Here is a 72,089-nt window from a genome sequence, read left to right as displayed (position 1 = left end):
AAGTGGGGACCTGAGCCAGAAATATTCTTCTGTTTTTGCCCAAGTGTACCAATCAGGTAAGTCAATCAGATGAAGTAAAATAATGAAAGGTGAAGAAAAAGCGAAAAGGTTGCCTTAGAGTGTTCATTTAATCTAGCTCACTCTTCCTAGAAAAAAAAAACAACCAAAGAAGTGGAAGAATGCTGTGCTTCATATGTAATTCAATAGCAAGGGTTATTTTTTTTTTTTAAATGTATTTATTTAAATTCAAGTCAGTTAACATACAGTGTAGTATTGGTTTCAGGAGTAGAACCCAGTGATTCATCACTTACACATAACACCCAGTGCTCATCCCAACAGGTGCCCTCCTTAATGCCCATCCCCCATTTAGCCCACCCCTTTACCCACCTCCCCTCCAGCAACCCTCAGTTTGTTCTCTGTATATAGAGTCTCTTATGGTATAGAATTTTAAATTATGATGTAAAACTCAAAAGCCATAAAAGGGAACACTGATAAATTTGACCATGAAAATATCTAAAACTTCTGTATTACAAAAATTACCATAACCAAAGTCTAAAGTCAAATAACAAACTGGGAGCTAATATTTGCAACCCAATCACAAAAAGGTAAACTTTAATATATACAAAGTTCCTATAAAACTTTAAAAAGAAGAAACCTAATTTTAAATAGACAGAATACCAAAAATTATGCACAAATGGTTGTTAGCCATATGAAAAGCTGCATAATTTCTCAGAATAAGAAAAATGCACTAGATTCAATAGCAAGGGTTATTAAGCAAATCTCTTTTTGCTAATTGCAACAAAGACAGGGACAAAATTATACTGACAATGTACATGATTAAGTGAAAGAAGTAAAAAAAAAAAAATCACATATCATCTGGCATGACTTTATGTTTCACCCATTATTCATTACCATGTGGTATTGAGAGACCCCTCTCTCATCAAATTCAATTTCTCAAATTGTCCTTGCAGATTGGAGAGAAGTCAGAAGTTAGTAATGAGAAACTATACAGCATGCTGAAACCAATTCATCCTTTTGGGATTGACTGATAATTCAGAGATGAAGGTTCTTTTTATTTTTCTACTTATCACATACATGTTGAGAATAATAGGGAATTGGACTATCATCATGCTTTCATTTATTGATTCTCATTTTAAAATTCCCATGTATTTTATCTCAGAAATTTCTCATTCTTAGAAGTCTCACTCACAAGTGTTTATGTTCCCAGATTCCTTTATAGCATATCCACTGGTGATAATACCACTACTTACAATGCTTGTGCTACTCAAATATATTTGTCATAATTTTTGGAGCAATGTAATTTTTTCTCCCGGTTGCCATGTCACATATCATTTTGTGGTTAATGTATACCCCTGCATTATGTGACCATCATGAACCAAAGAGTCTGTACTATCCTTATCCTTGGCTGTTGCCTGACTGATTTATTGTTGTGTTTACTCGATGTTGTGTGGACTTTCAGGTAGAATTTTGTAACTCCACTGTCATTGATCATTTTGGCTCTGATGCATCCTCTCTCCTAAAAACTTCATGTTAAGATACATAGTACATAGAGAAAATGATCATTACCTGTGCTTCACTAACATTAATCATGGCCCTCATTTCTGTGGTGCAGCTTTGTATTTACATCATCCAGACTATCTTCAGGTTTCCTTCTCCTCAACAGAAAAAACAAAAAAAAACTTTTCCATCTGCTCTTCCTACATAATTGCAATTTCTATCACCAGTGGTGGCTATATCTTCATCTAGATTGTTTTCAGCAAAAGAAGGAGTGACCATTAATAAAGGAGTATCAGTACTCATTAATTCTGTGGTCCCTTTTATTTATATCCTGAGAAACAAGCAAGTGAAGCAAGGTTTCAAGAATTCAATCAAAAGAATGAAATCCCTATCAAAGTAAGAATGAAGACACTCAGAAATACTTCCTCTTAATAGTCTAGTCAACTTGGCTGCATCCAAAATTTGTCAGTGTAGGCTTCTTTCAAAAAACTTTTAACGTTCATTATGAAATCTGCCCTCATATCATTACCTTCCCTTTTATTGTATGAAAGACAATAAATATGTGCCTTTCCTCATTAAAGTAATATAATGAGTTTTTGGCAACTGAGTTGTAAAAGTCCCCTACATATTTTGGAGATTAACCCTTTATCAGATACTAGGTTTGCAAGTATTTTTTCCCATTCCATAGGAGATTTTTTTAATGACAATTTTCTTCTTTTTTTATGTTTAGAAAAGTACCATTGAGATTTTGATAGGGATTCCAGTGACTCTGTAGATCACTACAGATCACTGTCCATTCATAGTATGGAAATTTTAACATTATTACGACTTCCAGTCCATGAACATAAGATATCTTTCCATTTATTCGTACTTTCCTTAATGTCCTTCATCAAATGTCATATCGTTTTCAGTGTATTAGTGTATACTTGTTTATCATTGTATATTTCCTCTGGTTCCCACCAACAGGTAATATGAATGTGAATGAAATACATGTACATTTGAGGCATCATTTTTTAAATTTATTTATTTTTTTGAGAGAGAGATATAGCACGAGTGGGAGGGAGACAAGAGAATCTGAAGCAGACTCCAGGCTCTGAGCTGTCAGCACAGAGCCCAGCACAGGGCTCGAACTCATGAACCACAAGACCATGACCTGAGCCACAGTCAGACACCCAACCAACTGGGACACTCAGGCACTCCTAGGCATCATTATTTTTAAGTTGATAATTATGACTAGCAAAATGTCTTCCAAGAACAAGCTAGAAATGATCTCTTTCAGTAAATTTTCCTTGATCAGTCACGCACTACTCTGATCTTCATTTCCTACTTCCTCTAGTAGTCATGTATTATATGAATTATATCTGAATGAAGTTACTTAAAATAGTTGATATTGATCTGTATTGCTGGAGATAATTTCATTCTTTTTTTATGGTATACATTTTATTTCATCCCTCTTTTTTCACATGGACTACATGCAAGTGTTAATAAAATAAAATTTTAAATAAAATTATAAACAGTATGACATAAGTCTCTTCCTCACCATTTTCCCCTGCTATTCAGCCTGCCATAGAGCCATTCACTATGTGTCCTTTTATATGTCCTTCCATAGACATTTTATACATATACAAAAATGTTAGCATCTTTCATCCAAACTCCAAACTCCATTCTTTTTCAAATGCCCAAGTTTGGGGCAGTTGGGCAGCTCAGTCAATTAACTGTCCAACTTCGGCCTAGGTCATGATCTCACGGTTCATGGGTTCAAGCCCTGCATCAGGTTCTGTGCTGACAGCTCAGAGCCTGGACCCTGCTTCTGATTCTGTCTCCATCTCTCTCTGCTTCTCTCCCTCTCCCCCTCTCTCTGTCAAAAATAAATAAACATCAAACGTCCAAATTTTAAGAGCACAATACTAAATAAACAAGTAAGTAAGTAAATAAAAAACAGGGAATGATGGCTCAAAGACCAAACTAAATCTCCAACAAGTGACCCTAAGGAAACATGCTGAATTACCCAACAATTCAAAATAACAGTGTTGAGGTGCTGAATAAGAATACAGACAACTAAATGAAATCAGGAAAAGGATTCATGAACAACAGTGAAAATATCAACAAAAAGACAGAAACTATAAAAAGAGCCAAACAGAAATTTTGGACCTGAATAATATAACAACTGAATTTTAAAAAATTATCTAGGGTGGTTAAATAGTAATCTTATTCAAGCAGAAGAATGAATCAGTGAACTTGGAGATACATACTTCAAGCTACAGAATGAATAAATCACAGGAATAAAAGGCACAGTATAGGGAATATAGTGAATGGCATTATAATAGCATTATATGGTGATAGATGGTAGCTACACTTGTGGTGAGCATAGCACAATATATAGACTTGTTGAATGACTATGTTGTACACTTGAAATTAATGTAACATTGTGTGTCAATATGCTGCAATAAAAAATGTTTGAGTCAGGGAGCAAAAACGAAAATAGAATGAAGAAAAGTGAAGAGAGCCCAAAGGATTTATCAGACACCATCAGGTGGACAAATACATACGTTATGAGAGTCCCGGAAGGAGAAGAGAGATGAAAGGGCAGAGAGCAAATTTGAAGAAATAATGGCTGAAAACTTTCCAAATCTGAAAAAAAGAAATGGGCACACAAATTTTAGAAGCTTGAAGAAGTCTACATAAGATACTCAAAGAGACCCACCCTGACAGACATTATAAACAAACTGTCAAAAGTTAAAGAGAGAATCTAGAGAGCAGCAAGAGCAAAATATTGTCAGACACAAGGGAGCTCCTATCAGATTATTGAGGCATTTCTCAGCAGAAACTTTGCAGGCCAGAAGGGAGTGGGACTGTATATTCAAAATTGTGAAAGAAAAAACTGGCAACAATGATACTATATTCAGCAAAAGTGTCCTTTGAAAAATCAAGGAGAAATTAAGACTTTCCAAATGAGCATAACATAAGAAAAATCATTACCACTTGATCTTCCCTACAAAAAAATACTACAGGGAATCCTCCAAGTTGAAATTTTAAAGGTCTCTGGTAAAGGTAATATACAGGGATACCTTGGAGATATTGTGGATTCAGTTCCAGACCGCTGTATAAAGCAAGTACCATAATAAAGTGAGTCAGATGAATTTTTGGTTTCTCAGTGTACATAAGAGTTATGTTTACATTATTCTCTGGTCTATTAAGTGTGCAATAGCATTAGGTCTAAAAAACACTGTACATGCCTTAATTTAAAAATACTTTATTGCTAAAAAAATGCTAACGATCATCACTGTTCCCAGAGAGTCATAATCTTTTTGCTGATAGAGGGTCTTACCTCAGTGTTGATGGCAGCTGACTGATCAGGGTGGTGGTTGTTAAACGTTGGGGTGACTGTTGCAATTTCTTAAAGTAGAACAACAATAAATTTTGCCACATCAATTGACTTTTTTCCTTTCATAAGTTCTCTATAGCATGTGATGTTATTTGATAGCACTTTTCACCCATAACTTCTTTCAAAATTGGGAGTCGATACTCTCAAAATCCGCCATTGCTTTATCACCTAAGTTTATGTAATATTCTAAATCCTTTGTTCTCATTTCAACTATCCTTATAGCATCATCCTTAGGAGTAGCTTCCATCTCAAAAACCACTTTTGGGGTATCTGGGTGGCTCAGTTGGTTAAGCCTCCAGCTCTTGGTTTTGGCTCAGGTCACGATCTCACAGTTCGTGAGTTCAAACCCCACGTCTGGCTCTGTGCTGTCAGTGTGGAACCTGCTTGGGATTCTCTCTCTCTCTCCCTCTCACTCTCTCTGCCCCTCCCCTGCTTGCGCTCTCTCTCTCTCTCTCTCTCTCTCTCTCTCTCTCTCTCTCAAGTAAACAAACAAACACTTTCTTTGCTCATCCATAAGAAGCAACTCTATGTCTAGGTAAGTTTTATCATCAGATTGCAGCAACTGTGTAACATCTTCAGGTTCCACTTCTAATTATAGTTCTGTTGTTATTTCCACCACATCTGCAGTTATTTCCTCTACCGAAGGCTCATACCCCTCAAGACAATCAACATCTATTAAAACTTCTGTTCATGTTGATATCTTGACCTTTTACCATGAAGCACAAATGTTCTTAATGGCATCTAGAATGGTGAATCCTTTCTAGAAGGTTTTCAATTTGGCAAGATCCATCAGAAGAATCATTCTCTATGGCAGCCCAAGCTTCATGAGATGTATTTCTTAAAGACTTGAAAGTTAAAATTACTCCCTGATCCATGGGCTGCAAAATGGATATTGTGTTAGCAGGCATGAAAACAGTATTAATCTCACTGGAAATGTCCATTAGAGTTCTTGGGTGACCAGATACACTGTCAATGAGCAGTAATATTTTAAAAGAAACCTTTTTTTTCTGAGCACTAGTTTTCAACAATATGTTCAAAATATTCAGTAAAACGTATTGCAAATCCATGTGCTCTCATCCAGGCTTTATTGTACCATTTATAGAGTACACGCAGAGTACATTTAGCATAATTCTTAAGGGCCTTAGGATTTTCAGAATGGTCAGTGATCATTGCCTTTGACTTCAAGTTACCACCTTCACTAGCCCCTAATAAAAGAGTCAACCTGTCCTTTAAAGCTTTGAACCCAGACATTGGCTTTTCCTTTCTAGTTTTGAAAATCCTAGACAGCATCTTCTTTCAATATGAGGCTGTTTCATCTACATTGAAAATCTGATGTTTAGTGTAGCCACCTTCATTAATTACCTTAGCTAGACCTTCTCGATAACTTGCTGAAGCTTCCACATCAGTGGTTGCTGCTTCACCCTGCACTTTTATGTTATAGAGATGGCTTTCTTTCCTAAACTTCATGAACTAACCTCTGCTAAGGTCAAACTTTTTCTTTGAAGCTTCCTCACCTCTTTCAGCCATCAGAGAATTGAAGACAGTTAGGACCTTACTCTGAATTAGGCCTTGGCTTAAGGGAAAGGAGAGACTAAAAGTGACAAAGACTAGAAAAGATTACAGAAAACCTCCAGAAACAATGGCAAAACAAGTAATAAAATGTCAACAAATGTATTATCAATAATTACTTTGAATGTAAATGGATTAAATGCTCCAATAAAAAGACATAGCATGTCAAAATGCAGGAAGCCCCATCTAGGTACTCCCTACAAGACTCATTTTAGACCTAAAGATACCTGCAAATTGAAAGAGAGGGAGCAGGAAAACACTTATCATGCAAACGTAGGTCAAAAGAAAGTCCAAATAGCAAAACTTATATCAGACAAACTAGACTTTAATTTTTTTTTAACATTTTTATTTATTTTTTTTTGAGAGAGAGAGAGAGACAGAGCACAAGCAGGGGAGGGGCAGAAAGAGAGGGAGACACAGAATCTGAAGCAGGCTCTAGGCTCTGAGCTGTCAGCACAGAGCCCAACGCAGTGCACAAACCCACGAACCATGAGATCATGACCTCAGCCTAAGTCGGTCACTTAACTGACTGAACCACCCAGGCACCCCCAGACAAACTAGACTTTAAAACAAAGACTGTAAAAAGAGACAAAGAAGGGCATTATATAATCATACAGGAGACAATCCAACAAGAAGACGTAGCAATAGTAAATATCTATGCATCCAACATGGAGCACTCAAATATATAAACAAACAAAAAGGAAGTAATTGATAAAACACAGTAATAGTAAAGGACTTTAATATTCCACTTACATCAGTGAACATTTCATCTAAGCAGGAAATCAACAAGGAAACAATGGCTTTGAATGACACACTGGACCAGATGGACTTATAAAATGCTAAAAATTTGGCACTCTAATGAAGGCACAGTTACAACTTGGTATAAATATATATTTGTTGGTAAGCGTGATGTTGTGGGGCAGGTCACTTCTGTTTGTTCCGGTTTCTATGACTACTCATGAATTAATTCAAAACATATGTATTGAGAACCTATGATATGATCGATATTGCTATGAGTACTAAGATCAAAAAGAGTAAACAGGTACTGACCCATTTCTACTGATGTGTGTATTACATTCAGAACATTCCATTCTAAATTCTAAAACATTCCATTCCATTCTAAAACAGCAAAATACTTTAAGTGCACATGGAACATTCTCCAGAAGAGTTCACACATTAGGTCACAAAACAGGCCTCAAAAAATACAAATATATTGAAATCATACCACATAACTTTTCTGACCATAATGCTATGAATCTAGAAGTTAACCACAAGAAAAGATTTGGAAAAGCCACAAATACACTGGAGGGTAAAGAACTGCTACTAAACAATGAATTGGTCAACCAGGAAAACAAAGAAATAACTTAAAAATACAAGGAAACAAAAAAAAAAACACAACAGTCCACGACAGTTTTGGGAACACCAAACACGGTCCTAAGAGGGAAGTATATAGCAATACATGCCTACCTCAGGAAGGAAGAAAAATCTCAATTAACAACCTAACTTTACACCTAAAGGAGCTAGAAGAACAACAACAAAGTTGAAATCCAGCAGAAGAAAGGAAATAATAAAAATTAGAGCAGAAATAAATGATCTCGAAAATAAAACACACACACACACACACACACACACACACACACACCCCAACAGAACAGATCAATGCAACCAGGAGCTGGTTCTTTGAAAAAATTAATAAAATTGATAAACCTCTAGCCAGATTCATCAAAAAAGAAAAGAGAAAGGATCCAAATAAAGCCACATGTGAGAGAGGAGAAATAACAACGAACACCACAGAAATGCAAACAATTATAACAGAATATAATGTAAAAATCACATGTCAACAAATTGGAAAACCTGGAAGAAACATACAAATTCTTCAAAACATATAAACTACCAAAACTGAAACAAGAAGAAACAGAAAACTTGAGCACACTGGTAACCAACAAAGAAATTGAATCAGTAATCAAAAACTCCCAACCAATAAAAGTCCAGGGCCGCATGTCTTCACAGGCAAATTCTACCAAACATTTAAAGAAGAATTAATGCCTATTCTTCTCAAACTCTTCCAAAAATAGAAATAGAAGGAAAACTTCCTAAAACACATTCTATGAGGCCAGCATTACCCTGATCCTAAAACCAAATAGAGTCTACATAAAAAGAGAACTACAGGCCAATATCCTTGATGAACACAGATACAAAAATAAGACAAAAACATAGAGAGAAAGGCAAACCATAAGAGCCTCTTAATTGTAGAGAACAAACTGAAAGTTGCTGGAAGGAAGGTAGGTGGGGATATGGGCTAAATGGGTAATGGGCATTAAAGAGGGCACTTGTGATGAGCACTGCGTGTTATATGTAAGTGATGAATCACTAAATTCTACTCCAGAAACCAATACTACACTATATGTTAACTAACTTGAATCTAAATTAATTAATTGACTAAAATGATTTGATGATTTCCTGTCTTACATTTAATTAATTAAAAAGGAAAAAGATAACATACCTAAATACTTGATACAGGGAAAATGTTAGAAGGTAAGTTTTCAATTATAGGTTTAGGGTGGCCTTACTAATATATTTATTTGGTACTCTGACTTGAAGTCAATTCCAAAATGTTCGACATAGGCCCAGAAAGATGTTCAAAGGAACTGGCAATGGGAAAGTATAACTGGGAAGGTGGAATGTTCTGCCTTAAAGAGAGCTGATTTCTCTCTTAAGGGGTATAAGCATATGCTTTGTTAACCAGAGGCTTAATTTTAAGTCAATTGGTTAAAAGAATATCTTAGAAATATAGTGAATATGATGAATATTAGGAAGAAATATATACTCCCTACTCTTCATAATTATCTTCATGTGGAGATGCATTAAGAATAATTCTCAAAAACTTAAAAAATACATGATTCATACAATTATTCAACAAACACTTGCAAAACATTTTATTCAACTAGTTAAACCAGTAAGATAGTAACTTTGTTTAAAAGGAGAATTTTTTTTTTTTAATTTTTTTTTTAACGTTTATTTATTTTTGAGACAGAAAGAGACAGAGCATGAACGGGGGAGGAGCAGAGAGAGAGGGAGACACAGAATCGGAAGCAGGCTCCAGGCTCTGGGCCATCAGCCCAGACCCCGACGCGGGGCTCGAACTCACAGACCGTGAGATCGTGACCTGAGCTGAAGTCGGACGCTCAACCGACTGAGCCACCCAGGCGCCCCTAAAAGGAGAATTTAAAGAGTGCCTGGGTGGCTCAGTCAGTTAAGCGTCCGACTTAAGCTCAGGTCATGATCTCACAGTTTGTGAGTTGTCACCCCACATCAGGCTCTGTGCTGACAGCTCAGAACCTGGAGCCTGCTTCAGATTCTGTGTCTCCCTCTCTGCTCCTCCCCTGCTTGTATCTCTCTCTCCCTCAAAATAAATAAACATTAAAAAATATTTTAAAGGAATAAACACTATAATCAAGACTACTGTTCAGTATCTACTAGATACTGAACAGATTAATATCCTATAGTGCCATAAAACTGCAATCTTTGGAATATCTTTTCCACTGAACAGAAATCTATAGTCAATGTGTCATTTCAAGGTATGTGGACTTTAAGCAAAGAGTAAATAACAAAGTATATTTTCCTGAATAATTAAATAATTTTTAGATGAGTCTATAAAATGACATTGCAAAGACAGGCATTTTCCTGCTTTATTTCTAAAGTTTGAAGATTTTTTTCAGTAATTCATGTGTGCAATTCTCTTGGCCTGTCTCATACCTATCCTTCCCCTGTTGTTGACAAGACTTATCTGACAAGTAGATCTTGAACAAGGATCTGGGTATGCTAGATCTATCCTATTCCCTTTCCTCTTTTAAGTTGTCTTTTCTACAACTAGATTTCAGACTGCTTGAAGTCATTCGATAAAAGTTACCCACGCTGGTTGATGGGACAGATTTGGATCTAGCAATACCTGATAGATATGACTAAACTAAACAGTGATTTCTTATTGGAATGTCCAAAGTCATATTTTTAACATCTCTATCTGTAACAAAACTGATACTTTAATAACCATTTAATTGCCTACTTTCTCTAATTGACTCAGAAATCAACCAAATAAGGATGGGATTCCCTTACAATCCCAACAGTGGCGAGGGACCCATACACTTTTGTGAATGTTATGTGGCATTACACATTGGAAGCAAAGTGTGACAATACACTTCAAAATTCTAATTTTGTTTCATGTTTATTCATTTTTGAGAGACAGCGAGTGAGTCAGGGAGGGACAGAGAGAGAGGGAGACACAGAATCTGAAGCAGGCTCCAGGCTCTGAGCTATCAGCACAGAGCTCGATGCAAGGCTCGAACCCACAAACCGTGAGATCATGACCTGAGCCAAAGCTGGACACTTAACCGAGCCACCCAGGTGCCTCTCAAAATTCTAAAATATAAGTGGCCTTTGCCTCAGAAATTCCTCTTCTGATAATAATGCTGGTAATTAAAGAAATAGATGATATTTATATACAATAAGATTTTTATTTTTTTAAATAAGATTTTTAACATATAACTTTATAATAGTTAAATATGGGAAGCTTTTTCAAATAAAGGTTGGTCCATAAAGAGTATATTGTGATGCAAATCTATATTTTTACCATGCAAAAGTATTTACAATAAATTGAGAAATTGGTTATATATATACTACTTTCAAGTATATTTATACATTTTTCCACTTAAAGTACAGACCTAAAGCAATTTTGTCTTTTGTTAACATTTTGTTATCTATGAGTTGAAGAGTAGCCAGAAATACCGTTTCATCAGAAAAGTATTGTTTTGCACTCAGAATGTATCTAATAAAATTGTTTCACCTTATTGTCTCCAAGGACATGATTCCCACTGCTGCCTCTATTAGGTATTTTGCCAAAATTCAGCATATATTATAATCATTAGTCATATTTGAACCTTGGTTACCTAGGACCCTTTATTTACCCACATAGAGAGCTCCTGCACATCCATATGAGTCTGAGATAATAAAACATCTATGTTACTTCACTGTGTAAAAGTCTATTTTTGCCCAGAGAAATCAAAAATCATCCACCAAAATCTTCTAAAAATCACCTTAGATTTCTCATCATTTAAAATAAATGACTTTTTTTTCATGTTTGCTATATAAGAAATTTTTTCCTAGGTTTAACGTGGAATAGAATATTTTCTTTTGGTCTTTTTTTTAATGTTTTTATTTATTTTTAAGAGAGAATACATGGGGGACAGGCAAAAAGAAGTGGACAGAGAATCTGAAGTGGGCTCTGTGCTGACAAGAGCAAGCCCCATGTGGGGCTTGAACTCACCAACCTTAAGATCATGACCTGAGCCAAAGTAGGATGCTCAACCAAGTGAGTCACCCAGGTGTCACTAAAGTGGAATAGAATTTTTAACAAGAGTTTCTGGGCAACTCAGAGAACACTACCTGCAGTAAAACATTGTCTGTGAATGTGTATGTCTCCATGAGAGGGGCATTTGTGCACATATTTGACTCCACTTATAATTTCAGTTTCATCTTTGGAACCATCAGGATCATAGAGTCATCTAAAGTCATGATTACCTTCCACAAGAGTAAGTATATTTTTATTTGGTAATTTCAGTTTTTCTTCAATTAACATTCTAGCTCCTTGGTCTCTGCAAAAAAATCAGACTTGTCTATTGAAATATGAGATGGAAATAAATTAATTTGGATATCTCTGAAAAAAAACCAAATAGTTATTTATAATGTTATAAGTAGTTATTTGTAATATTATTTTATTTTAGAAAAATTAAATTTTAAGGGATTGAACTCACTGGAAATATTTAATACACACATCAGTAGAGATGAGTCAGTACTTTTTCACTCATTTTGGCCTTAGTGCTTATAACAGTATCAATCATACCATAGGTTCTCAGTACATGTTTTTAATTAATTCATGAGTAGTCATAAAAACAGTAGGAACAAACAGAAGTGACCTGACCCACAACATCACACTTACCAACAAATATATATTATACCAAGTTGTAATTGTGCCTTCATCACAGTGCCAAATTATTAGCAATGTTGTCTATAGTGATCAATGAGCTAATTATAAATACAAATATTCCAGGGTGCCTGGGTGGCTCAGTCGGTTAAGCATCCAACTTTGGCTCAGATCATGATCTCACAGTTCATGGGTTTGAGCCCCGCATTGGGCTCTGTGCTGGCAGCTCAGAGCCTGGAGTCTGTTTCAGATTCTCTGTCTCCCTCTCTCTCTGCTCCTCCCCCACTCATGCTCTGTCTCTCAAAAATAAACAAACATTGAAAGAAAAAAAATTTCTAAATACAAATATTCTTTGAACTACACTAAATTGAAAATACACCTAAATTAAAGCGGTTTACCAGAACACTCACTTAATATTCCAAGATCACAGAAAATAAATTGGTGATTAGAATGAAAGGAGAGTTTGGGAATCTGGGACAATGCTCTGAGTTAGCGGCACAGTGAAGCACTGAGAGCTTTAAGAATGTTCTCAGTTTGGTTCAAAAGGGTCAGTTCCTGTATGATTCTGTCTAAAAGGGTACTTGATTATCAGTTATTTCTCCCCCTGAGCATGATTAGTGCTCCTTTTCTGCAGAGATGCATATAATTCAAGGTAATTTCCTATCTGTAGGAGTCTGATGCTGTTATTTGTTACTGTCTTAATAGAAATACCATGCTTCAATTCACCAGACCTTAGAAAAAGCACACCTCTAGGTTTCTCATTGGGTACAGATTGCTAGAATAAGTAAAAACATTCATCAACAAATTTTTACCTAGGAAATCCTTTTCGTCCTTGGAATAGAGGGAAAACAAAAGATATAGACTCTATTTACAAAATAACTGCTCATTTAATTAATTACCTAATGATAGTTGAGAAAGAAGTGTGAAATACCTGTTACCTCATGTCCAAAATTGCAGCCTCTCTGAACTCTGCTCTTAGTATTTCTTTACAGAACATTGAACAGGTTATCAGAGGCACCAAAATTCACAAGCTTTATAAAGAATTCAGAAAAGAAAACACAATACTTGTAATGCCATTGATTAGTGCCCTCACACATTCGCATAAGTATTAGAGGAAGTTATGGAACAAAAAAAAGAGGAGGAGGAAGAAAATGAAGGAGAGAAAAGAGGTAGTGGCTTTAACTTATTATCTGCCAGGCACTCTGCATGAATTATCTCAATCAGTACGCACAATAATTCCATGAAAGTAGGTATTATGGAGGAAACTAAAGCTATAAAGGAAAGGAGAAGGGGGAACAGCATACTCTTATTTCAAAGACAGTGTATAAATCACAGGAAGCAAACTTCCTCTTACTAGACATTAGCCCACAGGAAGACAATAGAATCAGTCACACCTGCATAATGTTAAAGGCAGTCTCAAAAAAATCAGTTAATTTTTACCCCAATCAGCTTATATGTTAATGATCTTATACATAAAATCATTTTAAAACCTGCTCAGTTTAAAGAAAATACCTTGTTTTTGTTGTTTAAGGCAAATATGACAGTCATTCTTTATTTCTACAAACTTTTAAAGAACACTTACTATGCCCCTGGAGATAAGTTTGCTGCTGGAGACACAATAATGTCCAAAATAAAATTTGTCTACCCTATTTGACAAATTAGTCATAAGACTTAGCATAAGAATAGTCATAGATTACAAGGAAAAGCTACTTCTACTTAAAGGGTTATAGATAGATTCCTAGTGAAATTTATACCTAAACCAAAAATTGAAAGAGGGATAGGAAGGTTAGAGACTGCGAGTATAGAGATCACTAAAGAGAAAAGGATCAGCATATGAAAATTTCCGCAGATAATTTTAAGCATGGTCTTTTATGGGAACTGTTAGTAAATAAGTGAAGCAAATTGAATCAGGAAATGTGAAACCAGCAGCCTGACTCTATAGACTGTACTCTTTATCACTATGATATACTATCCTTTTTTTTTTTTCTCATTAAAGTACAATTAGCAGTGCTATGTTGGCTTCAGTTTTACAATATAATGATTCCACAATTCTATACATTCCTCAGTGCCCATCAAGGTAACTGTACTCTTAATCCCTTTTACCTACTTCACCCAGGCCTCACCCACCTTCCCTCTGGCAATCACCAGTTTGGTCTCTGTATTTAAGAGTTTTTTTGTTTCCTTTTTCTTTGTTTATGCACTTGTTGTTTCTTAAATTCCACATATGAGTGAAATCATATGGTAATTTGTTTTCCTGTGACTGACTTATTTCACTTAACATTATACCCTGTAGGTACATCCATGTTGCTGCAAATGTCAAGATTTCATTTTTATGCCTAATATTCCATTGTATATCATAGAGGTATATACATACTATGGGGAGTAAGATAGCATCCAGTAAAAGTACACTAGAAGAATAGAAGAAATTAGGTAAATTGTATTAATACTGGAAATATTAGAAAGATCTCCATATGCTCACTGAGAAGCATAAATTTTATGATGAAGGTAAAAGGGAGTGATAGAAAGGATTAAAATTATGGCTTGAGTAATTTTAATTATTTGAGATAACAAAAATTCTACTTGCAAACTCTGAAAAAAATAAAAATTCATTTTTTTAATTCAACTTAACATCAGTGTCTTCCCTCCCTACCTAACAACTCCACCACCTCATTCTAGTGAATCATTAACATGTATCTGTGCTGTCACCCTCAACCCAGCTTCATCCTAATTCTGGTACATCTGTGCACTTTGAGTGTATTAAGAGGTAAAGAAATGTCAGTATCCATCAGAGTTGACATTATCAAAATATCCATCATCTCTTCATATCCTCAAATACCTATTCTGTGCTTTTCTGCTGTGGGATCTCTTGTCCCTCTTCCCATAGAACTCTTACAGTTCAGTGGTTCTCTGTATAAGCCTTAAGACACTTTTATATCTCTACAGCAAATTGCAATACAGGAAAATTTATGAAGGACTGAACGTTTTTTTTTTTAGTTTCCTGCCACTATTAAGCATATGAACACCCTTCTTCTAATTCTACACCATCTTGAGACTGGGAATACTATGTGACTTTCTAAAGTCCTTATAGCCTGTGTTCAAGGAGCAACTAATTATTTCCTATTATTTTCCTCCTGAGAGCTCTTCAAGGAAAAAACCCTGCAGAAGTCTATCTCATTTTCTTTCCTTCTGTTATTCTGGCTCCATATCAGTGGAAGATAGCAGAGAGCCCCAAACATAGAGATCTCATTCAGAACCATCAAATTCTCTAACCTATCCCCTAACTCTTTTATCCCCTGCTAAACAAATTTCCTAAATTCTCTAAGTATGAGAAGCCTTGTCCTTACTCATTACCCATGGAATAAAATCTTTATTGCATGAAAAGATTCCATTAATCTAAATGCTTGATGCATTTGAAACTCAAAATCCCTAAATATGTTCCTTCTTCTACTCTTCATAATTCTTACCTAAAGCCAAAATAAATTAACTTTCATATAATTGAGAGACAGATCAAGAGTTTTAAGGAAATATCTAGTATAGGGTTAATGTCAGTTAATAATCTTTCAGAAACATTTTTCTACAACACATAAGGGAGAATTAATCATATTTGAGATTTTTAAAAAATGATTCTAATTATATTGATTTTAAATTTTGAATGCAAAGATATATGTTAAGTATATATTAATATGCTTTTGCAATGTTTCAATGAGATAAAAACACCCAGAGTAAAATTAGTATTGTGAGTGAAAGAATAAAAGAAACAAATTCCGAAGATAGCCAAAATGGCAAGACCTAGTGATAAACTGAAAATGGGAGTAAAGAAAAAAGGAACAATAAAGATTGTCCTTGGATGAGACTTAGGATTGACAGGGAAGGAAATGCAATAGTGAGAGGCACATTTAAAATCTTGAAATGTGCACATCCACAGGACTCTCAATAAGACACAATAAAATAACAAAATAAGAATGCTCAATATAGTTAATAGTAATGACTATTTGCCATATTCCAAATGCAGTTATAGATATTTTATCTATAGTATCTAAATTTATCAGTATAACCCTAAGATGTAAATATTATTTTTACCTGAATTTTGCACATAAAAAAAAAAGCACAAGATAAAGACGTTAAGCAAATCACTCAAGGATACTCAAAAAGGAAAAAGAAAAAGTCTAAATTCAAACCCTCCAAATCTGATCTAGATGTCCAAGAATAAACTGAATGTTGAAGTCAGAACACCTAAGGTATATTTTCCCTGCAGATACAAAGTTGGGAATCATCAGTCTATTTGAAGTCACCTTTTTATAAGATTCAACTTATTCATAAGAGACAGAGTGAGAGAAAGGATTTTCTAGAAAAGAGATTTCAGATGGATCAATAACCAAACGGATTGGAGAAGGAAAGGAAGCCATGAGAGAGAATGAAAAAGAATAGACAAAGTAGTAGGAAGAAATTCAAGGAAATATGAGTTGGCAGGTATTAAGCTGTAATGACTTTCATAAGGTAGCAGTTTATAGTCTCATATGCAGCAAAGAGTTTGAGCTAAATGAAGGCTGAATTGTGTTTAATGAGTGAAACAAGAGGGAAGCTAGTGTTGACCTTGACTAGAGTAGTTTAAATGGTGCAAAAATCAGATGAGTTGATGTATAAATGGTTGATAAGACAGAGGAGACATCACATAGGTGAAATTTAAATGACAACGTGGAAGTATAATTAAAAGGCTAAAACTTCTTTGTACATGTGATATTGGTACATGTGATTTACCATAAGTTATTTCTAGCTGAAACAAGGTAGGCAAAAACAAAAAAGTTGGGGCTATGGCTCTTCAGCTCTATAAACATACTCCTAATGTTCCCTTACTTCTCTGTAATAATTTTGAATCAAACACATTACCGTTCAATACATGCAAGGAGTGATTTGTCACTGTCAAATGTGTTTAGAAAGAAACAGTGGAAATTCAGTTTCAAATTTTAATAACAAGAATCTGCTCTAAATGAGAAACCATTGATGGGGAAAGAGGAATAAAAGTTCTCAAGATCTAGAGAATATGAAACTGTAGCAGCTTGAGTGCTTTAGGGCCATCCATCACTGTTGAAGAAACCCAGAAGTAATGAATGAGATGATACAAATCCAGACTTCAGCTTGTAACTGGAGGAGAAATTCTTTGGAGAACAAGGATATCCTACAATATATATTAAGTAGATAATATATTCTAAAAGTAGAAAGAAAATACAGCCAAAGGTAAATATTAAAAATATTAAATATGTACATTTAAAGTAAAATTTCTATGGGGAAAACCTCAAAAAAATTGGACTGTTAACACACTTAAATGAATCTTAAGAAAATATATCCAACAAAAACACACTTCCAAGAAGATGAACTAAATAAGCTGACACAGGATAAACTATGTGATAAATATTCATTGCCAGTTTAATAACTAATACATATGTAAATTTTAGTACTGGGATTATTTGACCAATGATCATTGCTAGTTTTTAAGTCTTCTCTGCTAGAAGCATGCATGTCTGCAGATGGAAAATATGGGGAGGGCAGAATTGTTGATCCAAAAGCAACTTATAATGAGAGGAATTTTTTTAATGATGTTTTTAAGATGATATGTTCAACTGACACCAGGTCTAGCTAAGTTGTAGATTTATTAGAAGCAGCAGTAGGAAATATGTGATTTAAATATGAATAGTTAGTTGTGTGACACAAAGAGGCACTCAAACATCACCATGTGTTATGTGCTCACTTCTCCATTAACCAAGTGTATAGGAATCACTCTTAGATGTACTTCTCTTGAGGTTAGAAGTTGGCCAGGACTTTGGAGCTCTTCATATAGTCCTCTTTATTGTTTCAAGAAGATTGGGCAAGAGACAAGAAATAATCAAAGATGAGAAACCAAACCACGCTTACGACTTTCATCTTGCTGGGACTGACAGACGACACTCGACTGAAAATTTTGCTTTTTGTCTTTCTATTTCTTTCCTACATATTGAGTGCATCTGGAAACCTAACCATCATCACCCTCACTCTGATTGATTCTCACCTTAAAACACCGATGTATCTTTTCCTCCAAAATTTCTCCTTCTTAGAAATTTCATTCACAACTGCTTGTATCCCCAGGTTCTTATATAGCATATCATCTGGTGACAAGTCCATTACCTATAATGCTTGTGTCAGTCAACTGTTGTTTACAGACCTCTTTGCAGTAACAGAGTTTTTTCTCCTGGCCACCATGTCCTATGATCGCTATGTGGCCATCTGCAAACCACTGCATTACATGACCATTATGAACAGCAGAGTCTGCAAGAACTTCATCCTCTTCTGTTGGGTAGCAGCACTGATCATCATTCTCCCACCACTCAGTCTAGGTTTGGACCTGGAATTCTGTGATTCAAACATCATTGATCATTTTTGCTGTGATCCATCTCCTATCCTGAAGATCTCTTGCTCAGATACATGGTTGATAGAGCAGATGGTTATCGTATGTGCTGTGTTGACATTCATCATCACCCTCATGTGTGTAGTTCTTTCCTACATATATATCATCAGGAGCATTCTAAAGTTTTCCTCTGCCCAGCAAAGAAAAAAGGCCTTTTCCACTTGTTCTTCTCACATGATTGTTGTCTCCATTACTTATGGTAGCTGCATCTTCATTTATGTCAAACCTTCAGCCAAGGATGAGGTGGCTATTAATAAAGGGATTTCACTCCTTATTACTTCTATCTCACCAATGCTGAATCCCTTTATTTACACACTGAGAAACAAGCAAGTGAAGCAAGCTTTTCATGACTCAATTAAAAAAATTGCATTCCTCTCAAAGATGTAAAGGAGAAATGAGCCAATGAATCCAAAAGGGAAGGTGAATACACACAAAACCTGAAACTTTATATATATACTATTTGTCTCTGTATCACTTATTCTCCAGTCATACTGACACTCTCACTTTCTTTTTAAGCTTGCTAACTGTGAACCCTATTCCATTTTTCACTCTCCACTAAAACTAAACTCTGGGGGCACCTGGGTGGCTCAGTCAGTTAAGCGTGTGACTTCGGCTCAGGTCATGATCTCACGGCTTGTGAGTTCAAGCCCCATTTCGGGCTCTGTGCTGACAGCTCAGAGCCTGGAGCCTGCTTCAGATCATGTGTCTCCCTCTCTCTCTGCCCCTTCCCTGCTCACGCTCTGTCTGTCTCTCCCTCAAAAATTAATAAACGTTAAAAAATTAAAAATAAAAACTAAACTCTGAAGATATTTACTCTTACTATCTGACATAAATTGATGTTTGCCAAACATGCTGGTTGTTATCCCTAGCAACACAGTAGACCACATTTTTCTGCCATAGTTCTACACTGTTAGGTGTTTCTAGGTACCCAAGTTATAGTTAACAGAATGGCTGTGGAAGTGATGAGCACCATTTCTAGACCTGGCCTGTAAAACATACAATATGTGATTCACCATTCATGCCTTTTCCCCACCTATCAGTCAGATGCCCATGTTTAAATGACTTTTGTAAGCTTTGCATTGGTAATGAATGAGGTTGATTCCCCATCTCAGCTATAAGTCTCCATCCAAAGCACAGACAGTCACAGCAACCCTGATAAATCTTTTCCTCTGCCCCCACCTCCACTCAGTTGTCACTAGATTTGACAGGTAAAGTATCACAGAAATATCCCTGGTACTTAGCAAGGGGGCCATATTCACAGCTTAGGTCTATTCTGGTTAAATGAGTGAAATGATGACCCACCTTAAAGTACCATTAGAAGTATGTACTGTTAAATTTAATGGTATAGATACTATCTTGACTATTGGCATCTTCCTCCTCAGACACTCATAAACTCAAATCTAGCCCAAAACAACCATACGAGGGAAACAGTATTAAAAATAATATATACAAAGTTGTGAAGTTTTAATACTACCCACCCCTCTTTCACATCTTCTGGTCCTATAAACGTTTCCAGCAAAGTGCCTGTGTTACTTCCTCTCATACCTACTGTGAGGGGGCAATCATTTAAATAAAATTCCAGCCTTTTAATGTTTGTCAAGCACTTTTTTGAATGACTGGTGTTTAAATTGCCGTCTCCCATTTTCAAGGAGTCCATTGCATTGAGGGCATTATGGAATATAATATGTCTATGTAATATTTTGTTTTTCTTGACTTTTTATGTACATTGGTAGAAGTAATGTAACTGTATCAGAAGAAATATATTCAAGATACCCTACAAGGGATTGTGCAAGTAGATGTTGGTCCTTCAATCACTTGCAGAGACCATAAGCTTAACTGAGGGAGTAAATTTAGCCCCCTGTACAAAAATTTACCATTCTAAGTCACAACCCTCACTACATTTGAAACGCTTACAAGCTTGGATAAGTTGAATAAACTGAATGAGTATTTTAAGATGTGCATGTGTAGTTAAAGTAGCTTTCTCACACATTACAACTGATATTTCACTCTTAATTCTTTAGGGACATCCTATAATTGATCTCTTTTTCATCTTACTCTTCAAAAGTATGTATCTCTGAAAGTCTGTCTTTAATTAATCCCTTTTAGAGGACTTCACCAGGTCATGTCTTCCTTTCTGCTACCACATGCTCTGCCCCCTGAGTCCTAGGTCACAGTGTGAACCAACACCACCAAGGTCAGATTGTCACTGCTCTGCACCCCACACCCTGGGGCCTCAGATGCAGCTATGACTAGATTGTCACTGCTCTGTGTCCAGCCCTATGAGGCACTGCTGCACCCTCCCTGGATGTGGAAACACTGCACACACCTAGCTGGCACCCTCATGGCCATTTGGAGGAGCAAGTCTTTTCCCACCAAAGCCAGTTTAAAAGGTTCCAAGAGGCAGCTGCTCCCTCAGATTTGTAGACATCAGTGCAAAGCCAGTAGAAACATGAAAAGGCAAAGAAATAGGACACCATCAAGGGAGCGCAGTAATGTTCCAGTAACTGAGACCAAAGAAATGAAAATCTATGAGTTCTGTTAAACAGAATTCAAAACAATTATTTTACAAAGGATAAATAAGTTGTGAGGATCTAATGTATAGTATAGATAATATTTAATAATACTGTATTATACACTTAAAATTGGCTGAGAGTAGATCTTAAGCATTCTCACCACAAAGATTAACTATATAAGGTGATGGATGTGTTAATTAACTTGATTTTGGTAACCGTCTACAACATACATATGTATCAAATTATCAAGTTAAGCACTTCATATAAATTTTATTGCCAATTATTCCTAATATATCAGGAAAAAACCAGACATGTATACAAAAAAATAATTAATTATAAAAATAGAAATAGAAAGGCCCATGAGATATAAAAACAAAAGAATCATAAAAATCTGAGAGGTATTTCTTAAAACTATTAACATAGTTATCACTTTGCCTTTTCTTTCATTAGAAGATTTTTCTTTCTTATTATCTGAATATGTTACACTAAGCATTAATTACACATTTTGCAGGATTAATAAATCAGAAAAACTATCCTTATCATCTTATAAATATTTAACATGATATTGAAATAAAATAAAAGAAAGTTGACTTTTGCCTTGCAATCTGTTACTTATTAGTATAGACATGGCCTACCTCTGATGTTAACGTTATTTGTATATGTGTCTCTCAGGACATTTTCCCCAGTTCTGTTTCTTCCCCCTCTAGATTCCCGGTCTTACATAAGAGATTTATTAGTAATGTTTAGGACAGAACTACCAAGGACATATTTGTTTCTTTCACTTAACTGAAAATTAGGTCAATTTTGTCAATTTAGAAAAATTTATCTCTGCTAGAAATATCAGAATATCAATTTTTCCAAAACAGAGATCTTTACCTACCCATTTAAACTATTATAAGCTTTGTGGTTAGGAGGGTAGAGAAATATTTCCTGGGCTCATGAGGAGACAGGCTTTCTGCTGAAAAAATGTTCATCTTCTGTGGGTGGTGAAACACTGGTGAGCTCTATGTGTGAGTCTGTATTCACAGAAGGTGAATTTTATGAAAGGTTTCAACAACCATTTACGAAGTGTGCCTTTCAACATGAGTGACAAATATATGACAGTCACTGACAACCTATTTTTATGTATTAAGACAACGAACATTATCTACACATCATAGAATTTGGGGCAACCCTCCTAAGCATCCTCTACCACAATCTCACCCTCATTTTAAACAAAAACTATGCCTAAAACATGTAAATTTTATCTCCATTGAGAGACTTATTTGCTGACGTTTTATCATTGGGTGACCCTGCCCTCTAACTCACATTTTCATGTAAATTCAATTTTTAATCTCTATATCATAATATCAATGTCAATATCATGAAAGTGTTCTTAACAGTGTGAAATATTAACAGCTGGGAGAAAAAAGTGGTATTTCTTGAAGAAAAGATACCATCCTCAGGACATGCAGGCTGAATGAGGTGACTTGGAAGGAGTTATTTATTTGGAATTGTAGTGACAGGAACTGAGGAAACATATCTAGGCTGCAAACACAATCCCTTTCTATACCACCACTGGAAATGCCGTGTTGTGCCTCCATCCCCTAACCTGGTATTGAAGTGCCAAGGTTAACTTTTAGACAAACTGTGACCTGTTCTTTCCCTTATTTTGCTTTTCTATATTCTTTAAACTAAGCTGCAGGACTAGATACAAAGTGGGAACTGATACCTGCCTTTCCTAATTATGAAGAAAGAAACTTTTTAAAGTAACAAAGTGAAACTTCATGTAACCATCTAATTGGGACCTCTAAAGCAAAAACCTTTTAATTCAACGATGTTGGAAAATGACAAAGGATGCAGTGATTGAAGATAGGAAATATTTGAGCTAGCTGCTATGTAAGTAATCAGATCAGAGAGAGGACCAAATATGTAATACTTATTGACCCAAACAAAGAATTTCAAATAATTGAATCACTATGTTGTACACCTGAAACTGACATAATATTGTATGTCAACTATATATACATAAAATATTTTCATAAAAAATTTAATAAATAAAAATACATTATTGCTTTTAAGAAAAGCTAACCATCATCTAAGCTTTCAGCGAGTTATAATCTTTTTGCTGCTGGAGGGCCTCACCTTGATATTGATAACTGTTAACTGATAGGGGTGGTGGTTGCTGATGGTTGGGGTGACTATTGCAATTCCTTACAATAAGAAATGAAGTTTGCCACATCAGTTAATTCTTTTCACAAACAATTCTCTGTGGCATGTGATGCTGTTTGATAGCACTTTACCCACAGTATAACTTTCAAAACTACAGTCAATCCTCTCAAACTTTGCCACTGCTTTATCAATAAGTTTATGTAATATTCTAAATCTTTTTATTTCAATGATCTTCACAGCATCTTTCTAAGGAGTTGGAGAAACCACTCAAGAAACCACTTTCCTTGCTCATCCATAAGAAATAACTACATCCAGGAAAGTTTTATCATGAGATTGCAGAAACTTAGTTATGTCTTCAGGCTCTACTTATTCTTGTTTTCTTGTTATTTCCACTACAACTATAGTTACTTCCTCCACTGAAGTCTCTGAAGTCTCATACCTCTCAAAGACACCCATGAGGATTAGAATCAACTTTATCCAAATTCCTATTCATGTTGATATTTTGACGTCTTCCCACGAATCATGAATGTTCTTAATGGGATCTAGAATGGTGAATCCTTTCCAGAAGGTTTTCTTTTTTTTTTTTTTTTTTTAAACGTTTATTTATTTTTGAGACAGAGAGACAGAGCATGAACGGGGGAGGGGCAGAGAGAGAGGGAGACACAGAATGGGAAGCAGCCTCCAGGCTCTGAGCCATCAGCCCAGAGCCCGACGTGGGGCTCGAACTCACGGACCGTGAGATCGTGACCTGAGCTGAAGTCGGATGCTTAACCGACTGAGCCACCCAGGCGCCCCATCCAGAAGGTTTTCAATTTGCCCAGATCCATAAGAAGAATCATTCTCGTGGCAGGTGGGTGGTTCAGTCAGTTAAGCATCCAACTTTGGCTCAGGTCATGATCTCACCATTTGTGAGTTCAAGTGCTGCATCAGGCTCTGTGCTGACAGCTCAGAGCATGGAACCTGCCTCAGATTCTGTGTCACCCTCTCTCTCTGTCTGCCCCTCCCCTGCTCATGCTCATTCACTCTCACTCTCTCTCAAAAATAAACATTAAAAAATTTTAATTAAAAAAAAGAATCATCCTCTATGGCAGCTCAAGCCTTATGAAATGTATTGAATGATAAAACTTGAAAGTCAAAATTACTCCTTGTTCCATGGGTTTCAAAATGTATGTTGTGTTAGAAGGCATGAAAACAATATTAATCTTATAGTAAATCTCCATCAGAACTCTTGGATACATTGTCAATGAGCAATAATATTATGAAAGAAAACTTTTTTCTGAGACCTAGGTCTCAACAGTGGGGTTCAAAATATTCCATAAACCATGTAATAAACACATGTGCCGTCATCCAGGCTTTGTTGTTCCATTCATAGAGCACAGGCAGAGTAGATTTAGCATAACCCTTAAAAGCCCTAGGATTTTCAGAATGGTCATGGATCATTGACTTAGCCTTCAAGTCACCAGCTACATTAGCCCCTAACAAGAGAAAGTCAACCTGTCCTTTCAAGTTTTAAATCCAGACATTGGCTTCTCCTCTCTAGTTATGAAAATCCTAGACAGTATCTTCTTTCAATATAAGGCTATTTCATCTACATTGAAAATCTGATGTTTAGTGTAGCCACCTTCATTAATGACCTTAGCTAGACCTTCTGGATAACTTGCTGAAGATTCCACATCAGTAGTTGCTGCTTCACCCTGCACTTTTATGTTATGGAAATGGCTTCTTTTCCTAAACTTCATGAACTAACGTCTACATTTTCTAATGTGAACTAGCTACATTTTCTTCTGTAGCTTCCTCACCTCTTAGCCTTCAAGGAATCGAAGACAATTAGGGCCTTGCTCTGATTATGCTTTGGTTTAAGGAAATGTTGTGGCTGGTTTCACCTTCTATCCAGACCACTAAAACTTTCTCCATATCAGCTATAAACCTGTTTCTTTCTTATCATTTGTATGTTCATTTGGAATAGCACTTTAGTTTTCTTCAAGATCTTTTCTCTGCTTTCACAGCGTGACTAAATATTTGGTACAAGAGGCTTAGCTTTCAGCTTATCTTGGCTTTTGACATTCCTTCCTTACTTAGTTTAATCATTTTTAGCTTTTGATTCATAGCGAAACGTGTGACTCTTCCTTTTACTTGAACCCCTTGAGGCCACTGTAGGGTTATTACTGGTTTATTTCAATATTGTGTCTCAGGGACTGGGGGTAGGGGCAGTGGAGAGGGAGATAGATGGTGAAATGGCCAGTGGTAGAGCAGTCAGAAAACACACAGGATTTGCATTCAGCATCTTGCATATACACTCATGAAATACAACTATACAATTATGAAAACCAGAGCACAACCACTAGAGTCAGGGATCCTTAATTTCAATCCAAACTTCACCAATTACTACAAAGCTGTCATCATCAAGACAGCATGGTATTGGCACAAAAACAGACACATAGACCAATGGAATAGAATAGAAACCCCAGAACTAGACCCACAAAAGTATGGCCAACTCATCTTTGACAAAGCAGGAAAGAACATCCAATGGAAAAAAGACAGTCTCTTTAACAAATGGTGCTGGGAGAACTGGACAGCAATATGCAGAAGGTTGAAACTAGACCACTTTCTCACACCATTCACAAAAATAAACTCAAAAGGGATAAAGGACCTGAACGTGAGACAGGAAACCATCAAAACCCTAGAGGAGAAAGCAGGAAAAGACCTCTCTGACCTCAGCTGTAGCAATCTCTTACTCGACACATCCCCAAAGGCAAGGGAATTAAAAGCAAAAGTGAATTACTGGGACCTTATGAAGATAAAAAGCTTCTGCACAGCAAAGGAAACAACCAACAAAACTAAAAGGCAACCAACGGAATGGGAAAAGATATTTGCCAATGACATATCGGACAAAGGGCTAGTATCCAAAATCTATAAAGAGCTCACCAAACTCCACACCCGAAAAACAAATAACCCAGTGAAGAGATGGGCAGAAAACATGAATAGACACTTCTCTAAAGAAGACATCCAGATGGCCAACAGGCACATGAAAAGATGTTCAACGTCACTCCTTATCAGGGAAATACAAATCAAAACCACACTCAGATATCATCTCACACCAGTCAGAGTGGCCAAAATGAACAAATCAGGAGACTATAGATGCTGGAGAGGATGTGGAGAAACAGGAACCCTCTTGCACTGTTGGTGGGAATGCAAATTGGTGCAGCCGCTCTGGAAAGCAGTGTGGAGGTTCCTCAGAAAATTAAAAATAGACCTACCCTATGACCCAGCAATAGCACTGCTAGGAATTTACCCAAGGGATACAGGAGTACTGATGCATAGGGGCACTTGTACCCCAATGTTTATAGCAGCACTCTCAACAATAGCCAAATTATGGAAAGAGCCTAAATGTCCATCAACTGATGAATGGATAAAGAAATTGTGGTTTATATACACAATGGAATACTATGTGGCAATGAGAAAGAATGAAATATGGCCTTTTGTAGCAACGTGGATGGAACTGGAGAGTGTGATGCTAAGTAAAATAAGCCATACAGAGAAAGACAGATACCATATGGTTTCACTCTTATGTGGATCCTGAGAAACTTAACAGAAACCCATGGGGGAGGGGAAGGAAAAAAAAAAAAAAAGAGGTTAGAGTGGGAGAGAGCCAAAGCATAAGAGACTGTTAAAAACTGAGAACAAACTGAGGGTTGATGGGGGGTGGGAGGGAGGGGAGGGTGGGTGATGGGTATTGAGGAGGGCACCTTTTGGGATGAGCACTGGGTGTTGTATGGAAACCAATTTGACAATAAATTTCATATATTAAAAATAATAATAATAATAAAATAAAAAATAAAATTATCAAAAAAAAAAACAAACTTCACCAATTTCTAGATGCACGACATTACACAATTTGCACAACTATAATTTGATTTCTTGATCTGCAAACAGTGATAACAATTATAACTGTGGCATAGAGCTATGAGATAACGCCTATAAAAAGCTTTCTCTGGAGGTGCCTGGTGGCTCAGCCAGTTAAGCATCTGATTCTTGGTTTGGGCTCAGGTCATGATCTCACAATTTGAGTTGGAGCCGCGCACTGGTCTTCACTCTAACAACATAGAGCCTGTTTGGGATTCTCTCTCTTGCTCTCTCTCTCTCTGCCTCTCCCCTGCTTGCTCTCTCTCAAAATAAATAAACTTAAAAAAAAAAAAAAAAAGCTTTCTCTGATCAGCAGAACCCCACTGAGAGCGGATTCTCCACAGGCTATAGCAACAAAGTGGTTATGAACTATACCTCCCATTCACTTCCCTGGTGGCAGTGAGGCCCAGCAGGGAGGTAATCATAAACCCTTACTCAGGCAATGAGGCTATGAGAGTTACTGCCCTTCTTCCAATGGGAAGGTGTCAGTGGGGCTGAGATGGGACCTGAAATTCCACTCCACTTGTCAGCAATAAGGCAATACGACTCAATGCACCAATTTTACCAGGTTGGTGCTGGCAGGGCTTAATGTGAAACTACATGAACATCCACCCAGCCCTCAAGCTACACTTCAACAAGGAAACTGCCTGAAAAAAAAAAAAAAAAAGAATAAAATGGCTCCAGAGTCTTATAATACAATACCCAATATGCCCAGGATATAACAAGAAAATCACTTGTCATACCAACAACCAGGAAAATTACAACACAAATGTGATGAGGCAGCAAATATTAACATTGAAATGAGTCAGATGTGGATTTATCTGACAATAATTTTTAAAAAGCCATCATGAAATTACCTCAACAAGCAATAACAAATTCTCTACAACCAAACACACAAAAATTTTTTTTAAATCTCTTTAAATCAAATGTAAATTACAGTATGATAAATAAATAGTCAAGGTGAAAAACTTGCTGGGATGGGCTTAATTCTAGAGTAGTGATCACAGAGGTGAGAACTGGAGATCTGAGGACAGACTGATATAATTTACTCAATTTGAAAAATAGGAAGAAAACACAGAAAAATAACTGAAGAGAGTCTCAGGGACTGTTAGGGTAATAATAAAACAGTTAATATCCCTACAATCAGATTTCCAAAAGAGGAGAATGAGTGTAGAACTGAAAGAGTACTTGAAGAAATAAGGCTGGAAACTTCCCAAAATTAGCAAAAGACATTATACTGTAATTACACTCTGAATTCCTGTATAGACATTCTCAAAGGAAAGCTGAGATGTGTTCCCAACAAATCTAAAGAAATTTCCCAGATAAACAGAACCAGAAAATTTGTAGCTAACAGAACTGCCCAAAAGAAACACTAAAAGGAAATCTTCCAGTTGAAATGAAGACATTAGACAATAACTAATCCAAAGAAATGAAGAGCACTAGTAATGGTAAATACATAGGGAAATAAAAAGGATAGTATAAATTATGTTTGTTTATAGTTCTTTTCTATCTTAATGAAGACAATTGCATAAAGCAATAATGAAATTGCATTCTAAGCTTTTTATGACTGAAGATATGATGTTAGGATAATAGTAGTACTGAGGTAAGATGTATTGAGATGTATTGAACAGTTTTGCATACTATTGAAATTAATTTGGTTTATTGGAATTAGAGTGCAAAAGTTAAGATGCTCATTGTAATTCCCAGGATGACAACTAAGAAAATAAATCTAAAACATATAATGAAAAAAAAGAATTAAAAGGGAATACTAGAAAAATATTTATTTTTTAAGTTTTTATTCAAAGTCCAGTTAACATAAGTGTCATATTAGTTTCAAATGTACAATATAGTGATTCACCCTTCAATACAACACCCAGTGCTCATCACAACAAATATACTTCTTAATCCCCATCATCCATTTAACCCATCGCCCACTCACCTCCCCTCTGATAACCATCAGTTTGTTCTCCACGGTTAAGAATCTTTTGCTTGGTTTGCCTGGCTCTCCCTCTCTCTCTCTCTCTCTTTCCCCTACGCTCATTTGTTTTGTTTCTTAAATTCCACATGAGTGAAATTGTATGCTATTTGTCTTTGACTAACTTATTTCATTTAGCATAATACTCTCTACCTCCATTCATGTCATTGCAAATGCCAAGAGTTGATTCTTTTTTATGGCTGATCATCAGAGAAATACAAATCAAAACTACAATGAGGGGTGCCTGGGTGGCTCAGTTAAGCGTAGGACTTCAACTCAGGTCATGATCGCACGATTCGTGAGTTCAAGTCCCATGTCGGACTCTGTGCTGACAGCTCAGAGCCTGGAGCCTGCTTTGGATTCTGTGTCTCCCTCTCTCTCTGCCCTTCCCCACTCATGCTCTGAATCAACCAATCTCTCTCTCTGTCAAAAATAAACATTAAAAATTTTTTAAAAACAAAGAAATATCACCTCATACCTGTCAGAATGGCTAAAATCAACCAACACAAGAAACAACAGGTGTTGGTAATGATGTGGAGAAAGGGCAACTCTCTTGCACTGTTGGTAGGAATGAAACTGGTGAATCCACTTTGGAAAACAGTATGGAGGTTCATCAAAAAGCTAAAAATAGATCCAGCAATTGCACTAGGCATTTGCCCAAAGAATAAAAAAATACTAATTCGGAGGGATACATGCACCCTAACGTTTACAGCAGCAATATCTACAATAATGTCCATTGACTGATGAATGGATAAAGATGTGAGATATAAATATATATATATATATATACACACACACACATATACATATAGATATACATATTATATCTGTATAATATATATTATATAATATATAATATATAAATATATACATATATGTCTGTATGTATATGTATAATATACATATATGTATATATGTATATATTATATATATGTATATACATATATAATATATATACATATATACATATATAATATATGTATATCTATACATATTATATATGTATAGATATACATATATATACATATAGATATACATATACATATTTAGAGAGAGAAATATTGATTTAAAGCAAAAAGGGACTAATGAACAAATTAAGAAAAAAGACACTAGACACATAATAGTAAAATTATAAACATAAATCCTGCCTTATCATTAATTATATTAAATATAATGGAATAAAGCCTCAATCAACAGGCAGAAATTGACAGAATGCATTTTTAAAAATTATCTAACTCAATACTGTCTACAAGACACAAACTTTAGATTCAAAGCCCAAGTAAGATCTTAGTAAGAGACTGAAAAAACATATACCACCTGAAAGAGAGCTGGCATGGCTATATTAAATATCAAACAAAAGAGGCTCTATGATGAAAATTATTACTAGAGTCAAAGAATGACATTTCATAATGATAAAATCCTTTCAGAAAGACATGATATTTATGAACATATCTTAAGCAAAAAAGCCCCAAAATATATGAATCAAAAGCTCACAAAATGAAAGAAGAAATCGACAATTCAAAAATAATAGTTAGAAACCTCAATACTCCACTTTCAATAATGGATAGAACTAGGCAAAAGATTATCAAGTAAATCGAAGATATGAGTAACACTATACAACAACTAAACCTAACACCCACCAAACATCAAGATACACGTTCTTCTCAAACACATATGGAAATTCTCTAGGACAGATCATATACTAAGCAATATCACAAGAATCACTGTATTAAAAAAAGGATTGAAATGACACAAATTATGTTCTCCAAATACAATGTAATAAAATTATAAATCAACAAATGAAGAAAATTTGAAAAAATTACAATTAGTAAACAACACATCCCTAAATAGCCAATAGATTAAAGAATAAATCACATGAGAAATGAGAAAATACTTTTTGAGATGAATGAAAGCAAAAACACAACATATCAAAACTTACAGGATATAGTTCAAGCAGGCTTGCAGAGAAGTTTGTAGCAATAAACACCTATACTAAAAAATAAGAAAGATCTCATATCAACAACCTAAACTTCCACTCTAAGAACCAAAACCAAAGCAAGCAAATGGAAGGAAATAATAATAATTAGGGCAGAAGTTAATATAGCCACTCCAGCTTACTTTTGATTAGTGGTAGCATGATATAGTTTTCTTTGTCCCCCTACTCTTCATCTGAATGTATATGTACAGTTGGTTCCTTGTAACAACATATAGGAATATGTGAAGGGGAAGAAAGAATGGAACAGAAGACTTTGAAGTTTCTCACAGGGGTTGTGTTTTTTCATTCACTCTTACAATCTCTATCTTTTATTGATATATTAGACCATTAACATTGAAAGTGATTTAGTCAGATCACGTCAAGCTCCCAAAGATCTATAAGGCAAATAAAAGTGACTCCTAAATGTCAGGTGTTTGGCAAATATTCTTCCTTTTGCCCTACTTTAATCGGCAGTAAAGAGTGTTCTATGGCCTATTTCCCCCTCCCAGGAGTTCCTGGCCCTTCTTTGCTTCCATTTTTTCCCCACAATAATATAAAATTATATAAAAGTTAAGACAAAAACAGGGATCCAGAACAAATAAGAAATGATTGTCCTCAAGCAACATAAGTAAAATAGACACCAAAAATATCTTAAATGTCCCCCGCACACATTCTGCAGGAATCCTGGCTATCATATCTTTCCTGTGTGTTCTTGTACTACTCCTTTCATGCTCTGCCCATAATGTATCTTTATGCAAAATTTAATTTATTCTAAAATACTGTCTAATAACCAAAAAAAACCTCCCCATGCAAAGACTGTGTCCCAAGGAAGAAAAAAAAAGGAGAGAATACTTCCATACTGCTTTCAGCTTCCAGTAGCCCCTGGAATTCTTTGACTTATAGCAGCATAGTTTCTAACCTCTGCCTCCATCTTCACATGGCTTCCTTCCCTATGTATCTTTGTGTATTCTTCTCTTATTATTGGAATCATTGGAACTAGAGTCTTGTCAAAATTTCTAGCTTAATTGCATCTTCAAAGAGCTTTCTCCAAAGAAGGTCACAATTGCAGGTTCTGCAGATTAGAATTGGACAACTCTTTTTCAGGGGCGCTATTCAATCCACTATAATGGTCAACCGATTTACAACAAGGTACCATGACAAATCATTTTAAAAAAAAAATAGTATTTGCAACAAATGATGCTAGACAACTGGATATCCATATGCCAAAAAAAAAAAAAAAAAAAAGAATTCAGACATCTTTCTCATGCATATATAAAATTTACTCAAAACAAGTCATAGAATTAAATGTAAAAGCTAAAATTCTAAGGGCACCTTTGTGACTCATTTGAGTGTCCACCTCCTGATTTCGGCTCAGGTCATGATCCCAGGGTCGTGGGATCAATCCCCACATTGGGCTCCACACTCAGCATGGAGCCTGCTTGGGATTCTCTCTCTGTCTCTCTCCCTCCCTCCCTCCTTCCCTCTGCTCCTCTCCCATTCTTGTGCTGTCTCTCTCTCAAATAAATAAATAAGTAAAGCAAGCTAAAATTTTAAAACTCTTAGAAGAAAACATAGAGTAAATCCTTGTGACCTTGTGTTAAAAATGGTTTCTTAGATATAACACCAAAAGCACAACTGATATAATAAAGCATAAATCAATTTGACAACATCCAAATTAATTTTTTCTGTTGTTGAAGGGACATCATTCAGAAACTGGAAAACCCATTCGATGGAAGAAAATATTCAAAAATCATATTTGATAGGAGACTATATCCAGAGTATATAAAGAACTGTTACAACTCCATAATAGGAAAAGAAGCCAATCTAAGAATGGGCAAAGGACATACACGAATACCCCACCAAAAAAGATAGGCAAATGTCACCAGGATCCAACAATACATTAAAAAAATTATTCACCACGACCAAGCGGGGTTTATACCTGAGATGTAGGGCTGGTTCAATATCTGCAAAACAATTAACGTGATTCATCACATCAATAAAAGAAAGGACAAGAACCATATGATCCTCTCAATAGATGCAGAGAAAGCATTTGACAAAATACAGCATCTTTTCTTGATAAAAACCCTCAACAAAGTAGGGATAGAAGGAGCATACTTCGAGATCATAAAACCCATATATGAATGACCCAACGTTAATATCATCCACAATGGGGAAAAACTGAGAGCTTTCCCCCTAAGGTCAGGAACAAGACAGGGATGTCCACTCTCACCACTGTTATTCAACATAGTATTGGAAGTCTTAGCCTCTGCAATCAGACAACACAAAGAAATAAAAGGCATCCAAATCAGCCAAGAGGAGGTCAAGCTTTCACTCTTTGCAGATGACATGATACTCTATATGGAAAACCCAAAAGATTCCACCAAAAAACTGCTAGAATTGATTCATGAGTTCAGCAAAGTTGCAGGATATAAAATCAATGCACAGAAATCGGTTGCATTCCCTTACACCAACAATGAAGCAACAGAAAGAGAAATCAAGGAATCGGTCCCATTTACAGTTGCACAAAAAACCCTAAAATACCTAGGAATAAATCTAACCAAAGAGCTGAAAAATGTATACACTGAAAACTTTAGAAAGCTGATGAAAGAAATTGAAGATGACACAAAGAAATGGAAAAAGATTCCATGCTCCTGGATAAGAAGAACAAATATTGTTAAAATGTCGATACTACCCAAAGCAATCTACATATTCAACGCAATCCCTATCAAAGTAACACCAGCATTCTTCACAGAGCTACAACAAATAATCCTAAAATTTGTATGGAACCAGAAAAGACCACAAATAGCCAAAGCAATCTTGAAAAAGAAAACCAAAGCTGGAGGCATAATAATCCCAGACTTCAAGCTGTATTACAAAGCTGTAATCATCAACGCAGTTTGGTACTGTGACAAAAACAGACACTCAGATCAATGGAACAGAATAGAGAACCCAGAAATGGACCCACAAACATATGGCCAACTAATCTTTGACAAAGCAGGAAAGAATACCCAATGGAATAAAAACAGTCTCTTCAGCAAGTGGTGCTGGGAAAACTGGATAACGACACACAAGAGAATGAACCTGGACCACTTTCTTACTCCATACACAAAAATAAACTCAAAATGGATGAAAGACCTTAATGTAAGACAGTAAGCCATCAAAATCCTCGAGGAGAAAGCAGACTAAAACCTCTTTGATCTTGGCCACAGGAGCTTCTTACTCAACACGTCTCCGGAGGCAAGGGAAACAAAAGCAAAAATGAACTACTAGGACCTCATCAAAATAAAAAGCTTCTGCACAGCGAAGGAAACAATCAGCAAAACTCAAAGGCAACTGACAGAATGAGAGAAGATATTTGTAAATGACATATCAGATAAAGGGTTAGTATCCAAAATCTATAAAGAACTTGTCAAACTCAACACCCAAAAAAACAAATAATCTAGTGAAGAAATGGGCAAAAGACATGACTAGACACTTCTCCAAGGAAGACATCCAGATGGCCAACCAACACATGAAAAAATGCTCAGCATCACTCATCAACAGGGAAATACAAATCAAAACCACAATGAGATACCACCTTACATCTGTCAGAATGGCTAACATTAACAACTCAGGCAACAACAGATGTTGGTGAGGATGTGGAGAAAGAGGATCTCTTTTGCATTGCTGGTGGCAATGCAAGCTGGTGCAGCCACTCTGCAAAACAGTATGAAGGTTCCTCAAAAAACTAAAAATAGAACTACCCTATGACCCAGCAATTGCACTACTAGGCATTTATCCAAGGGATACAGGTGTGCTGTTTCGAAGGGACACATGCACCCCCCATGTTTATAGCAGCACTATCAACAATAGCCAAAGTATGGAAAGAGCCCAAATGTCCATTGCTGGATGAATGGATAAAGACGTGGTATATATACACAATGGAGTATTACTTGGCAATCAAAAATAATGAAATCTTGCCATTTGTAACTACATGGATGGAACTGGAGGGTTATGCTATGTGAAATTAGTAATCAGAGAAAGACAAAAATCATATGACTTCACTCATATGAGGACTTTAAGAGACAAAACAGATGAACATAAGGGAAGGGAAACAAAAATAATATAAAAACAGGGAGGGGGACAAAACAGAAGAGACTCATAAATATGGAGAACAGACTGAGGGTTGCTGGAGGGCTTGTGGGAGGGGAGATGGGCTAAACGGGTAAGGGGCATTAAGGACTCTACTCCTGAAATCATTGTTTCACTATACGCTAATTTGGATGTAAATTTTAAAAAATTAAAATAAAAAAAGATAGGCAAATGTCAAATAAGCATATTAAAAATGTACAACATCTTATGTAATTAAGGAATTATAAATTAAAACAACAGTGAGATGTTACTACACACCTACTAAAATGGCCAAAATTAAAGATTCATCAGGGCACCTGGGTGGTTCAGTTAAGCCTCCAACATCTGTGAATTTGAGCCCCACATTGGTCTCTGTGCTGACAGCTCAGAGCCTGGAGCCTGCCTCAGATTCTGTGTCTCCCTCTCTCTCTTCCCCTCCCCCACTCATACTTTGTCTCTCTCTTTCAAAAATAATAAACATTTAAAAAAATAAAAAATAAAGACTCATCACGCTAAGGGTTGGCATTAATGTAAAGCAACTGGAACTCTCATACAAATAAAGAGAATGTAAAATGCTAAAGGAATGTTAGAAAAGTTTGACAGATTCTTTAAAAGTTAAATGCACGCCTAACTTATAAACTAACGAACCATCCTACTTCATTCCAAAGTATTTACTGAAGATAAATGAAAGTATATTTCCATACTACTAATCTACTATTACACAATTATTTCCAGTAGCTTTATTTGTAATATTCACAAACTGAAAGACCCGACAGATCCAACAACATTGAAATACTGCTCAGAAATAAAAAGGAAAGAACAATTAACACATAAAAACAGGGATTATTAAATTTATTCTCAGTATATTCATTCTCTCAGAGACAATCTTGCATTATTGTATTTACTTAAACTTCTACAAGAAATCAAACTAATCTGTAGTTACAGACAACTTATCAGTGGTTGCCTAAGACCTGGAGGAACACACAGAAGGCACAAGGGATTACAAAGACGAGCAAGAACATTTTTAGGGGTGATGGACATGTTCACTCTTTTGATTCTTAATGTTTTCACAAAACTTATCAAGTTGTACACTGCAAATATGTGCAATTTATTATATGTTTAGTTTCCTTCAATAAAGCTACTAAGAAAGCTAAGAAAATGAACTAAATAACCTGATGCTTGTCCTCTTGTCTCTAAGGACACTGGAGCCAAAGCAGCCCTTGTTAGTTATTTGTTTTCACTAAATAAAATTATTCCAAAGATCCATTAGGGACTTTTCAGGGCAAATCACCAAGGACCTTCTGTTTATTCATTTATTTGCAGGTAGAGCAAAAAAAAAGGTTGGGGGGCGTGCGTCAAGGTATCTGTCCCTGTCCAGGGATATTGAAATACCAACTCTTTCAAAAGAGGTGAGAGCTTCTAGCATTGCACTACCATTAAGATCATTATCCCCCTTTTAAATGTTAAAATGTAAAAGATAGTATTTCTTAGGCCTTCTATGAGAAAACCAATCCAATTTGTTGGACAAAGCAACCTCATTTTCCTACATGTTCACAGAACCCATGAGATTAAATGTGGATGCATTAGCAAAAATGAAAAGTTCCCAAGAAAATCTTCATCAAACCTACCATTTCAACTAAGTGTCTTTAAGAATTACCATATTCAAACAACTTAAATTATTATCGTCTGACATAAAAGTAAGTATGATAAATTTTGCAAAATTAGTAATATTTCCCTTTGTGAAAATTTGGCCATATTTTTCTCTGAGAAGAAAATTTTTCACTTGCCTGTATTAAAATCAGATATGTAAGTTATAACATATATTTTATAAAGCCTCCAAAAATATATGAGATTTTTCAAGAGTAAATTGGTGGATATATAAATAAAAATCCTAATATAAGAAATATCCAGAAATAACATCAGCTATACTATCAACCTCATATTTTAAAATTAAAACACCCAGTGTGTGCGTGTGTGTGTGTGTGTGTATTTCTCCCTTTATCACTCTAAATCTGGGTACAGAAATATCACTCAATAAAAATCTCTGCCTCCTTTCAAATATTTATTGAAAGATAAACTGAAATCAATTGGTTATATCTCACTCTCAGTTTCTGGATTCCATTTTTAATGCTGTGTAATATCTTATGAGAAAAAAAATGTTTTGAGCATTAATGCCTATGGCATGTTGAGCTAAGGGTATATAGTGATGTATATGTAGCCTGAGAGATGAACAGAAAGGATGAGAGAGAAGTAGGTAGAGTGCAGCAATCATTCTCCACTACTGCTGAATTTAATCTTATACATTTGTTGACTATGTCCCCAGATTCTCTGGAAGTGTTCAAGTTTTCAAGCAAACCATGAGCCTGAGTCAGCATTTCTTTTTTTTTAATGTGCTATTTTTTTTTAATTTTTTTTTAATTTTTTTAATATATGAAATTTATTGTCATATTGGTTTCCATACAACACCCAGTGCTCATCCCAAAAGATGCCCTCTTCAATACCCATCACATACCCTCCCCTCCCTCCCACCTCCCCATCAACCCTCAGTTTGTTCTCAGATTTTAAGAGTCTCTTATGCTTTGGCTCTCTCCCACTCTAACCTCTTTTTTTTTTCCTTCCCCTCCCCGATGGGTTTCTGTTAAGTTTCTCAGGATCCACATAAGAGTAAAAACATATGGTATCTGTCTTTTGCCTTATGGCTCATTTCACTTAGCATCACACTCTCCAGTTCCATCCATGTTGCTACAAAGGGCCATATTTCACTCTTTCTCATTGCCACGTAGAACTCCATTGTGTATATAAACCACAATTTCTTTATCCATTCATCAATTGATGGACATTTAGGCTCTTTCCATAATTTGGCTATTGTTGAGAGTGCTGCTATAAACATTGGGGTACAAGTGCCCCTATGCATCAGTACTCCTGTAGCCCTTGGGTAAATTCCTAGCAGTGCTATTGCTGGGTCATAGGGTAGGTCTATTTCTAATTTTTTGAGGAACCTCCACACTGTTTCCCAGAGTGGCTGCACCAGTTTGCACTCCCACCAACAGTGCGAGAGGGTTCCTGTTTCTCCACATCCTCTCCAGCATCTATAGTTTCCTGATTTGTTCATTTTGGCCACTCTGGCGTGAGGTGATATCTGAGTGTGGTTTTGATTTGTATTTCCCTGATGAGGAGCGATGTTGAGCATCTTTTCATGTGCCTGTTGGCCATCCGGATGTCTTCTTTAGAGAAGTGTCTATTCATGTTTTCTGCCCATTTCTTCACTGGGTTATTTGTTTTTCGGGTGTGGAGTTTGGTGAGCTCTTTATAGATTTTGGATACTAGCCCTTTGTCCAATATGTCATTTGCAAATATCTTTTCCCATTCCGTCGGTTGCCTTTTAGTTTTGTTGGTTGTTTCCTTTGCTGTGCAGAAGCTTTTTATCTTCATAAGGTCCCAATAGTTCATTTTTGCTTTTAATTCCCTTGCTTTTGGGGATGTGTCAAGTAAGAAACTGCTGCGGCTGAGGTCAGAGAGGTCTTTCCCTGCTTTCTCCTCTAGGGTTTTGATGGTTTCCTGTCTCACATTCAGGTCCTTTATCCATTGTGAGTTTATTTTTGTGAATGGTGTGAGAAAGTGGTCTAGTTTCATTCTTCTGCATGTTGCTGTCCAGTTCTCCCAGCACCATTTGATAAAGAGACTGTCTTTTTTCCATTGGATAGTCTTTCCTGCTTTGTCAAAGATTAGTTGGCCATACTCTTGTGGGTCTAGTTCTGGGGTTTCTATGCTATTCCATTGGTCTATGTGTCTGTTTTTGTGCCAATACAATGCTTTCTTGATGATTACAGCTTTGTAGTAGAGGCTAAAGTCTGGGATTGTGATGCCTCCTGCTTTGGTCTTCTTCTTCAAAATTACTTTGGCTATTTGGGGCCTTTTGTGGTTCCATATGAATTTTAGGACTGCTTGTTCTAGCTTCGAGAAGAATGCTGGTGCAATTTTGATTGGGATTGCATTGAATGTGTAGGTAGCTTTGGGTAGTATTGACATTTTGACAATATTTATTCTTCCAACCCATGAGCACGGAATGTTTTTCCATTTCTTTATATCTTCTTCAATTTCCTTCATAAGCTTTCTATAGTTTTCAGCATACAGATCTTTTACATCTTTGGTTAGATTTATTCCTAGGTATTTTATGCTTCTTGGTGCAATTGTGAATGGGATCAGTTTCTTTGTCTCTCTGTTGCTTCATTGTTAGTGTATAAGAATGCAACTGATTTCTGTACATTGATTTTGTATCCTGCAACTTTGCTAAATTCATGTATCAGTTCTAGCAGACTTTTGGTGGAGTCTATCAGATTTTCCATGTATAATATCAGATCATCTGGAAAAAGTGAAAGCTTGACTTCATCTTTAGCATTTCTTTATTGGATTGGTGACCATCACCCTGTGGATTTAACAGTATGTTATGGCAAACCTCCAGATGGGACTTTTTGCCTATCTCAGTATGAATAAAATATCCAGAAATAACATCAGCTATACAATCGACCTCATATTGTAAAATAAAAGCAAAAGCATAACTTTAATGATGTGATCATTTTTTAAAAATGAAGAAAAATTGTTTACAAAGAAATAAATTGTGGTCCCAAGTGGAATTGCTTTCACTCACTGATGTGAGATTATAAGCATTGAAACACTGATTAAAAATTGGAAACATTCAAGCCTCCACTTTAGTAATTATTTCTCAATGCCTGAGAAAATTACTGTGGAGCAGCTTTTGACATAAACTCCGCATCAAAAAAAATCATGGTCTCTAGATTTAACATTGCATTAATGGATAACAATGATGATAGAAACACAGTATCAATAAAAATACATTTACTTTTTTGAAAAACCAAAAGGAAGGGAAGGCAGTTATTACTTTCGTCACAATTCTAAAGATCACCTCACAATGTGACTTAATAAAAATAGTCCTCTTTAAAAATAAAAGAAAAAAGATTTCTGGAGTCAGAAATATAGAAAATTTAATAAGCATATTAAGTATCAGAGCAGTATCAATTTAAGTCCAAGTATGAAAAAATAGTTTTGTTGGTGTGTGCCAAAAATTTGGGATAAATTTACTCAGAAAATATTCTTCAGAGATTGACAATATATGTGGAACTGTGCTAGATGTCACTGCTATCACAATAAAAAAGACAATCTCAACAAATATATTCTCCCACTAAACATTAACATAGTGGCAAGCTTTGCTTGTTATATGAGCACAAGAGTGGGTGTGTAAGCTAAAATAGCCGTAAGAATTGCAAAAAAACTTGCCAGGGGAAGTGGTACTTTAACTGGAAATCAATGATAATTAGGCTTACTCAGTTAAGTTGGGGAACATGGGACAAAGTCTACAAAAGAAGTGCTTAGTAATACCTGGCACTGAATGCTTGTTAACAAATGGAACCTGTTAGCACACAGGGAAAGAGGGGAGGGTGCATACCATGTGAAAATCATGATTTCTGTTTTAGGCACATTGAAATGGAAATGCACATGATTTCTACAAACAGATATGTTTGGTCAGGGCTTCAATAAAAAGTAGATATGTCTGATAGTAAATTCAGTAGATTAGTCAGAAAAAAAATCCATTACCAAAAATAGAAATTGAGTATTCATTAAGTGACAGATGTTACATAAAATTGTAGGAACTGTGGAGAAAACCATGACAGAGTATACGGTCAGAGGTGAAGAGGAATGAGTAGGTCCAAGGAATCAAAACAGGCAAAAAGGTAACCAAAAATCATGTGTATAATTTTTAGGTTAATTTATTAAAGCATTTCATAAATTTATACAAGAAAATTCTGTTTAAAAGGCTGTATTCTGCATAATAGTTTGCACATTAATTGAGAAATGTAGAAAGAAAACAAGAATGATAGAGGAATGCATAAGGAAGATTTAGCATGAATTATGAGAGAAAATACATTTATCCAAAAACAAAGACAAAGAAAAAAAATCTTATTATAAAACCAAAGTAGAGACTCCAAATTCTGGTCAAGACTCTAGAAAGAATTCAAATTATATATCATGTATTATCATTTGGATAAGGACCAAACTGTTAACTAAAAGCACAATTTTAATAATGCAGTTTTTTTACTTAGTTCTGAACAAGAAAGAATTTGGGGGAGCCAAATTACATTTTTGCTATCCACGAAATCACACCACATCAGCAGATAATCTAATCACATCCATATTGTGATTTAAAATATACGCAAACTGGTGCAACAACTCTGGAAAACAGTATGGAGTTTCCTCAAAGACTTAAAAATAGAACAACCATACCACCCAATTGTACTACTAGGTATTTACCCAAATGATACAAAAATACTGATTCAGAGAGGCAAATACACCCTGATGTTTATAGCAGCATTGTCAATAATAGCCAAATTATGGAAAGAGCCCAAATGTCCATCGATTCATGGATGGATAAAGAAGATGTGATGTATTATATCTCACACACACACACACACACACACACACACACACACACACACAGGAATATTCCTCAACCAACAAAAAGAGCGAAATCAACATCTGCAATAACGTGGATGGAGCTAGGGTGTATTATCCTAAGTGAAATAAATCAGAGAAAGACAAATACCATATGATTTCACTCATATGTGGAATTTAAGAAACAAAACAGATAAACATAGGGGAAAGGAGAGAGAGAGAGAGACAAACCACAAAACTACAGAGAACAAAGTGAAGGTTGCTGGAGGAGAGGTGCACAGGGAGATGGGCTAGATGGGTGATGGGTATTAAGGAGGGCACTTCTTGTGACAAGCACTGGGTGTTACATGTAAGTGATGAATCACTAAATTCTACTCCAGAAACTATACTACACTATATGTTAACTAACTAGAATTTAGATAAAAACATGAAACAAATAATTAAAATATAATATGAAAACGTAGTGAAGGTAGAGTATAGCTGATTAAATTAGATTTTATCTATACGATAATCTCTCTGAATTATCAGGCATGCAGATTGGACAGAAGACATCAGTGATTAAAAACTCTACAGTAACAACATTTTCAGGGACAGATGACCCTGAGCTGCAAGTTCTGATTTTTATCTTTCTATTTCTTACCTACATGCTGAGTGTAACGGGACCATCATCACACTCACTTTTGTGGATCCCTACCTTAAAACACCCGTGTACTTTTTTTTTTTTTTTTTTACAAAATTTCTCCTTCTTGGAGATCTCATTCACCACTGCCTGTATTTCCAGGTACTTGTATAACATAGCAACAGATGACAAGGTCATTACCTATAATGCTCGTGTCATCCAAGTGTTTTTCACTGACCTCTTTGCAGTAACAGAATTTTTCTTGCTGGCCATCATGTCCTATGACCACTATGTGGCCATCTGCAAACCCTTGCATTGGGTAACCATCATGAGCAGAGGAGTCTGCAGCAGTCTTATTTTTTCCTGCTTGTTGGCTGGATTGTTGGTCATAACCTCCCCACTTAGTCTGGGGCTAAATCTGAAATTCTGTGACTCAAATTTTATTGATCATTTTCTCTGTGATGCTTCTCCCCTCCTAAAGATAGCATGTTCAGACACATGGCTCATGAAACAAACTGTTTTAATCTGTGCTGACCCCCATTTTGACCTTTATATATGTAGTTCTATCTTATATTATCAAAACAATTTTAGGATTTCCATCTGTTCAGCAAAGAAAAAAGGCCTTTTACACCTGTTCTTCCCACATGACTGTAGTTTTCATCACCTATGCACATGCATGTTCATTTATATGACTCCTACAGCAAAAGAGAAAGTGACTATTAATAAAGCAGTTTCACTACTCATTTTTTCTGTTTCACCTACATTAAATCCATTTATTTATACACTGAGAAATAAGTAAAAAAAGCCTCAGTGACTCAATCAAAAGAGTTGCACCATTCTTAAAGAAGTAAAATAAAATAGCAGTCAATACATGAAATTAAATAAAGGTGTGGTGCTAAACATTTCTGTTAATGCTTATAATTTTTTTTAGCTTTTAATAATCTGTATTTCAGTTATATGTCTCAGCTCCTTTTTCAATTTACTTGCATTGCACCTTAATGAGCTTATTTCTTTCCTTGATTGTTATTTAACTTCTTGTGGGAGACATCTCAGTAAAGAAAATGAAAGTGTACTTCTCATAAATTCATTTGTACATAAATATAACCCAATATAATAAATCTTATGCTATAATAAATCTATTCTTTAGTCTTCCATAAAACTGATAGCATAATACTGCTAATTATTATACCCAAGTGTGCATAAAACACTACAAAACCTCAAGTAAGAATTGAAATTTTATGATACAATAGTGAATAAGTGAGGGCATGATATAATAATACAAGGATCAATTGAGACACAAGATAATAGCATTTCTATACTATAGGAAAATACATTAAAAAATTAAAAACGGATAAAATCTCACAAATATTCTTTTGAATATATAGCTAAGAGTAAAGGTTAAAATATGGGCAATCACAAGGTATCAGAGATACAGAATATCAGAAATGAACATAAATAACCCCACCTATAACTTGTGGATTCCCAGGAAAGCAAAGAAAGGAGGATAAAGAGTGGCAAGGTGTTGAGTTATAGGTTACAGGGGCTTGGATTAAATGTCCATATGGAAAAGGGTATTGAAGTGTCAGGATCCAAGTGGTGAAAATGCATGAAGCTGACAAAATAGCCTGAAGTCAAGATTTTAAAAGCATGATTTAGAAGAAAAATTCCCATTTTTATGAAAAGACAATAATTTTCTCTAAGAAATTTTTCTGTCTCTCTTGAGTTATGAGCTATGGAGGAGGAGTTGGGAACCATTATCATGTTCCTCTAATAGCATTTATAGTCCAAATTCTATAAAAATAATCTACTAACACCATATATAAAGAATTAAACAGTGAATCCAAATATAACTGTTTGGAATTGAAGAAATACATATTCATTGAAATAGACACACTTCATGACAATTCATAAAAAAGCTATACACAGAAGAAATCAAAGAATTATTCATCCACAAATATATTCATTATTTTCAGAAATAAACAGAAAAATAAAGCAACTCCTGCTCATAACATTTTAAAACTATAAAATTAATTAAAAGTATTAGAACATGATTTTATTAAGAAAAATAAATTTCAAAAGATAAATAAATCTCAAAGTTGATATTTTTAAAAAATTCAAATTAATAATTTCCCAAAAGCATAAATTAATACAAAATAAACAAAAAATATATAAGGTTAAAAATCAGAAGAAAGGTATGAATACTAATGCATACTTAGCATAACTTTATGGATATTCTAGCACAATTCCACAACAAAATGTGAAGATCTAGAGCTACAAACAAGGTTTTAGCAAAACAAAATTTTGAAAATTCAAAATGTGGAAAACTTAAATATATTAATTTCCACATAACATTCAGTAAAGCAAATAAGATCTATGATTAAAAAGGCAAAAGGAGGGGTGCCTGGGTAGCTCAGTCGGTTAAGCATCCGACTTTGGCTCAGGTCATGATCTCACGGTCTGTGAGTTCGAGCCCCACGTCGGGCTCTGTGCTGACAGCTCAGAGCCTGGAGTCTGTTTCAGATTCTGTGTCTCCCTCTCTCTCTGCCCCTCCCCTGTTCATGCTCTGTCTCTCCCGTCTCAAAAATAAATAAACGTTAAAAAAAAAAAATTTAAATAAAAAAATCAATCAATCAATAAAAAGGCAAAAGGACCAGATTACAACCAACCATGGTAAAGCAATAATCTCATTAAGATTTCAATTATCTAAATAAAAAATAATAATAAAAAACTCTCCCTAATGAATTTTATGAAGACATCCTAATATTTGACAAAAATCTGATTAAAACATTAAGGCAAACTGTTTAATTTTTGTTTCAATTATTGACTGATGAATGTAGTTAGACAATTTCAGTTAGAATCCAACAAAATAACCAAAAATTATACTATGGTCAACCAAGATTTATTCCAATTATAGAAAGGTGTAGATAATAGATATAAAGGATAGATAGATCATGATGATAATAGATAGGTAGGTAGATGGTAGACAGATGACAGGTAAATGATAGATACATAAGTAATAAACTAATGATAGATGAAAAATGTATACAGATATAGAAATATATATATAAAATATAGCCTGATTTTGTTGTACCAACAAATTAAAGAAAGAAAGATTTTATATGGGTTTTGATTAATAGATAAACTATCACCAGATAAAAATCAGTAACTTCTAAAAAATTTAAAGTAAAATACAAATATGGTGAACTACTAAAGTATGATAAAAAAAAATCTAAAGAAATACAATTATATTAAACAGTAAAACACCTGGAATAAATTAAAATCAAAAAACAAAGATGCTCCCTTTCATCACTGATATTCAACATTTCACATCTTAAAAATGCCATAATAATAAAGTAATTGGATTATCAGACTGAAGTTATGAAACTACTGTAATTAGAAATTATGAAACCCATATCTTTTCAAGTTTTTACGTCTTTGAAATGTGCGTATGGTATTGAGGAGGGCACCTTTTGGGATGAGCACTGGGTGTTGTATGGAAACCAATTTGACAGTAAATTTCATATATTAAAAAATAAAAAAATAAAAAAAAAAAGAGATATGCTCAACATAAGGCAGGATGAAACAACACTGGATGTGGAATTTGTTTTCAAATACTTCAGCAAAAAAACCAAAAAACAAAAGAAACAGAACTAAATGGAAAAATCTTGGTAGTCTTGAATTTGGGTAATGGATCTAAAAGGGTTTATTATATAATTCTCATTACATACATGTGTGTGTTTATAATGGCTGATAAAAAATTTTTTTTAAAATAAAGCCTCTTGAAATACAAAAAAAAAAAAAAAAAAGAAATGTGCGTATGCCTTACAATGACAGGCATCTTAATATTGTCCATAGTTTAACCAGTCACATTTTTTTAATAAAAATACATAACACATAACATAAAAGTACTTAAAATAATGACACGCATTTAGAGTCAATGAAATATGGTATTTTCTTCCTGACAAAATTATTATGTACCTAGAACACAATAAAATCTAATAAGAATCTAATAGACTTAGTAAGAATATTTAGTAACTTGGGTAAAGGATACAAGCAAACAAAAGTCCATTGACAATATTTACAGTAGCAATCAGCTTCTACTATTAAAGCTATCAATATGACTGCCCTGGAATAAACCCCATTATGAATGCAATATATCATATCATAAAATATCAATTTATTCACTCTTAATATATAAATTTAACACAGGTCCAATTAGAATCAACTTTTTACATTTTTAAATTATACAAATTAACTCTAAGTTAATATGGAAGAATTAAATTTCATGAATGTGCAACACATAAATGAAAAAAAAAATCCATGAATAGAAACTTGTTTTATATAATATCAAAACATATTATCAATGGAATAAAATTAATATGGTATTAGAATGAGAAGATAAAATGATCACCAGAAAAGATTATGAAAGTACAGACTAATAAATAGTCTTTATTATTATATATTTATTATTTTGCTTGTAGTATAGAAGTGGAGAAATTTCAGTTCAGTAGGAAAATCATGGTTTATTTAATAAATGTTTTAGTTACACATGAAAAAACTCAAATGAAAAAGTTTTCTTTTTTATTCATAAAACAAATGGGTTGGGGTTCCGGAAGATGGCGGCGTAGGAGGACGCGGGGCTCACAGCGCGTCCTGCCAATCACTTAGATTCCACCTACACCTGCCTAAAGAACCCAGAAAACCGCCAGAGGATTAGCAGAACGGAGTCTCCGGAGCCAAGCGCAGACGAGAGGCCCACGGAAGAGGGTAGGAAGGGCGGCAAGGCGGTGGGCGCTCCACGGACTGGCCGGAGGGAGCCGGGGCGGAGGGGCGGCTCGCCGGCCAAGCAGAGCCCCCGAGTCTGGCTGGCAAAAGCGGAGGGGCTGGACAGACTGTGTTCCGACAGCAAGCGCGACTTAGCGTCTGGGAGGTCATAAGTTAACAGCTCTGCTCGGAAAGTGGGAAGGCTGGAGGACAAAGGGAGGGAGAGCTGCTGAGCCCCCGGACGGCAGAGCTCAGCTTGTCGGGGAACAAAGGCGCCAGCGCCATCTCCCCCGCCCATCCCCCAGCCAAAATCCCAAAGGGAACCAGTTCCTGCCAGGGAACTTGCTCGCTCCGCGCAAACACCCAACTCTGTGCTTCTGCGGAGCCAAACCTCCGGCAGCGGATCTGACTCCCTCCCGCTGCCACAGGGCCCCTCCTGAAGTGGATCACCTAAGGAGAAGCGAGCTAAGCCTGCCCCTCCAGCCCCCGTGCACCTTGCCTACCCACCCCAGCTAATACGCCAGATCCCCAGCAACACAAGCCTGGCAGTGTGCAAGTAGCCCAGACGGGCCACGCCACCCCACAGTGAATCCCGCCCCTAGGAGAGGGGAAGAGAAGGCACACACCAGTCTGACTGTGGCCCCAGCGGTAGCTGGGGGCAGACATCAGGTCTGACTGCGACCCCGCCCACTAACTCCAGTTATACACCACAGCACAGGGGAAGTACCCTGCAGGTCCTCACCACGCCAGGGACTCTCCAAAATGACCAAACGGAAGAATTCCCCTCAGAAGAATCTCCAGGAAATAACAACAGCTAATGAACTGATCAAAAAGGATTTAAATAATATAACAGAAAGTGAATTTAGAATAATAGTCATAAAATTAATCGCTGGGCTTGAAAACAGTATACAGGACAGCAGAGAATCTCTTGCCACAAAGATCGAGGGACTAAGGAACAGTCACGAGGAGCTGAAAAACGCTTTAAACGAAATGCAAAACAAAATGGAAACCACGATGGCTCGGCTTGAAGAGGCAGAGGAGAGAATAGGTGAACTAGAAGATAAAGTTATGGAGAAAGAGGAAGCTGAAAGAAAGAGAGATAAAAAAATCCAGGAGTATGAGGGGAAAATTAGAGAACTAAGTAATACACTAAAAAAAAAATAATATACGCATAATTGGTATCCCAGAGGAGGAAGAGAGAGGGAAGGGTGCTGAAGGGGTACTTGAACAAATTATAGCTGAGAACTTCCCTGAACTGGGGAAGGAAAAAGGCATTGAAATCCAAGAGGCACAGAGAACTCCCTTCAGACGTAACTTGAATCGATCTTCTGCACGACATATCATAGTGAAACTGGCAAAATACAAGGATAAAGAGAAAATTCTGAAAGCAGCAAGGGATAAACGTGCCCTCACATATAAAGGGAGACCTATAAGACTCGTGACTGATCTCTCCTTTGAAGTCAAATAATGTTGAAAGGAAATGTGTACCACTGACAGACAAAGGGATGATTTCTAAAGCAAAGACCTCTTATAACTTAATAATACAAATGAATAAATCTAAATAGAAATTAGCAAAAAGTAGAAATACAATTTAGAGAATATTAACACTTGTTTCGTGGAGAATATATGATTGTCAACTGCATTCACTGTCTAATGCCGAAAGATTCAAATTGAAGTAAAAACTTACACTAATCAACCGGTCAATTTTGAAAAAAACTTTTTCACCTGTTGCTGACTGGGATCATGAGGACAAGGCTACTTTTCCTACAGCACATGTGAAAATTTAAATTGCTAAAGCTTTTTGGCAAGTAATCAATTTTAAAGTAATTTTATAATTTAAAAGTATATGTATACTTTGACATAGAAATTCTATTTCTACAATTCCTATCTTTCATAAATTAAAGAACCATTTTGAAAGAATATACAATATTAAAGGCATACTGTGAAAAGAAAGGCACAGTGTGGAATGCAGCATTAATGGTGGCAAAAAAAATTAAAGCCAAGTGAAAATCCATCAATTAACGGAATATCATGCACTTATTAAATACAAGTGTATCAGAGTTACATCATTTGATCTGGAGTAATTCCCTTGAATTGTTTTGGTGGGGTGGGTTTTTTTTTTAAGATTAGGAGAGATTTTCACATTTTTTTTTTAATTTTTATTTATTTTTGAGACAGAGACAGAGCATGAATGGGGGGAGGGTCAGAGAGAGAGGGAGACACAGAATCCAAGCAGGCTCCAGGCTCTGAGCTGTCAGCACAGAGCCCGATGTGGGGCTCGAACCCACAAACTGTGAGATCATGACCCAAGCTGAAGTCAGTTGCTTAACTGACTGAGCCACCCAGGCGCCCCTGGGGCTTTTTGTTTGAAAAGAAGAAAAAAGTGGAAAATGTGTTTAATATATCAAGTTTTTATAATGGAAACCTTGTCCAAACCCTTCAGTGTGTGTGTGTGTGTGTGTGTGTGTGTGTGTGTGTGTGTGTGTATTTAAGTGTACATAAAGATGGATGATAGATAAATAGATAATAGATGTGTAAAATACATGTATACATAATGGAAAAATACATGAAATATGCATAATAAAACAAAATATATTATGGGCCATAAAGTAATTCATATCCTACAAAGTATGAATTCTAACCGCAATAAAATTAAAGTAACAACATACATCAGTAAATTCTCCAAATATATGGAAACTAATGAAAATCTAAATAAAACATGGGTCAATTAAGAAATCAAGAGAGATATTTAAAGGATTTTGAATTGAGTAGAAAGCACAACATGTCAAAATAGGTTGGATGCAGGCTAAAACCATATTTGGATGAAAATTTATAGCACTAAAATAAAATAGCCATAAAAATAGCAGAAAAATCTCTAATAAATGTTTTCATTTTTCCCCTAAAACTGGGGAGGAAAAGGGGAAAGTCAATCAAATCCAAAGCAAATAGAAAATAAGAATAAAAATCATTATAGAATCAACTGACATAAGAGAACAACAGATAAAAGTTGGTTCTTACAGAAAATCAAGAAAGAAAGGAGACGCCACATATTACAAATATAAGGTATGAGAGAGGTGATATAACTACAGATTTTACAGATATTAAAAGGACAAAAAAGGAATATTAAAAGTGCATAATCTTAAGTTGACAACTTAGATAAAATGGACAACTTCCTTAGAGCATTTTGCACTGGTGAACAATGGTGGCACTTAAATAGTATTTGATTATTAGAGATGATTTGCAGGACCTAATGTGACAATATTTACAGCTACAGTTTATTGCAAGAAAAGAATACACTATATGAACAGCATTAAAATAAGGATATGCATCATTGACAAAGGCTGGCTCACATTAAGGGATAAGAAACAAAGTGCACACCTCTTACTGTCCTCCATCTGTAGGCAATATTGCTGCACATACTTTCTCAGGCCAGAAATCACTGACATATGCAGAAAACACCTCAATCCCAGAAAGCCCAAACAGAGTCAGAACTGAGAATTTTTATATTTTACTGTGTAGGAATATTCCTGCTAAATAAATAGCTTAAAACAAGAACCCTGTAGTAGTCTCACCCAGACCAAGTGCCAATGATCAATGTCACTATTACCAATAAACAATGTTAACAAGTTGGTACACCTGTCCTGAAACTCCTCAGACCCATGGTTACAAACAAACCTTACTGATCAATATATTTTATTCATTAACCAGGTGTCAGTGCTATGTTCGAAATTTAGCAAAAATATCTCAGGCCAACTCCAGGCTTGCTAGAACTTACAAATAACAGATAAAATTAAAATTCACTCCAAAAAAGAAAAAGATTAACTGGCATCTATGTATTGCAGAAATTTAAAATGTGGTTTAAAACATTCCCACAAGTAAAATCCAAGCCATAAGGTTTTACTGGTGAATTGTACCAAATATTTAAGTATGAAATAATACAAATTCCACACAAATGATTCCAGAAAATTAATAAGGAGAGGACATTTTCAAACTTATTTTATGAAGTCAACAATAGCCTGATAACAAAATCAGACAAACATATCACAAGTATAGAAATGGGCAAATCAATATTTTTCTTACACATAGGTGGAAAAATAAAATGTTTGCAATTAGAATCCATCTATAGCTATATAGATAAGATAGACAGATTTATATAAACTCCAAAGGATTTTATTCTAGGGATATAAGACTTAACATTTGAAAATCAATAAAATCAACCATATAATGAGACTAAAAAATAAAATGTATACATATATACATTATATATGTATCAATGTATACATACATATCAATGCAGAAACATTTGAAAAAGTTCAATATCCATTCCTAATTTTAAAAATTCTTAGCAAACTAGAAAAGAAAGTGCCTCAACTTCATAAAAGACATCTACAAACACTACAACTAACACCACATTTAATAATGAAATACTGAATGCTTCCCTCCTAAGATCAAGACAAGAATGCCCACTGTTACTATTTTTACTCAACATTATATGGAAGGTTATAGTCAATGCAGTAAATCCAAAAATGAAAAATATCTAGGTTTGATAGGAAGAAAATAATTGCCTTTATTTCCCTGCAACTTGAAAAGCCTACGGATTCTAAATGGTTAGAATAAATGAATTTATAAATGTTGTCAGAAAAAAAATCCACATACAAAATTATAATATATGTTTATGTACTAACAGCAATCAGAAACTAAACACTAAAAATTGGCATCAAAAATATGAAATATTTAGGCCTAAACCTGACAAAACATATGTAAGATTTGTATACTGGAAACAAAGAATTTGTTGAGAAGACTAAAAAGAACCATGTAAGTGGAGACATGTGCTGCTTTCATGAATCAAAAAGTAAATATTATTAAGAGTTAAACTATTTTGAAATTAATCTACAGATTTAATTCAATCTTAAAATACAAGCAGAATTTCTTGTAGAAATTGACAAGCAATTATAAAATTCATATGGAAATTCAAAAGGCCTTGAATAATCAATTCAACTCTGAAAAGGACAAACTTATAGGACCCATTTTAACACTTATTAGAAACCTATAGTAATCAAGACAGGGTGATATTGGTGTAAAGGTAGAAAAATAGGTCAGTGGAAAAGAATTAGGACTTCAGAAGTAAATCCTTACACTTATGGTCAACTGATCTTTTATAGAAATGCAAAAACAATTCATTAAAGAAAGGTTAATCTTTTCAATAAATGGCACGAAGAATAGCCATATTTTTTAAATAAATTTTGATATATCTGTTGTATATTTACAAATAAATTTATAAAAATTAACTCAAAATGAATCACAGACCTAAATGTAAAACAAACTATAATACTCTTCGAAAAAATAACGTAAGAAGACATTATTATTGGTTTAGGCAAATATTTTTTTAGATAAAATAGTAAAAGCATGCTACATTTTAAGAAATGATGAAATACCATCTATCATAATTAAGAATTCTGCTCTTAAAAAGACATTAAGAGGGGCGCCTGGGTGTCTCAGTCGGTTGGGCAGCCGACTTCGGCTCAGGTCATGATCTCGCGGTCCGTGGGTTCGAGCCCCGCATCGGGCTCTGTGTTGACAGCTCAGAGCCTGGAGCCCGTTTCAGATTCTGTGTCTCCCTCTCTCTAACCCTCCCCCATTCATGCTCTGTCTCTCTCTGTCTCAAAAATAAATAAATGTTAAAAAAAAAAAGACATTAAGAGAGTAAGACAAGGCACAAACTTGGAGAAAATATTTGTGAATCACATAACTGATAAAGGACTAGTATCCAGAATAAATAAAAAACTCTCAAAACTCAATAATAAGGAATATCACAACCCAACTAAAAAAATGAGCAAATGATTTAAAAAGACACTTTACTAAAGAAGATACACAGATGGCAACTAAATGCACCAAAAGATATTCAACATCATTAGCTATTAGGTATACAAAAATTAAAATCACAATGGAATCCAATAGACCTACTAGAATGTTTCAAGTATGAAAATTGATCATACCAAAGAAGTGCACCAATAAAATATTCCTACACCACTGGTGGGACTGTAAAATCATGTGACTACTTTAGAAAAGCGTTGGTAGTTTCTTAAAAGTTAAATATATCCCTTCTATATGACCCAGCCATTCCATTCTTAGGTGTTTATCCAACAGAAATGAAATTGTGTGTCATTAGAGAGGTTTGTGCATGAATGTTCATAGCAGCTTTCTAGGTAAATGCCTTAATAAAACTAATATGACAGAGTATCTTTAAACAGGTGAATAGTAACCAAATTGTGATATATCTACAGATGGAATTTTACCCAGAAATAAAAGGAATGAATAATAATGTGGATGAATCTCAAAAAATCATGCTGAGTAAAATAAGCCAGATGAAAGATGGTTAACTGTAAAAAGCAGCAGGGGAAGGGGACGGAGAGGCAGGTAGCGACCAGGACCGAAGGACTTAACAAGAGGCACAAGGGCAACTTTGAGAAGTATTGATATGTTTATTATTGTGATTATGTTGGTACTTTCTTAGGAGTATACATATGTCCAAACTTATCAAATTGTACACTTTAAATGTGTGCAGTTTACTGAATGTCAATTATATCTCAATAATGCTGTTAAAAAATTTTTAAAAACAAATAAAATTGACAGATTTGACTGTATAAAGCCATGAACTATATGCCAAAAAATCAGCATCACACTTTTAAAGATTTATTATAATCTTAAAATTCATATTTAAGATATTTTAAAAACAAGATACAAATAGGCATAAAAATAATGTCCACTGACACCTAATCATGCTGGCATATGTTTGATATAAATTAATGTTATGGCTCTTATTCTACTAATTCTCTAAAAGTGGAATAATATTTTTAGCTAGAAATTTTACTTCTACCAATCATTCTCACACATACAAAAATATTTGTATGAAATGCTTTTGATAGAATGATTGAAAACTACAGAAAATAAAGAACACTGTACATTTAATTCAGGCACTGGTTTAAAACTGCCAAAATAATCATATAGTCAACATTAATAGTGACTGATTAGAAAAAAACAAATGTATATCATGTGATAATATATGTAAATATATAAAAGTGTATTTGGTAAAATATACATAACATAAAATTTACCATTTTGAGTCTTTTGAAGTGGAAAAATCAATGGCATTAAGTACCTTTGTATTGCTGTGCTACCATAAAAGCATACATTTTGCATACAATTATAAGATATGGATGAAATCTTTATGCATTCCTAAATAATATTTATAACACAGTTGAGGTATTTGGAAAAAATATCTGGAAGGATAAAATCTATAATGCAAGCAGTAGCCTTACATAATTCTACAGTATAAACTTTTCCTTTTGCTTATCTGATTAAAATTAGCCAATGATAATAAAACATTTATATAATAAAGGATTTTATCATATAATAAAGGATAAAAAACTTCCAAATGCCTTAGTGGATGTGAAAGTTTAAAACAAATTAACTGTGTGATTTAAATGATACAGTTGTCCTCCTGACCTTTGTCAAATGCTGCTATAACATCCTCCTATCTCCAAAGACACAGTCTCCACTGAAGCCAATGTTATTTGTGTTTTTGCCAAACTTCATTGGTCAGAAAATTAATGACTCTTGACTGTAGGTCACCAAGGACCATTTATTTTTTTCACTTAGTAAAATTTTCTGCAAATTAAAAAGAGAAGTCACATTTGACACGGTAAAAGCGTTTCTCTTTGCCCTTATAATTCATCTCCTCCACCAGTGGAGGGAGTTCCTTAGCCCTTAAAGTAATTTATTTTCTTTTCAGTGATGGAAATAGTAAGAAAATATTTGGAGTCTAATAACAACACTGAGCCCATTACCAAGTCTGTCCAAGTTGTTGGAGAAAGTAAGCAAGGGAATTTTTATGCATTCCCAGACATGTCAGTGAATGTGAAGACATAAATACCTTTATAAAAATATCACTTTTAACATTGTGGTCTTAATATTACTACGGTTAAACAGCTAACAGAAACTCTGATTTACTAACAGAAGATTAAGTATAATAAAGTTTGTTTCTTTGTCTATACTTCCCTTTGTAGGATCTAGGTTGTATTTTCTTCTAGGAAAGAAAATGGATTTCAGTGATATCTTTTATATTTTTAATGTATTTAAGTTATATTTAAGAGGTGGCATTTTTTAGAATAAATTTCCTCTGTGTAGATAAATGTAATTGCCTGGAGGTTTGTATGCATAAGATATATAAACAAATTATATATAACAATGTAAGAAATATTTAGGGTAACTTTGGATAGATATTCAACCTCAAATTTAAAATAAAGTGTCTTCATATATAGAGAAGTATATAAATGCCCTTGCATTACTCTTCCTACCCCCCAAAAAGAACACCATAATGACTGAAATGACAGTATTTCCTTGTAGAATCTTGTGCTCATTTTAAACATATTTGAAAGGGAGAAAAAACAAAATCGGTTAGTTACACTTCAGTGTCAATCTGTTTATTAACTTCTGTCATAAAACATGTTATAATGTCTTGGGGAAAAACAGATATATTTTGAAAACTGAATAATGCTCAAAGTTTGAGGGCCACTAAGATTTCACAGTGGTACATATCATCTCAAAGATTCAGAGAAAAGAAGGAAGCAAGGTGGGTGAGCTGCAAGTATGCAAAGATATAACTGTTCCTTCTGCACTCCATTGTACATAAATATTTGACAGTTGTTGAATGAGAGACTAAATTTCCTAAGAGGATTCTAACTTTTGAGTAAACCATGTTCCTCAGTTAGGGACTTTTCTGTGTATTAGAAGCACTGTGAATGAGGTAAATTGTCACAAACATTCTGTCACAAACGATTCTTCCGCAACCTCAGTAAGAAGAGAACACAACAAGTTAAACAATAAAGTGAATTCACTCATAAAACAAATAAGCTCGATATGCAAGGGGAAAATATTTTCTATTAATCAGCATCAGAAAACCTCAAGGTTTAGGATATCGATTGTATATTAGAAACATTTGAGTCCCTACTAGTGTAGCATCAATGAAGATAAAATAATTCATTGACTGGAAGATGAGGGAGGGAAGATAAGGCAGTCATCACTTTTGTCAGTAGTAAACGTAACACAAATTCAGTACACATAATGTGAATATTCAGAAAAACAAGTAGGCTGTGTAACAGGAAGTGGTGGGGAGGCAATCAGCATAGTGTAAGATTGCTAATAAGAATTAAGTACACTTAACCTAAAAACACACCAAAAACCAAAAACCTTCTTTTGGAACAAAGCCCTCAAATTTTGCTCTAGTGTCTGTATAGTGAACCGACGTTATATTAGCATTGTTTATTTAAAAAGACCCAAAGAGCCAAGAAAAGACATGCAATAGAGGGTGAAATTTTGTCACTTAGATTCTGAACAGGGAAGAATTCTTCAGAGCCAAAGACATTTTTGTTACTCATAAAATGACACCCCTCAGTAATCTACTTAGTCACATGGAAAAATCCTAAGCACAGGATAGACATAAAATGTAAATAAATATATATATAAAATACATGTTTCTGTTATATTATAAACATATATATGTTAATTATATATTATTATAATTATATTAGATATATTATATATTAATTATATTAATATAATTAATATAATATTAATATATATTGTATCTATTAATGTACTATAATAATTATATAATATGATATATTATATCTCATAATGAGATAGAAATATAAAAATTTGAATATATTTTAGAACAGTTAAAATAATCTATAATCTATAAGAAAATTTTTATTAATATCATATCCAGATTGGAGAGAAGTCAGAAGCCAGTGATGAGAAACAGTACAATAACAACATTCATTCTGCTGGGACTGATAGATGACCCTGAGCTGCAAGTTGATTTTTATCTTCCTATTTCTTACCTACACACTGAGTCTAAGTGGAAACTTGACAATCATCATACTCACTTTTGGGGATCCTCACCTTAAAACACCCATGTACATTTTCTTAAAAAATCTCTCCTTAGAGATCTCATTCACATCTGCCATTACTCCCAGGTATTTGTATAGCATAGCAACAGGTGACAACATTATTACCTATAAAGCTTGTATCATCCAAGTATTTTTTACTGACCTCTGTAGAGTATCAGAGTTTTTTCTGCTGACCGCCATGTCCTATGACTATTATGTGGCCATATGCAAACCCTTGCATTATGTGATCATCATGAGCAAGAGGGTCTGCAGGATTCTCATCATCTGTTGTCGAATGGCTGGTTTATGTGTAATAATCCCACCACTTAGCCTGGGTTTAAATCTAAAATTTTGTGACTCTAACATGATTCATCATTTTGCCTGTGATGCATTTCCCTTAGTGAAAATCTCATGTTCAGATACATGGTTCGTGGAATGGACAGTTATAATCTGTGCTGTGCTGACCTTGAATATGACTCTTACTTGTGTAGTTCTGTCATATGCTTACATCATCAAGACAATTTTTAGATTCCCTTCTGTTCAACAAAGGAAAAAGGCCTTTTTGACCTGTTCTTCCCATATGATTGTGATATCTATCACCTATGGCACATGCATTTTCATCTATATGAATCCTACAGCAAAAGAAAAAATGACCATTAATAAAGGAGTTTCACTGCTCATTTCTTCTTTTTCCCCTACATTAAACCCATTTACTTATACCTTGAGAAACAATCAAGGTTAAGATAGCCTTCAAGGACTCAGTCAAAAGAATTGCCTTGCTCTCAACGAAGTAAAAGGAAATATTTTTTAAACATCTCAAAAACAAGAATAAATGTCCACAGACATTTTATTTTGCAAGTCCATAATCGTGTTTTTTAGTAATATATGCTTGAGTTACATTAATTTTCTCAACACTTCTTTAACCTCCCTTCCATTGAGCCCTTCTCATGCCACTTTTGTCTTTTGATTTTTCAAACAAATATTTGATAGTTTTGCATATCAATTTCTTAAAAATTATTTTGAAAAGAAAGTAGCTTCATAATATTATTACAATATATAATAAAAATTATTCCTTGGGAAAATATAAGGCAAAATTCTTTGTGACTCTTCAATATACAAAATAAATAATATCTAAACACATGTAAATTTTAGGCAAAATATCTAAACTGGATGAATAATCACATAACTTAAAAAACATGTGAAAAAGAATAATAGCACTTTTAGTGTTGAGGAAATAGACCAAAATTCACTATTATGAACACACAGAAATACTGGATACTGGTTTCCATCACCTATGGCAGCTGCATCCTCATAGATATCAAGACTTCAGTGAAGGAATCGTAGCCATTAACAAGGGTGTGACAGTGTTCACTACCTCCATTGCTCCGGTTCTGAACCCTTTTATTTATACACTGAGGAACAGGCAAATCAAACAAGCCTTCAATAACCCAGTCAAAAGAACTGTGATATTCTCCAGGAAATAAAAGAATGTGAAGCCAAAGAAACACATATAATAAACTTATCAAATTTTCTAGTCAAGTTACCTTGTTCAAAACACTCATCCTGCTCTACTAACATCTTCCTCACAAATGTCTTTTAAGATCCTTCCACAAACAGGCATGCTAACAGTTTTTAAAGATCTAAATCCTAGTTTTACCTCCAAATTAGGAAAATCAGAAAACAAAACACAACAAATTAAACAGAAGTATATCTCCAAACCAGAATATATCAAGAGAAAATTTGTTACATTTTCAGCAAAAGACTAAGTAATGGTTGTCATTGCTTCTTCCAATACAAAACTTTCAAATGATTTATCCCTTGAGTTCACTTCACAGATATGAATTTGGTAGTTTCTTTAGGTCAGGTACTATGTTAAACACTAAATATAAAGGAGACAACAAAACCAGCAAAAATTTACTCCCATGTACCCTCAGGGCCAAACAATTCAAAAGAAAGCAAAATAGTTGACTTGCACTCAAATAAATATTTTTCTGTGAAAGAGTTATAAACCTTACAATTATGGAAAACTATCAAAATACCAAAACAAATGTTATAAGATTTGTAACTATTGTCACTATATCAAACTGATAATAACCAAAACTTTTAAATGTTATATATAAGCTTTTCTCAAAAACTACATGAAGTAAAAGGGAAGATGATAAAAATGGATAACTATTTTGAAGACTTCAAATATTTTGGTATTGCAAAAAAAAAAAAAAAAGACTGCCAGATGTAGACACATATATTGAAATGCCAACACAGAATGTCACTAAAATACACAAACCCTTGCCAAAGAAATCAAGGAAATAAAAACAGCTAGATACATAGGATGTTGGAAACTTAGAAAAGTTTCCAAAAGGAATATGAAAAGCTATATATAAAGGTTTTGTATCTTTTATTATATAAAGATATACATTGGAGGAATATAAACTGTTTACCACATTTCCTCCAGAAAAAGTAGCTCATACAGATCATATTCTGAAACTACTTTCCCCATCCCACTACTCTCCATGCTTTAGGAATTTGAACTGACATTTCCCCTCTGCGTTCATGTCTAAGTCTTTTCCAACCGCTGTTTGAAAACTGCTTTCCTGTCAAAATATATTTTCCTCATTCTTTGTTGGGTCACTCTTTTTTTCCTTCAGTTTTAAATTTAAAAATTAAGTTTCTCAAAAAAGTAAGCATAAAACTACCCTTTGGTCTAGTAATCCCACTTCTGGGTATATACCCCCCAAAAAACTGAAATCAGGATCTCAAAGCGATATCTGCCCTCTTATATTCATTGCAGCCCTAGTTGTGATAACCAATATGTAGAAATATATGTCCATCAACCTAAATGTCCATCAGCTGATGATTGGATAAATTAAATGTGGTGTATATACAATGGAATATTATCCAACCTTTGAAAAGCAGGAAATTCTGCAACATGCAACAATATGGATGGACCTTGAAGACTCCTTTTAAGTGAAATAAGCCAGACACAGAAAGACAAGTAATCCATGATCCCACTTACATGAAATATCTAAAATAGTCAAATTCATAAAGCCAAAGATTAGAACAGTAGTCACCAGGGACAAAGGGAGAGAAAAATAAGAAATTGTTAATCAATAGGCATCACTTAAATTAAGCAAGAGCATTCATTTGGGATCAAAGAATTCTAATTCAGGATACACAGATTTGGGTAAGTAACCCAAATAGTTTCCTATTAGGGAGTAAAAGTCAGCAGCTTTTTAAGCAAAAGGGAATGCTTTGTATACATTATTTGCAAAGAACTTTTTATTGATGTTGGTGGCAAAAAGCTAATCTTGACTGAATATAATTGGTTGCTAAACAAAATCTATTATTGTAGCAAATTGCAGGTATTTGGGCTGAATCCTTGGAATATTTGAGATCTGATCCAGTTTAAAAGCACATAGTTCGACGGGTGAGGACAGGTTCACCTTCTTAATGGCCTCCCAGCTTCATTGTAAAAACAAAAACAAAAACAAAAAACAAAATAAAAACCTTGATATAAGTGACTCCATCTCATTTTGCTTTTCACATTTCCCTCTTTTGTTTAAGATCTTTCTCTGAAAACATCACTAATCAATCATGTATTTGCTTAGGCCCACATCGCTGGATGGACTTATCCCAGGAAGTCATGTCCCATGCTGGGGGGAATTTTTAATCTTTGGCGGATGTTTTAAGGACACTGTCATTAGAATCAGGCCACATTGAAAAACATGAAGGTAGTCAGAAAATGGTTCCTAGACAGTTTCCTCATCTGGGGCTTTATTTATAAGCCACTTGGCGTTTCGGGTGAATCAATCCATGAGTGACCACAATCAGATGCCCATGGAGGTTTTAGATGATCTTTCTTAGCAAAATGATAAGCATAAAAGGAGTAATTAGCAATAATAATATTCCAAAAACCTCATGTATCTTAGGCATTAATCTAGGAAATTATTAAGAATGTTGAATTAGGAAGTACCTAAAGGCTCAGTACACTTAGTGCAACAGAACAGATCTAAAGAACAAATCTAAGGAAGTAAAACCTTGCTGTTGGCAAATCATCAAGACCAGCACAATTTCATATTTTAACAAGATAAAGTCCTAAGTACAAAAATGGAGTCATTGCTGTCAACTCTTGTCACATCTTTCCCTCTTTGCTCTTAAGTCCCTGGAGAAACATCAAGAGAGTAATATTAGTCCCTAAAAGGCCAGAGTGGTTCCATTACCTGCTCTGTTTCCTTCTAATCCCTTTGTCTTAGAGGAGCAGGATGGGGAGGGGGGTGGCAGGGGATGTGGGGGGAAGGTCCTGTGACTAATTCCTCCATTCTGGTCCATAAAATTCACACTGATGAAAAGCATCTGATATAGTCATCTGTGCAAACATAAGCTGTGCATCTGGGTGAGTCACAGCAGTGGATTCAATTTTTAGTAAGCATTTGATTAACATAGTAACACATATAATTAAGATTAAGAGTGACAAATGAGTTTCTCCTATCATTCTTAACCATGATCCTATTTCTGATGGTAAACAACTAAAGAGATCAAAATAACCTCCAAGCCCTGGTTTCTTATGTCGCACTTCAGCTAATAGGTAGATATCATCCTTTATAAATTTTAGTTATGTTACTTCACCAGACCAATATAGAAACAAAATTTTTCTAACAGGGCATGAGTGCCCTCCTGTTGCTCCATTAAAATATCAAGTTGCCTCTTATTTTGTAAGACAATCTCTGCGCTATCAACCTGAGTTTGTTGATAATTCAAATGCTTGAACAGAAGCATTTGAGGTGATGGCCATGACTATGAATAAGTTGTATATTGTCCTTTCCAAGCCTATTATCCCAATCCAAGGAAAAAAATGCTTAGGAAAAGGTATGACCAAGACCCTTTCTATATATAATTGAGTTATTGATAACAGCAATCCAAAACTATAACCATCCCAGCTTCACCAAGTTCTTTTTAATTGGTATTAGAAGAATCCCAGACTTGGTACAAGAGCAGTGGGGGGGGAAAGTCTTCCTAATGGTGGCATCACAGACAAAATAAATAACCCCATAATGTCCTTTCCATTTAATAAGAAGAGTGAAGTAAATACGTGTGCCACACACATAAAAATATCCAGAACCTTCTAAGGACAAAGCGTAAGTGGGTCCCTTTGCTCAGACTGTTTTACCAGTTTATTTTTTTAATTAATTTATTTATTTTGAGAGAGAGAGAGAGAGAGAGAAAGAGAGAAAGCAGGGGAGGGGCAAAGAGAGAGATACAGAGAGAGAATCCCAAGCAGGCTCCACGTTTAGCACAGAGCCCAATACGGGGCTCGATCTGACAAACCATGAGATCATGACCTGAGCAAGATCAAGAGTCAGATGTTTAACCAACTGAGTCACTGAGGCGCCCCTCTTTTACCAATTTCAAAGGATATCTCATGATCAAAATGTAATCCACTTTACAGAGTATAGGATAATCTGATTTACTGGAATTGTGTGAGTGATTATAAGAGCATCTTATTTTTCTGTATACTTGAAGCAATAATGAGTTTGATTTTTATGAGTCAGATTCAGGCTAAGAGATGGGGTGTTTCCAGGAAAAAGATGGGTGGAATTAAGCTTCCACTATCCTCTATATTTTTTTTTTATCAATTCCCCATATCATCCCATTAAGGGGAAGCATATCTGCTTCCTAATTATCCAGGTCCATTACAGATTTCATTTTTCTACCACAAGGATATGTTAGAAGAAACCACCCTGTAGTCATAAACTCCAACACAGAGTGAGTTTATGATCATCTGAATCATGTAAGAGTGCATAGCTACAAACATTCACTGGAAAATAACTTATGTTCTACCTATACCATTTATATTTTTAAAACATAAGAAAAATTATTAGTTAATGTCCAGATCTGAGTGACAAGATATTTCCTGATAAGAACAGGGAATCCAACGGAAGACAGTTATATCTGGGGCTTGTTTTCCAGATGGAAGTTGGTACTTTCAAGGACGCCAAAAGAGAAACCTACAATTTTACCAATAAAGTTTCTCCCTCCTTTTAGGGATAGAGATCAACTATTAATTCAGGCACCTCCTGAGTATGGTTTGCTCTGGAACAAATCCATCAATCAATCAGGTTTGTAGAAACAAAAAGTTTTTGCAGGATAGGGACAGAAGGGTGTGATAAGGCTTGACCATCAGCAATGAGGGTCACAAGAAAAAAATAAAATATTAACCCAGGGGCTAAAATCATTCCTAATAACAAGGGCCATTGTAAGAACTTGGAGAAATGCAGATAAGTCAGCTAGTATATGAAATCCAGGCAGGATAGAGTAATTTAACAAATAAGAGATTCAGTCCACAGGACAAATAACAATATAAAAGCAGATATGAAAGCAACAAGTTCCTCCAATACTATAGGTGTTTACCACCAACTAAGAAGTCTTACTGTGTGTAGTATAGCAAATAGCATTAGGATACTAATTAGGAAAAATAACAGTGCAAATACTTTGATCCATCAGTCCTTCATAATTAATTTCCTAAAGAATCTGAGGAATGCTCTCCAAGTTAAAATTCCAAGCATAAACCCTTCCTTGAAATTCTTCATTGAGCAAATGGGTTCAAAAGAAGGAATACAAGAATGTATGTTACAAATGGAGTCAGATTCCTTCATAGAAAAGTAGATAAATGAGCTTTTCCAAAAAAATAATTATGAAAAGGAGTCTAAAGAAAATAACTAGTTAGTGATTAAAAAAAAAAAAAAGCCACAGTACAAGTCAATTCTAAGGTTACCACTTTGGCAGCCTTAGAAATATTTCCCCACCAGTATTGTTTCATGAAACTTACAAGTTTTTATCAGCTGCCCAGCAGGTCATCTGATGAGTCATTTTCATCAGAGGTCTTTTCATGGACTACTAAGACAGGTGTTTTGTTCAGGTCATACCATAAATGGGTCAGTGGACTGAAACTACAACCATTGTCAGCCCAATAAAGTTTTTCCTTATGAGGTGCTCTAGATTGAGTATCCTTAACAATAAGCTTTAGATTTTTCTTAAGGAGGTAATTAGTATTAACTTTGATGGACTTGGTTTTGAAAAATTTTAAGATTTTCTCACTGCTTGAACAGACCCTTTTATGTCTCAGTTTATTGTGGTATAAGAGCAGTAGCTTTCAAACATGTTGGATCATTCCACGGTGAGAAAAATAGTGCATATTATGTCCCAGCACATACTTGCACATAAAAAAACATAACCATAACTGAAATAAAAGTTAATTAAACTGACATGTATTTCCTACTTTCAGTATATGCCATGCTCTATTTTCCATTGTATGAAATTATTTATTTATATGTAGATAATAAATATATAACAAAATCGATAAATTATAGACAAAAAAAGACATATATCACCTATCCAACTATATATATAGATAGATATGCATAATATATGTTTTTTCTATTTGAATAAATGTTAATCATAATTCATCAATGGTGTGGGACCACAGTTTGAAAAACAAGCAGTTCCGGTAAATCCTTCCACAGCAGGAGAAATCTACGGGACTTCGCTGCTCCTTACCTTCTAAAGGGACACCTGCTGTCTTGTCTGCATTCTCTTGGCATCAATGCACACAGTTGGCACAGAGTTAATTTATGCTTATTACTCTGTTGACATTTTCTCTGGTTCATTTGGTATTGTTAGCTCTTCTTGCAACCTTTTTAACTATTCGCAATCTTTGCTTTTCAGTGAAAATGAGGAAGCCAGCAATTGTGAACTAACACAAATTAGCATTCCATAGTATAGTAGCTAGCTTATAAATACATTTGAAATTTTTAGAAATATAATATTTCTTGTAATACATTTTTTTAAAATCAAAAAGCCAAAATTGTGCTTTTTTTAAATTTTTTTTTCAACGTTTTTTATTTATTTTTGGGACAGAGAGAGACAGAGCATGAACGGGGGAGGGGCAGAGAGAGAGGGAGACACAGAATCGGAAACAGGCTCCAGGCTCCGAGCCATCAGCCCAGAGCCTGACGCGGGGCTCGAACTCACGGACCGCGAGATCGTGACCTGGCTGAAGTCGGACTCTTAACCGACTGCGCCACCCAGGCGCCCCCAAAATTGTGCTTTTTAATATAACTTATGCTTAGCATTTAATGTTTATCTTTTTTGGAAGTAATTTAAATATTTAATGAATAGCCATTATTCAGTTTAACTTAGTCTAAACTTTGATCTTATTCATATTAATTTAAATTACTTGCTTAACATAACAATCATATTTGTATTAGACATTAAACAGCCAAACATCATTTATTCCTCTTGTTGACAAATTTTGTAACATAGAGAAACAGGAGCTTATTTGACTAGTAAACGCAGGGAGAAAAAGTTGTTTGCATTATATCTAAGGCTGATGACTCTGAAGACATTCTTGTTTTTATTAAACCAACAAACTTGAGTTAGCTTTTATTTATCAAAGATTATCCTAGATCACATGAACTTGAAAAACACTTGCATTCATTTGTATCATATTTATAAGAACTTTAGGAATACTTAACTTATAAACACTTGATTTACCTTAAGCCAATTTAATAGAGCTCTTTTACAAATTAATTTTGGCCATACCATCCAGAGGTAGAAAAATATCATGTCTATAACATGCATGCAGACAAACTGACAGACATAGAGATCTTATAGCATTTTTTTTTTTAATTTTAGCTATGCCTGAGGTATGAAACTCAAAAGAATAGCTGGATCCAAATTGTTTCTGGCATATGGGCCAAGTTAAAATTACCTACACAAAAGCTCAAGATCTTTAACCAAAGACTTTTTTATTATTTCTATTATTATTATTTATACGTGGATCCTTTTAGGGCTTTTTGGAGTTATTTTGTTTTTTAGAAACTTCTGAATACCAATCAAAGAATGCATTTCATTGTCTCCAAGAGGTTCGGAATCCTCTCTTTTAAGGGTGTCTGTTAAGGTGGACTCATTTAAAATAAAGCCTTCCCAGGATGGTCATTGCAATTTTAAATCACCCAACAGATATTTTTAAACACCAGGAATTACTCATTTGACCCTCTGTGGAAGAAAAGAGTATTCACCTAAGGGAAACCATCCTGTGCACAGCTGTGAGCTGGCACCACAATCATCTCCCTTCTTAATCTTCCACTTGTAATCTTCCAAAGAAAGTCTACAACCAGAAGGAAAGAAGGCTGGACTTAAGAGGACTCACAGTTGAAGGAGACATCTGTCCCTGGAAGCAGTGAGCACAAAAGTCTTGAGTGAATACCACACCCAGTTCTAGGCCACACCAGGCCTGCAGCAGTGGGATTGCTTCTGGTCCAGCTTCTGACACCAGCCATGTCAATCTAAAATTGTCAAGAAGAATTAAGCAAGAGCATTTATTTGGGATCAAACAATTGCAATTTGGGGTACATAGATTTGGGAGCAAACTAAGTAGTATTCTACTAGGGAACAAAAGGCAGTAGTTTTTTAAGCAAATAGAGAATATTTGCATAAGTTGTTCACAAAGAATTTTTTACTAGTGTTGCCAACAGAATGTTAATCTTGATTGAATATAATTGGCTGCTAAGGCTATCACTAAGCACTCTCTTACTGTAACAAGTGCAGCTATTTAGGCTGAGTCCTTGGAATATTTCAGGTTTGCCCCAGCACAAAAGTTCATGGTTCCACCAGGGAGGACTTGCATAAAGCCCATCTCCTTAATGTCCTCCTGGCTCCATTTAAAAAATCCTTGACATAAGTGACCCCGTTTTTTAAAGACTTTTTAAATTTTTTTTTTAAGAGAGAAGTGCACGGGCATGAGCAGGGGAGGGACAGAGAGAGTTTGAGAGAGAGAATCTCAAGCAGGCTCCGTGCCGTCAGCACAGAGCCCTATGTGGGGCTTGATCCCACAAAATGTGAGATCATGACCTGAGCTGAATCACTTAACTGACTGAGCCACCCACGTGCCCTGTGACCCCATTTTATTTCACCTTTCACAGCACCTATAGTTAATGTATTTACCCTTAGAATTTGTTAAGAGGATAGAACTTCTGTTAAGTGTTCTTAGCACAATAAAATGTCCCAAAATACACACACATACATTTTTCAGATAAAAAAAAAAGGAAAGAAGCCTTTATAAATATGATTTTGAGTGCCTAAGTCACTTGATGCTATTTAAGATTCCTCTACTTGATTACCAACAAATCATCCAGCAATACCTATTGTTATTAAAAAGAACCATTCTTTGAGATTTCACATTTTTTTAACATCCTAAGGACATGTTTATGCTTCACTTGTGAAAATTTATGAAAAGAACATCAAGATATCTACTATTTGGTGAAAAAACAGAATAAGCTCAGAAAACAACACATTCATCATAGTTATAATACTAGTACTGTTATCTTATCATGAACATTAAGGATCTATCAGCTGGGTGATATTATGATTTACAATAAGAAATATCCATTTGGTAGAGGAGTACTGCTACATAGGGGCACTTGTACCCCAATGTTTATAGCAGCACTCTCAACAATAGCCAAATTGTGGAAAGAGCCTAAATGTCCATCAACTGATGAATGGATAAAGAAATTGTGGTTTATATACACAATGGAGTACTACGTGGCAATGAGAAAGAATGAAATATGGCCCTTTGTAGTAACGTGGATGGAACTGGAGAGAGTGATGCTAAGTGAAATAAGCCATACAGAGAAAGACAGATACCATATGTTTTCACTCTTATGTGGATGCTGAGAAACTTAACAGAAACCGATGGGGGAGGGGAAGGAAAAAAAAAAAAAAAAGAAGTTAGAGTGGGAGAGAGCCAAAGCATAAGAGACTCTTAAAAACTGAGAACAAACTGAGGGTTGATGGGGGGTGGGAGGGAGGGGAGGGTATGTGATGGGTATTGAAGAGGGCATCTTTTGGGATGAGCACTGGGTGTTGTATGGAAACCAATTTGACAATAAATTTCATATATTAAAAAAAAAAAAAGAAATATCCATTTGGTCTTCATCCACTTAGGATCACAGAACTCCTAAACCTTCCTAATGTGATGGAAGCAATAAAGGCTATCTTTTGTTATGTTAATGAGGTGATTTGGGAAGCCCTTGGTAACCTAAAGATGGAGGCTGGTTGCCAGAGGAAGCAACCATGTGTAGAAGTTTGGAGCTTTCAGTCCTCCTTTCCTCACTTCTGGGAATGGGAGAGGGGCTGGAGATTGAGTTCAATTGCCAATAGCCAATGATTTAATCAATTATGCCTATGTAATGAAGTTTCCATTAAGAAATAAAAGAATGGAGTACAGAGAGCTTCCAGGTTGGTGAACATGTGAAGGTGCCTGGAGAGTGGTGCACTTAGGGAGGGCATGGAATCTGTGCCCTTTCCCACATAATTCACCCTATATATCTCTTCCATTTGGCTATTCCTGAGTTATATCCTTTTATAATAAACTGGTGATCTAGCAAATAAAATGTCTCTCCGAGCTGTGTGAGTCACTCTAGCAAAGTGACCTTCCAACAAGAAGGTCAATGGAACCTTAGGTCTATAGGAGTCTGTCAGAAGCAGAGGTGACAACTTAGACTAGCCATTGACCTCTGAAGTGGGTGGAGAGCAGTCTTGTAAGACTAAGCCCTTAACCTATGGTATCTAACAATATCTCCAGGTAGATAGTGTCACAATTCAGTTGAATTGTAGAATGCCCAACGCCTGTTGGAATATCACTTCATGTGCAAAACAATACACATCAGAATAGGTGTCAGAATTATAAACTAAAAAAAAATCTTTCCTGGGAATCTCTCCTTCCCAATCCCACATGCCTCAAAACACACAAAAATCACTATGCAGTAATATCCTCTATTTCTCCTATCATAACATTTTTTCTATCTATATCCTTTAGTGTATTCTTAATATTGAAGTCAGACACGTAATTAATATTTTTCCCTTGGGTATGAATAGTACCCTGGCATTTCAAATGTTAAAAGTATGCTTTTCTCAACTATAAAAACAATATCAAAAGTAGTTGAATAATTTATAACAAAAAACCTTTTAAAAATGTTTTCAACAAAAAAATATGTCAAAATGTTTGAAATCAAAGATGAATTTTGGTTAAAACATAAATATGCTTCTTCCATTTTTATTTTTGTATAGCAGTATGAGTAAAAATGCAGTTAAATTTAATAATACATGCATTTTATCATTTTACATGTGATTAGTAATCTTCCAAACATCACAAAATGAGCTCTCCTAAATGCTCTGGTTTCTCTTCAAATCGCATAAATCTTTCGCCTTTTACAAAATGAGCTCTCCTTTCTTAGTCCTATTTCATAAATGATCAGATCTAATTTATATAGAATATATAATAGCCAACTATAAACAGACTCCCAAATTAATAATAGTGTACAATAATCAACTTTCTTAGTCTCTTAAAAGTCTCAACTGTCATAGTGGCTTTTGTGTTTGAAGTCTTGATAGGTTCCAGTTCCTTTTATCTCTTGTTATATAATACCTTCCTGTTGCCACCTGCTATATGATCTAAGGTGTCTCACTACTGTGACCAATTCCAACCAGAAAAAAGGGAGAAAGGCAGGATATGTGTAATGTATTTTTAAGTTTATGTCCTAGATTTGCAGAGATCATTCTATTGACTAGAATATAGCCACTTGGTTAGCAAAAGAGTTTTAAAAATTAACCTTGAGATCATAAATTCGAATCCTGTTATCACTCTTACCATCTGTGACATTTTTAGCAAGTTCCCTAAACTTTTAAAATCCTTCCCTTTGACTAGAGCACTTAGTCCGTTTTTAAAAAAATAGCTTTGCTAATATGCAATTTACATACCATACAGTTCCCCCATTTAGAGTGTATAATTCAATGATTTTTTGGTATATTTATAAGGGTTGTGCATGTATCACCATCACCTAACTTTAGGACATTTTCCTCACTTCAAAAAGGACCTTGCACCCATTAGCTGTCACTCTCCATTCATCTCTTGTCACACTTCTTCTCAGTCTTAGGCAACCACTAATATATTTTCTTTCTCTTTAGATTTGTACACTCTTGATTTTTCATACAAATGGCATGATATAATGTGTTCTTTTATAACTGGCTTCTTTTTAGTCCATTTATTTTAAAGTAAAAAGTGTTTTTTAGACCAGCCATGTTCTTAAGTGTTTCACTTTTTTTTTAATCTTTGAAATCTCATTATAAATTTATAAGGCATACAGCATATTCTTTTTTATATACTCTTTGTGGCTCTTTTAGAATTGAAACTATTTGGTTATTTTTCTAATCTACTAAACCACTTTTTACAGGTTTCTGTAATACAATTTTTTGTCTTGTCTTCTGTCTCTTTAAAAATAGTAAACATGGCTTTGTTGCAGTTTAACCTTATATTTCCATTATCTGAAATACTGTGGGTCTGTTTCTGTTGTCCATTTTCTTTTTTCATTCATTTTCTTTTTTCATTCTCTTCTCATGTGTCTACTAATTCGTATCTATTTTGTGAACATTACATTTGAGAATTATTTGTAAAAAAAAAATAAATAAATAAGCTAGAATAATGCTATCATACCATGAAGAAGATATTTTATTTCTGCTAGGTGGCCAATCAGCAGTCCAGATACATCTGAAAATAAGCTTGATGATGCAAAATCGAGCTATAATTCTATGTCACAATTCTTTCGCTCCTGGTTTGCTTTCCCTTTAAATGTATTCACTAGTGCCACAACTGAGAGAGTTGAATAGTTTACTAGAGATTTAACCCCTCACCCTCAGATTTGCAAAATGCCATAGGCAAAAGTAGCCAGGACACCCAAAATGTTACTCAAATTCTACATCTTCCAGCAACTCTTCACCAGTATGTTTGCTCTTTGGTGTTTAGATTGATCATGAATCCCAGAATTCTTTCAGTCATGTATGCTGACTCAAAATTATCAATCAGGTAAGTCACTGTAACATAGAACTGAGAATAATAGGATACAGAAAACTTGTTGACTTGAAGAGGAGATTCAAGTTCAAGGAAGCTCAGGTACTTGGAAGTTATCAGGAAGAATTATGAAGTGAAGGAAAAGAGGGAAAGAACCATGTGGCTGAAGTATCTCCAAATCTGCATTGTGGTCTCCTTGTGTCGTTGCTGACTACTAAGTCCCTCATGTGGAAGATAAAAATCCATGTAGCTAAACAAGAAATGTCCAGTGAGGTTTAAGCAGAGCAAATGCCCAAAATCAAAAGGGGTTGGAAGGTATTTTACTTTCAACCAACCAAATTGGAGTATACCCTCACTGAAAACCAAAGGCATTCAGGATAGAATCCATAATTATAGGTTTCTTTTTTTTTTTTTTTTTTTCAAATTTATTTACTTGTTTTTGAGAGAGAGAGAGAGAGAGAGAGAGAAAGTAAGCACATGGGACAGGGGCAGAGAGAGAGGGAGAGAGAGAGAATCCCAAGCGGGCTCCGTGCTAACAGAGCAGAGCCCAACACTCAGCTCCAACTCACAAACTGCAAGATCATGACCTGAGCTGAAAACCAAGAGTCAGACATTTAAATGACTGAGCCACCCAGGTACCCCGACGATTATGTTTTCTTAAAAGTAAACTATAATATTCTTGAAATATAAGTTTCTAGACTTCAACAAGTAAATCTTAAAAGAGACGAAAATGGATCTAGCAAGTACATGTTCTGCCTACAAGAACACTTAAAAACAACAACAAAATCAAGACACATGCCAACATATCATCAACAATTTCAAGTTTTCAACAAAATAATTATTAGATATGCTGTATTATTTGTTAGGGATGCC

At 35.0% G+C, this 72,089-nt stretch overlaps 2 protein-coding genes and 2 pseudogenes across 2 annotated transcripts; all 4 read left to right on the top strand.

The window, feature by feature from the left end:
- The first annotated feature begins 996 nt into the window (after positions 1–996).
- Positions 997–1,918, top strand: LOC109270582 (olfactory receptor 6C2-like; annotated as a pseudogene).
- Positions 1,919–18,336: 16,418 nt separating this feature from the next.
- On the top strand, positions 18,337–19,275 carry LOC109270583 (olfactory receptor 6C2-like). The gene has a single exon (XM_019455262.1). It carries the CDS (start codon positions 18,337–18,339, stop codon positions 19,273–19,275), a length of 939 nt encoding a protein of 312 aa, XP_019310807.1.
- A 23,238-nt stretch (positions 19,276–42,513) lies between these two features.
- LOC109270234 (olfactory receptor 6C2-like) lies at positions 42,514–43,453 on the top strand (annotated as a pseudogene).
- A 13,771-nt stretch (positions 43,454–57,224) lies between these two features.
- LOC109270584 (olfactory receptor 6C2-like) lies at positions 57,225–58,058 on the top strand. The gene has a single exon (XM_019455263.1). The coding sequence runs from the start codon at positions 57,225–57,227 to the stop codon at positions 58,056–58,058; it is 834 nt and encodes a 277-aa protein (XP_019310808.1).
- The last annotated feature ends 14,031 nt before the right edge of the window (positions 58,059–72,089 follow it).

Source organism: Panthera pardus, unplaced genomic scaffold (assembly GCF_024362965.1).
Source record: "Panthera pardus isolate Hobbes unplaced genomic scaffold, ASM2436296v1 HiC_scaffold_6, whole genome shotgun sequence".
NCBI classification, from domain to species: domain Eukaryota; kingdom Metazoa; phylum Chordata; class Mammalia; order Carnivora; family Felidae; genus Panthera; species Panthera pardus.
Note: the sequence above shows the minus strand (reverse complement) of the source record. Positions and strands in the feature narration are given on the sequence as shown.

Bases quoted from the DNA above. Each gene is read 5' to 3' on its own strand.
- LOC109270583 (XM_019455262.1), top strand. From the start codon at position 18,337: ATGAGAAACCAAACCACGCTTACGACTTTCATCTTGCTGGGACTGACA.
- LOC109270584 (XM_019455263.1), top strand. From the start codon at position 57,225: ATGACCCTGAGCTGCAAGTTGATTTTTATCTTCCTATTTCTTACCTAC.